The sequence below is a fragment of the Rhinolophus sinicus genome, linkage group LG07 (assembly GCF_036562045.2).
Source record: "Rhinolophus sinicus isolate RSC01 linkage group LG07, ASM3656204v1, whole genome shotgun sequence".
In the NCBI taxonomy this organism is placed as follows: Eukaryota; Metazoa; Chordata; class Mammalia; order Chiroptera; family Rhinolophidae; genus Rhinolophus; species Rhinolophus sinicus.
In genome coordinates this window covers 59009325-59070272 of record NC_133757.1, presented here as the reverse complement: position 1 = coordinate 59070272, position 60948 = coordinate 59009325, and the positions used below count along the sequence as shown (strand labels likewise).

At 42.1% G+C, this 60948-nt stretch overlaps 2 protein-coding genes across 7 annotated transcripts; both read right to left on the bottom strand.

The window, feature by feature from the left end:
- Nucleotides 1-1465: 1465 nt before the first annotated feature.
- On the bottom strand, nucleotides 1466-10082 carry GPR15LG (G protein-coupled receptor 15 ligand). Its single transcript, XM_019755550.2, has 4 exons — nucleotides 9862-10082; nucleotides 9276-9409; nucleotides 7508-7597; nucleotides 1466-2430 (listed from the first exon to the last, which is right to left on the bottom strand). Exons 2-4 carry the CDS (start codon nucleotides 9343-9345, stop codon nucleotides 2345-2347), a joined length of 246 nt encoding a protein of 81 aa, XP_019611109.2. The 5' UTR covers nucleotides 9346-9409; nucleotides 9862-10082; the 3' UTR covers nucleotides 1466-2344.
- Nucleotides 10083-19064: 8982 nt separating this feature from the next.
- On the bottom strand, nucleotides 19065-35399 carry GHITM (growth hormone inducible transmembrane protein). 6 transcript variants are annotated; one of them, XM_019755560.2, is made up of 9 exons: nucleotides 35262-35399; nucleotides 33673-33840; nucleotides 32629-32728; nucleotides 31262-31373; nucleotides 30699-30840; nucleotides 27644-27752; nucleotides 22692-22880; nucleotides 22061-22232; nucleotides 19065-20461 (listed from the first exon to the last, which is right to left on the bottom strand). In XM_019755560.2, the coding sequence occupies exons 2-9, from the start codon at nucleotides 33799-33801 to the stop codon at nucleotides 20377-20379; spliced, it is 1038 nt and encodes a 345-aa protein (XP_019611119.1). In that variant the 5' UTR covers nucleotides 33802-33840; nucleotides 35262-35399; the 3' UTR covers nucleotides 19065-20376. The 6 variants fall into 6 exon arrangements, with proteins under 6 accessions (XP_019611119.1, XP_074195816.1, XP_074195813.1 ...); XM_074339715.1 differs by having other exon boundaries at nucleotides 35345-35366; XM_074339712.1 differs by having other exon boundaries at nucleotides 35230-35266.
- Between the last annotated feature and the right edge of the window lie 25549 nt (nucleotides 35400-60948).

Below are 60948 nucleotides of genomic sequence, written 5' to 3'. Positions count from 1 at the left end.
TGACAGAGCCATCATTTGAACCCAAGTCTGTCTGAGAAGTTTGTGCTTCATAAACTACACCTGATGTCCCATCAGGGAGTGTGGGCCCCTTTAGTTGCCATGGAGATAGCACACTTTCTCTAATGACACTACTATGACTTGCCAACATGTCTAGACTCTTCAAAGTGTCAGTTATGGTAATATAAGAATTCCAGTTTTCAAATTTAAAGTCACTTCCAGATGTTTGGGTTTTCCTTGTAATCTCATAGCGTCTTCACTAGCCATGAAGTCTTATGTATAAGAGGCCCCTGTAAACTCAATCTACCCTTTGAGGGCGAAGGTCTTCCACAAAGATTAAAAGCCCATGTGACAAGTTCTGGAGGGGGCATTCCCCAGGAGAGAAGGGGAAAGACTGCTCCCAGCATTGGTCCTCCTGCTCCACGTGGGCACCTCTGCTTGCTTGGGAATCAGCCTCACTCCTCAGAGGAAGGACAGATGGCACAGGGTGGGCAGGCAGAGACAGGGTCTTCAGCTCTTTCATGCTGCTCCCCCCCATTGGCCTGAGCTGCTCTGAGGGGCTGGTGTCCCTGAAGGACCCTCTGGGTCACTGTCCATCCTGTTCAGGGGTGGGCCTTGCCGCACGTTTGCCTGGCCCTTGCTGTACCCCTACCCCCCCACACACGCACGCACACACACACGCACACCTCTTCTCCAGCCGGAACTCTCCCATAACTCAGTTCAAGTGTCAGCTCCTTGTCTTCTCATTCCCTCTCCTACACCCGCCCTCTTACGCTCACTTTGTGGAGCCACGATTGCTTCTCAGCCCTCAAAGACCATATTTGCTCATCCTTGAGCCTCAGAACCTCGCGCAGACTGACCATTACATACCCTGGGAAGGGATGAGTGAGTGAGAGAATGAGTGAGTGAATGCGTGAATGAGGCTTCTGAAAGGAAGTGAAAGGCCTGGCCTATGACAAGGTAAGGACTTCAGGTGGCCTGGGACCACTGTCCCCAGAGCCCTCTGCCCATCAGCCTTGCACCTGGTGGGCCTGGCATTCTCAGACATAGTTGTTGGGATGATGTGCGGAGGGGCTTCTCACCTTGCTGGGAGAATCAGGTTAGAAGGGAGCTTTATTGAGCGATAAGCCTCTTAGACCTTGGCCATCTGTCCCCGCTGAGCCACAGCTCTGCAGCTCTGCATTCACTGTGGGCATAAACACTCCCCGCAGGGTGGGGGCAGGGACTTCCCTGAACCACGCCCCTCTGTGAGCCACGCCCTTTGTGAGTACTTGACATCCATCTCTGAGCAGGAGCCTCATGTCAGCCCTCTGACTAGGTGCTGCTCTCTCCATGCCACAGGAAAGGAAAACCCGGGGCAGGACTGGGATTTGAGTCTTGGCGTGTTGGACCCAGAGCCTTGCTATGGCTGCTGTTTCTCCCTCTCCCTTCCCATAGTTACACGTACTGTGAGGAAGGGCTGGCCTGTGGGAAAGGCTTTGGGGGCAAGGGTTTCCTTTAGCAGAAAGCTATGGCTCAGGCTGTCATCCATTTTCTCAGACAAGGATGTGCCATGTATTCTGTTTATTTATCGTTTGAATGTGCTTTCCAGAGGACCCCCGTCAGAAAGTCAGGGTTCCCTCAGGCTCTGTCAGATATGGACGGTTAGGGCCTAGGGGTGCCAGGACGGCTAAGCCTCTTCGGTCCTGGCCAGCCTGTTACCCTGCGCCCCAGCAGGCTCAGAAGCCTGAATTTATAGCTGCCACGGTCACAGTGGAATCGTGACTATCAGAGCTGGAGGGGCCAGGTGGGGCCTGAGGCCAGGTGGGCTGAGCCTGGCTCACAACAACTCTGAAGGTCGGTGGAATGATTGGGACCAGGATCTGGAGTTCTGGAACTTTTCCAGGGCCCTTGCTGCCTGAGGTGAAGCTCTCCAACACCCTAACTCACTGCCATGAAGGTTGAAAGGGGTGAATGAAGGCTGTAGGCGCCAGTGACTGAAAGACTTTCCCTGGACATTTTTTTTTTTTTTTTGATAGATTTTATATCTCTGAAGCCACCGTGAACCCAGAGGGGCTCGGTTACTTGTTCAATGCCACACAGCAGGTCAGTCACTCCAAGCTCTGACTGTTGAATCTATGTTGTAGTTTTCAGATGATTCTGGTTCAGCCTCTTCGGAGAAGCAGCATAAGAACAATCCAACGTTCCAGGCAAGAATTGTTGTGTCTCTAAGAGAGGAGACTAAGGATTCATGGGCAGAGGCTTCCAAGGGTCAGCACCTGAGGCATCTACCCAGCTTCCAGGGGAGAATCTGGGGGGAACCTGAGGCTTCCAGGTGCATCAGGGACTGAGCCTTGTGTTAGAAACACTACACCTGTGGGAGCGCTCCGGGCACCACCCAAAAGTGAGACTCTGACTTGATCTTGCATGGTCTGCAGTTCCTCTTGCGGCGTCCTGGGAAGGAGCAATAGGCAAACAAGACAAGACGAGACAAGAGGCAGAGAGGCAGGCAGAGCCAGGAGTGGAGAGAGGAGAAAACTCAGTTAAGATTCATTTCTAGAAACAAAGATTTTTTTAAAAAACTCAAAGCACGAATCAGATTTAACCCTCCTCCCTGGAGGCCCAGAAGGGGACTTTCCTGGCAGACATGACCAGCTCAGGCTACTTCAGTCTTGTCAGGGAGAAATTTGATTTACTGGCAGAAGACGGAGAGAAGGAAGCTTATCTACTCAACGGGAGCAGAGTTCCCCTAAAGTCGAGGGGTTTGGGTGGCCTGTTACTGATGGCAGGGGTAGGAGGGTGCACACATGGACGTGCAGGCCCTGGGACCCCTCAGGCTGTCTCCTTCCTGAGAGCACTCTCAGGCAATGTGTGTCTCAAAGCTATGTTTGCATCCTTTGGCAAAACAGCCCCATTTATGGGAGGAATGATACACACACACACACACACACACACACACACACACACACAAAAGAAAAAGAAAAGAAAAGAAACAAAAATGCCTGCATTAAGCTATTCTTCATAGTTTTGTTTTTAATAACAGAAAATAAATTCTGGAAACAATCTGAATACAGTAGAAAATGATTAATTAGTAAAGGTACTTCATGATGACAGAAATGTTTAATGGTGATAAAACCCTGTGATTATGAAGACTATGTGGCAACATGAAGAATGCTTATGATGTAATGTTAATTATAAAAATTAAAAAATGAGCCACAATAAAAATAAAGCTAGATCAACATTTTGCATGAAAAAAACAAAGGAAACACAATTGAGAAGGGTTAAGTTATGGTAATGAGAGTATTCTTTTTCCTCTTTCTGCTTCCAGATTATAACTATAAGTGAGGCAGTGTGATAGTTAAGAACAGAATCTGGAGCCAGATTGTTTGATTTCAAAGCCCAATTCTATCATTTCCTAGCTGTGTGACCTTTAGCAAGTTACTTAAACTCTCTGTGCTTTGGCTCCTCATCTGTAAAAATGGGGATAGTAATTGTAACTAACTGTCAGGATTACTGTGAGGACTAAATGAATTAGCAGATGTAAGTGCTGCATACTAATTGCTATATAACCACTAGCTATATAAAATACAAACTTAGTTATCATAATTCATCCATAGCCTCATGTCTTAATCTTAAATAAGTGCTAATATTGTTGTGGTTTCTTTCTGTATTTTTTCCTATTTGAAAGTGCTTTTGTCTTCCCATCATGATAATCATAGTCATATTAGTAATATACTGTGTAAACTATGCTTTTCTATTAATTTCATGCCATGAGAATTTTCCACCAGCATTTCTAATGGAGAACTGTGATTTCCTGACCACTGTCCTCACCCTCAGACTCTGACATTCTTCTCTGCTTCCTACAACAAACACTGTGGTTGACTGATTGAGAATATGATCATAATTCTCCACCCCTCTTTTGCTGTGTGACTTTGCAGCTTCTCCCATTAAGATATTGGGTTTGTTTCCCTGCTCCTTGAAGCTGCTCCTGGTGATTTGCTTTGGCTAATAGAATGCAGTGGAGATGAAGCTGGGCCAGTTCTGAGGCCTCAAGAGGCCTTAGGTGCTTCTGCTCACAGAGGTGGGACCTTGCAGCCCCATGGGAACAAGTCTGTGTTTGCCTGCTGGAGGATGAGAGACCATGTGGAAGAGAGTCCAGGTTGCCCAACTGAGGCCATCTAGACTTACAGACCACTGACCTCCAAACATGCAAGACAGCCCAGACTAGATCTGTAGAACTGCGTATCCAACACTTGGAAGAGGGAATGAGCCCAGCAGAAACTAGAAGAACTGCCCAGCTGACTTGTATGTAGACACACAGAAAATAATAAATATTACTGTTTCGGGCCACCAACGTTGGGAGTGTTTTCTTATGCAGCTGTGGCTAATGAATGTAATCACAAGGAGCAAGACCACTGATCTGAGCCCCTCGGATTGGTCCGCTACGCTGGATGGGCTGGCCACCTTCTCTCCCTCCTCGCTTCCAGGGTCCATTGTACTGAGCCGTCGTGTCCACCTTGGCACCACCCAACGTTGCCAAAACCCTTAAGTCATCACTGTCATGGTCCTCAGTGGGTCACCCTTGTGTGTGCAGTCTGGGCCCTTCCTGAAGACAGGGACAACCCCACGGGGGGGAGGAATCTCTCTGTGTCCTTCACTCCCCCTGACTCCCACCAGGGGTCAACTCGTTTTGCTGGGCTTCAAAGCAGGGAGGGTGGCACAGAGCTCTCACGCACCAGGGGCAGTCTAGGATGGGCAGACACACGGTCAGGCTCCTCTCAAGACCTCCCAGCCTCCTCCAGGAGCTTCCTGGCTGACAGCCTCAGGGCACCTGGAGGAGGGCGGCTTGACACAGGTCACAGACCTTCCTGGCCGGTGGAGCCTAACCAGCTGTCAGTCTGACCCCAACCTAAGCCTGATGCCCTCAAGTGTTAACAGAATCAACAAACTGAACACTGCTTTGAGTAACAATGCCGCTATACGGATTGCTACAAACTTTTCAACTACTTGAGAGAAAGCCTTTTTTAGTAAATTGGTAAATGCAGTCAATTCAGCAAACTGGCCACTCAGCACATTGATTTTTTTATGATGGTTTTTGTTGAATTGCCCCCGAATCCTGGGCCTGCCACTTCCTGTCACCCCCATAGGCCTAGCACAGCACATATAAAACAATCCTCGGGAAAGACACTATAGATTGAAGAGTAGGTGACATCCAGCCTGTGTGTGTCCCACTGGGTACTGTCAGCTCAGGGACATTCTCCAGGCAGCCCTAGGTTATTTTCTTTTGAAAGACAGGTACATGGACACTCGTATGTCAGTCAATCAGAGAACAGAGGCTGAATTCCCAGAGCCTGGCACACCGAGCACCCCCGCTGATCACATAGCATTCAGGGAGCCCCAGAATCTGACCCAGAAGACTGGGTGGAACCACCACGCCTGGGCAAGAATGTACTGGTTTGGGTTTTCAGTGTGGAAATCACCAGTCTCCTGACTCAGCTGCCCTGGCCGGGTTCAGACTTCCGGCACGTTTCCGGGGTACTCGGTGCCAGGCTGGTGCCTGGCTTCATCGGCAGGACCCCACTGCCTCCTCACCGTAGCCCAGTGAGGTAGGCTCCGTCATACCCTTTCCCAGATGAGGAGACTGAGGCTCAGCAGAGCTGGGTGACCTGCTCAAGGGCACATAGCCAGCAGCACGTGGTTGAGCTGAGATTCCAACCCAGGTGGTGACTCCCTCCTGGGAAGCTTGCGGTCTCCCTCGGGCATGCGCCTGTCTTCCTAAGTGTGCTGCCTGAGACCTGCTCGCTATTGGGAGGCAGTTTGTTGTAGTGGAAAGAGATAGACAAACCAGGTTTCTGGCTGTGCCTCAGATTCTTTCTGAGCTTAAGTTCCCTAATCTGTAAACAGCTTCCCTAGGGTGGTTCCAAAGATTTAAATGAGATCGCATGATAAGGACCCAATAAAAATGTTTGTTTTGCTTTTCTTGTTCTAAATAGTTTGTAAATTTCTGCAGTGGAATTTTTAAAATCTATATACTCAAAGAAATCCAGACCCAACCTGGGAGCCACGCACCTGGATTATTCTAAAGCATTGTATACTAACAGAACCCCTGCTCTCGCTCTTGTCCTGCGCAGCAGGAGTTAACCTGGGTGTTTCCCATGAGCCTGTGCCTGTGGGGTGCGGGGCACACACCCTTAACGTCTCTTTTCCTTACTGCCTCTGAGCAAGTGCATCCTGGGGAGTGGTTTGGGGAGGCGGGTTGAGCACACCTTGCTCTTCTCTGAGGGCATGGACTGGACTCTGCTTCTCTCTTCCTTAGATTTTTGCCTATTTCTTTCACAGAAACACTCCTCCCCTGCCAGGTTGGGGCCTCAGGTGCGAACAGAGTTGCAGGCAGTCAGTCAGTGTGTTCACCTTGCCCTGGGGGGTGCCTCACACTCACATTCAATGTGTGAAAACTGGTTATTTTTACCCAGCTCCAGCTGGATGCGATGCCAGCTTGGAAGGAGGGGCTGTCACGTTCTCCAGAGAAGTGGCCTGAGGCTGAGCCATGCAGTCTCCCTCCCTCCATTTCCTTCACATCCAAGCTCCCCCTTGGTGCACAGGACACTTGGTAGCTGGGAGGGATGTGGAGGCTCCAGTTCTAGTCATGGCCATGGCCCCAGAGGAACCGGCAGGGCTGGGGCCTTTTCAGATTCCTGAGAAGGGCATGAGGCTACAGAGAGTGGGGGGCAGGAGCTCTGGGTTTGTGTTCAGCTGGGCTGGCTCCAGGTTCTGCAGCTTTCCCTTGGGGATTCTGCCTGTCCCAGGCCCTAGGGCCCTCCTACCAAAGGCTAGCAGAGATCCAGCAGTCCTATCCTCACACCCTGGGCCAGGCAACGCTTACGTGTCAGCCTAACACTGGCCTGGAGCCCCAGTGCTAGGAGCTGGGTGCCTGCAGCTCTCCCTGGGCCTGCCTCCCTCATCATCCAGTGCCCCCCAGGCCTGTGAGAGAGGGCAGGCTTGCTCTGCCAGACCTCACCCTGGCATGGAGCCCAGCTCTGCCACTTGCCTGCATCTCTGGGACTCTCTGGATCTGTGTACCCCATCCACCTGCCAGTCATGCCACTTCATGTGCCAGCTCACCAGGCTGGCCCTGCCTCAGTTTGCAGCTTCTGTGAGCACCTCCTGCCTCCCCATCCCTCTGTCTTCCATGCCTCCCTCTTGCCCATCTGAGGCCTCCATGTCTGCTGCTTCCCCTGTCTGCACCAATCTTTCCACCCTCCTTGTTCCCTGTACCATTTCCTACTTGCATCCTATTCTTTCCTTGGACAGAACATATTCAGTTCAAAATGATTGATTTGTTGCCTTTTTTTTTGTGGGGTCAGTTTTCCTCACTGGACTGGAAGCTCCATGAGGCCACAATCATATCTGTTTGTGGTCCCTCCACACCAGCACCTGATGCCAGGCCCGAGTGGGAGCTGGTCCACGTATGCAGCCTGTCTCATGGCCTCCTCAGAGCCTCTCCTCCATCTGTACAAAGTGCGGTGCTTACCGTTCTGGGTCCTCAGGACAGGGCTGGGATGTTGGGAACAGCAGAGCTTGCCTTTGAAGGGCTTGGCAGGATGCCTAGGATGCCGTTTTCCTGAGGGTAGACACAGAGGGGCAGAGACACTTCCTTAGCATGTGTGGGGACACCATGAGGTTGGGGACACCATGGGGTGGGTTGGGACAGGAATGACTGGAGTGAGCTTCAGCTCTCAAGGCTTAGGGTTCAGGAATATTCATTCACGAAAATTCAGGGCGGGCCAGGCTATGGGAGGGACCAGGGAAAGTGTGGGCCTTGAGGTGAATTTATTTTTCAGAAATAACACAGTCAACATGGGGAGACACTCTGCTACCAGAATATGTCTCCTCCTGGTTTTGTTTAAGAAACAGTTCAGCATCATCACTCAGAAGTATCTCTGCCTTTTTACACAGCGATTTTCCCCTTGGTAATCCAGCCTAAGAAAATATCCTAAAGATAGAAAATACTTTATGTACACTTTTTTTTTTTTTTGCCACATACTTAAAATCATGCAAAGTTGTGAACCATCTAAATGTCCAAGCAAGTTCATCAAAACACATTCACGTCGTGGCAAATTATACCTAAAAAATAGTAGTTAAATGGCATCGCTTTGGAAAATCTGCCAGAAATATTCCTAAATGAGTAGGAAACTTTGTGGGGGAAGATATTCATCTTCACTGAATTGTCATTAAGGGAACATTGGCAACCTCTAACAAGTCCGAAGTCGAGATCTGAGCATCGCTGGGGACTGAGTTCATGAGGGAGTCTAAGCACCATTTGCCATTATATCTATGTGGCAATGTTCATTGCAGAAACTTTAGAAAAGAAATACTTTCTATAATCTTATTGTTCAGAGATTATTGCTGTTGACATTCTGGTGTAAATGCTTCCAGAAGAATTCTAATCATAAGTATTTTTGGTGACTATCCTAATACAACAATAAATAAAAAAAATATGACATTCATTGATCATATAGAGATTTATCAATCACAAAAAAGGCATGCTTGCATGCAGTATGGAAAAGAAACAAAATGGTTAACATGGCTATTCTTGTGTCATGAAATTATGATTGTTTTCACCCCGATATATATTTCTTTAACTCCAAACAATGTTAAAATAACTGTAACTGCTAAAATAAAGAATAAAAGTAGGCAGTTTCTAGAGGGTTAGGCAAAAGAAAACACTCAAAATACTCAGCTATCTGATCAAAAAAGGCAGGTGAGCTAAATATTCATATCCACAGAGGCGCAAGGACCATGTTCCCCACTTCTAGACACACACACGTGCCCCCACCACACAAACTCTCATTCCATCTGTCACAGGGGTTGACTGTGCGTGTGAGTTTGGAGGATGTTTAGACTCAGATAGTCTTCTAATTAATGTATGCATTCACTCAACACAAATGTACTGAGCTCCAAGCGTGACACAAGACAGCACAGTGGCTTTGGACTTTCTAGCTAGGTAGGACTTAGGTTCACAAAGCAATCTAGTGGGGAGGTTGCATGTTTGCATGGTAAGCACGCTGCTCCTCCTGAGCTAGGCGTGCATTTGGGGGAGCTGGGGCTGTGGGTTGAGACTGGGGTCAATAGCTCCCAACCCACCCTTGGTACTGCCACCATGGGTGGAGGGGCTACGTAGGTTCTGGGGTCTTTCAGGCGTAGGATGGCCTGCCAGGAGCCTGCCCTCTAATGTTTCAATTTCTACCTTCCCAGACACAAATCCCGCTCGGGACCCAGCACCCCGGCGACAGACCTACCTTCCACGGACGAGATGGAGAAGAAGAGAAGCAAGACGCAGAGCAGGCTGGAGAGAACTAGAAATCTCATGGTGGCGGGCTGGGTCTCGTGTCCTGGGGAGGCAGCCGGAGCACAAGTCCTCCCTTGGGGCCACCTGGATAGGTATAGAGTGACGTGAGAGGTGTTTCCAGATGGGCAGGGCAGTGGCAACCTTGAAATTCTCATATAGGGTAGAGTCAGCCCCTCCCAAGAGGAAAAAAACAGCTTTTTGAGAAGTTGAGAGCATTTCGTGAACTGTAACACAGAGCTGTAAAGGCCCAGCCCAGGGAGCTCCTAGTGCTGGCCTCTGTGGTCAGAACAGGAAACTCCTGCCAGGGAAGAGCAACTTCCCAGGGTTGAACGTTAACTTTTAGTGTCATAATATAATCCCATCAATTACAAATCTTCCTGCTCATTCCTTAGCTGTGGCAGGAGGAGGACCATAAAACACTTTGCAAAGCCTTAGGCAAGAGTGTGGAGCAACGGGTGAAATGTAGGGAGCCAGAGGACTGGGAATCAGATGGCCTGGGTTTCAGTCCTTGTTCCGCCATGCATCAGCAGTATGACCTTGAACTTGCTGTTGAATATCTGAGTCTGCTTCCCAGCTGTGAAGGGGGCACAGTGCTGCCTCTCTCAGTGAGAAGCCATCTGCAACAAGTCAGTCACTCATATGACTGTAAAGGAAGTGGGGCTGCAGCTGGACCTTGATGGGTGTTTAAGCTGAAATGAAAGCACTTCAGGTACAGGATCGGTCTGAGCAAAGATACGGAGGAGGGGCGCATCCTGCAAGGCCAAGCATGAGGAACAGTGTGGCGATGGGTGCAGGAGGCCCAGACGTCACCTACGCACTGACACGGAAAATACTGCCTGGCTCCAAGGAGCTTCTGTTAGTGGAGGCAGCCATGCAGATAGATAGAATTTGTATTTGTCCTGTGATGTCATAGCCATCTGTCCTTTGCTGTAATAAATATGCTCTTCTAACCAAAGAATAGGCTCCATTCGAAGCCTCGAAGGGCACATGGGAAGATGGCAGTATCTGTTTCAGCTGTCCAGGGTCTCCCTGGTCCCCCTGGCAGCCAATTCAGACATTCCCTGCTGCCTGAGACCGACCAACAGTGCCCTTCACTGGCCCTGCTCTGTTTCTGGAGATTAGAGAAACAATTTAGACCACAAACTCAGAAAGTTGGTGAGCAAATCAGGGTTCAGGGGATATCTTGACTGTCAGCCTGTATACTTTTATGCATTTATAAAACCTTTCAAACCAATCCATACGAAGAAACTGGTTGGGGCTGCTGGGATTATGGACCGAACGTCAGGCGATGTTAGTCACACACCCAGCCCCAGCCTCATTCCCTTTCCAAGCTGTGCTGTGTATCCTGACGGCTGTGCTGTGGGGCGTGGCCATTGCAGGGTGTGGTCAGGAACACGGGGTCTCCCAGGGGCGACTCCAGACCTGGTGCCCCGGAGAGACTTGGGGGCCCCCCTTGTCAGAAGGAGAGTCAGGAAGAGGGTGGGACTTGTCTTGAGGGTACATCTGCCAGCCAGTAGGCTGTCCTTAGTTAAACGGTAAGTTACAGGTCCATACACTCAGCAAAGCTTCCTAAAGATGCTTCCTGAGGTTAGGATTTACATTCATGGTTTATATCAAAGACTTTTACTATTATTTTATCAATTTTTATCTGGGATAGTTTGGGGTGCCACCACTGAGTTCTCTGGGCAACAGCATGCCTTAAGCTGCCACTCACCCATTACCTGTTGTAACAGGTACTCTTTGCATTAGCATGGTTCTCTTTTGCTTTTAGGAAACCTTCATAGAGGGCAAAAGAACAATCTACCTGGCAGAGGGGGCAGAAATTAGGTCAAATCGCAAAGCTGAACTAAATTGCTTAGTGGTGGTGTAGAAATTAGCAGAGAATGGCTGGCTGGTAAAGAGAGATTCACCTGCAACCCGTGTCCAACTAAGCCAGGACTTAGGCAATTTTCTCAGACTTTCAGCCACTGGGCCATGAAATCAGAAATAGACGCCAGGTTTTCAACGCAGCTTTTTTTTTCTTCCCCCCTCATCACAGAACAGAGCCCTAAGGACACTGCGCAGCTATCTTGGGCTCTGTTCCTTACACACATACTCGTGCATACGGTTCACAGATCTATAGGTATTTCTGGGAACATGTCTGACGGGAAGGATAGAGTCAGATGCTAGGATTCCAACCTGCTTTGTAAATACTTTTGAAAAATGAGTGAAGCAATCTCTGCCTGCCCTAAGTTAGTAACACAGGGTTTAAAGTACAAATTCTACCCCAAACTCCACTCCCCACATACTACCCCTGTTCACAGATTTTCACCTGCTTTTTTAACATTCAAAGATAGTTGTCAACATCTTACTTTAAAAATGGAACCAGCACCTCTTGCTCTTTAGAGTATTTGAAATCTCATGTTGAGCAGAGAGGTGAAAATGAGAAGCATTTTAACGGGAACACCTGTTAGTTTTAAGTATATGCATGCAGTTGGGGTACAAAAATAATCAAGTTTCAAGCTTTGAATAATTTCCAAAGATGATTTGGAATACTTGGCAGCCTTCCTGAGAAAAAAGTCACCAGAGGCACACAGGGGAATTTATAAGGAAGAAAAAATTTTTTCAAGTCAAATTTGTGATTTCTAAGTTCCATTAGGAAAATGCCTGAAGCATCCCCACCCTTACAGTTAGCGTTTTGGCCCGAGTCCCTCCCTTCCCTCTTGGCCACCACACTCTTCTCCCAAGGGTGTTTTATAGACCCTGCAATTGATCCGAAATGAGTCCCCCTCCTATATTTGCTTAGCAAATTGTAGATCAGTTTATAATAGAAGAAGGGGTTGGACTTCGGTGATCACTTCAGTAATCCTTCAATTCTCTTCTCATTGAATTCTTCCCCAACCTCAGAGAGGCAGGCATTTCATTTTCATCTTGGAACAAGGAGAAGTGAAGTTTCCTTCATCTCACAAAAAACGTCGTGGCAACTTCTCACTTGGGACCAGTTCTGACTCCAAAGCTGAGGCTGGTTCCACGAGATCTCATGAGTCATTAAAAATAACCTACAACGTTGGTATTTAGTTGACACGCAACCCCCAAATTATACCCAAAAACCCAATAGCTTCCTCTATTTTTTACAATTAATCAGAACTTCCTCATAAACCTCCAACCCACTGGGTCATGGGTCTTGCCTGCCTCTGGCATGCTGCTGCTGGGGTCAAGGCTGATAAACCTGGGGTCACCTCCACTCACCCCACCCCCTGCCCTCGATGGCCCCCTTGGTTCTCACTGATGCTGTGCATCCTCCCACTGTTACTCTTGTCTCTCTATCCCCGGCGGGAGCTGTCTTCCCACAACCATGGCTGTGGGCTATCTGCCTCACCACGGTGACTGCCGGCAGGGCTGTAATTGATCCTGGGGCTTGTGCTGGACTGTCACCTTCTCTTCCATGACCGGGGAGACTAGAAGGTGCTGCCTTTTATAGCCTGTGGCCACTCCATGTTGGTACTGGAGCACCTGTAAAGACACCATCTCTGAGCCCCTTGGCTTTCTGCTTTCTGCTCTTTCCCTGTGGAGTTCTGGTCTTTGGCCCCCACCACCTCACACGCACCCCATGGTTTCAGCCTGGGCTGAGGGACTCAAGGCCCTTGTCTTGCTTTCTCTCCCCCTACCTCTCTTACACTTGGTAAAAGCACAGACTCTAGAGCCACATGATCCAAGCTCTGACCAGAGCTCTGCTACGTTTTAGCTGTGTGACCCTGGACAAGTTGATCAACTTCTCTGTTCCTTGGTTTCTCTGTGAAACAGTAGCTGGAGAGGAACAGATGCTTTCGATAAGAGTGTCATGCTAAAGCACTGTGCTACCTAAAAATAATTTTTTGTTGTATTAGGTGATCTATTGCTGGAAGTGGGGTGCATAGCTTTCCCTCCTTTTTTCAACAAGAACCTGTCTCCAAAAAATACCAATCCTTACTTGTGTTCAAGGATGTGTGGTGCTTCTTTAATGTGGAACAATGACCGTTTTCTTACCACAATTTGGGGCAAAGAAAAAACAAAAAAAACCTCCCACTGATATTCAGGTCTAAATGACTGACACCAGATCTATTCACAAATGTGGATTTTGATGGAGAAGGGAGGACCAGGAGAGCCAGTATGAGACTTGGGCAATAGAGAGAATGGGAATGCAAGGTTTTCTGCTTTTGTAAGCCAGCCCTCAGCGCTGCAGAACCACAGCAGGGTCCTGTTTGTCAGCATCTGTGCTGAGCCTTGCAGGTCTGGCAGCAGGCTTCCCAGAAAGAGTTGTCACCTTTCCTTATTATCACCCGATACCTAGCACCACCAGACAGGGTGGATGTGTGAGGCGCAGCCAGGGTTCTGTAGTCCTGGGGGAAGCTTCAAGCCTGGTGTCATTGCAGACACAGCATGTCAGGGCTACAAGGAACCTGAGGGCTCAGGGTCCAGTTCCACTCAGAGATGAGACAAGGCCACAGGACAGATGTTCTGCTTTCCACTAAATTCTTAAAATCTGAGAAGTGTTTCAATGTGCTTTCTCTCCAAATGTACTTTCCTTTGTAGAAAATGTCTCAGGGGCAGCTGTAACATACTTAAAAAGATACCAAACACCTCATTTACCTACCAAATGCCCATTTTTTTCTGCCATCCAGAATTAACAACAGTGAAAAATCTCACTTCCCCAACTTTGACTCTTCTACTTCAATGAGGTAGATGATCACGTGCTCACCTTTTCTGAGGCACCCAGTACAGTAAGAAGGCCCTAAGTTGTGAACACACAGCAGAGTCACAAACACATTTGGTTTCCAGTCGAGGCCGTGCCCTCTGCAAAGTAAGTCAGGATACTCTCCACGATGCTGCATGTGGGTGGTGCCCCTGGCATTTCCCTCCCCATCAAAGCAGGGAGCTCCCTTCTGTCCTAGTATGTGTAGGACACCTATGTTCCTGCAGGCACCTAGCACAACTCACAACTGTCCCCTTTCTCTGAACTCCTGCAGCAATTTGTCTGGATGATGCTTTTGTAGTTTCTGGGTAACTACTTCACAATTACCTTGGGTCACCTGTTGCTATTTCTCACATTTCAATTGCAAGGTACCTAAAAATAGTCCCTAATACAGAGCCCGATCCCTACCTGTTGACTTGATCTCTTAAGTGATTTGTGAAGATCAATGCTGTTGAGTTCCCGCGGGAAGTTCCCCACCTATAGTAAAGGCTTGTCTCCAGCAGTCCTGCTGAACAGGTAGCAGGGCCTTGGCCTTCTCTACTAGCTCTCTCCTGGCCACCACCCACTGCCTGTCCATCAGATGCTGTCTTCCAGACTGGCCTATGTCTAACCAGGCTGTAATGGCAGGGCAGAAAGGGCTCATTCATCCTTGTTCTCCCCACAGTTGGTTTTTTTTTAAGATTTTATTGGGGAAGGGGTCAGGACTTTATTGGGGAACAGTGTGTACCTCCAGGCCTTTTTTTCCAAGTTAAGTTGTTGTCTTTTCAATCTTAGTTGTGGAGGGTGCCATTCAGCTTCAAGTTGTTGTCCTTTCAGTCTTAGTTGTGGAGGGCGCAGCTCAGCTCTAGGTCCAGTTGCTGTTTTTCTAGTTGCAGGGGGCACAGCCCACCATCCCTTGTGGGAGTCAAACTGGCAGCCTTGTGGTTGAGAGGACACATTCCAACCAACTGAGCCATCTGGGAGCTCAGCGGCAGCTCAGCTCAAGGTGCCGTGTTCAATTTTAGTTGCAGGGGGCGCTGCCCACCATCCATCCCTTGCGGGACTCGAGGAATTGAACTGGCAACCTTGTAGTTGAGAGCCCACTGGCCCATGTGGGAATCGAACCGGCAGCCTTCGGAGTTAGGAGCACGGAGCTCCAACCGCCTGAGCCACCCGGCCGGCCCACAGTTGGTTTTAAGAGTTAATTCCTTCAAGGACTATCAAACTGAACAAACCTAATAAATCCCTTACTCCTGTTATGAATAGTCAGTCAGATCATACCAAATCACATTAATGCTCTCTCTCAGCTTTCAATGGTCTTCCTGTTTGGGGAGTCATTCTGCATTCAACCTGTAGGAAGTACGTAACTGGGCGGGGCTAGGTTTGTACTTTCTTGTCGAAAAGTCCCTTTGACTCATCAGTAAAATTTGCTATAGCTAATTCTCACAAGAATCCTTCACATACCTGTTCTTACAGGACAATGAACTATCAGGAAAGTATGGGAAACAAACGACTGGAAAATACTGTATTTCCTCAATTCAAAAATGAGACTGATTTTGATATGCTATTTAGTATCGCCAAAAAAAAAAGAAAAAAGAAATTGGATGTACATTTCAGAAATGAAGCGGGGGAAGTACTGCATCTTAGAATTGAGGTAACGTGACTAATGAGTGAATGACATTAAGACGTGTAACACCCTGAGATCATCTGAATCTCATTTCACCAGGCTGCGACGCTATGTGAAAACACCCTGCGCATAGCAGGGCAGTCCCCATGTTCCAGGCACGCGAGCCTGAAGGAATGACGGTCAGCTGATGCCGTACCTATAGGTGATCAAGCAGCTTTTACAAAGTGCTCTGTGGAAACCATTTGTTTTAAATGTTTAAAAAATGTTTCTCAACTTGTGTGCCCAGTTGTGAGAATTAATGTGTTTTGATCCAGAAAGTATCAATTCTGTTTCTGGGTGTGGCCACAGGGAACTTGGAGGATTCCAACTGCATGCAATGATGTTGCGACACCCCCACCCCCCATCAGCCTCAGTTGAAGGTGTAAGGCTGAGGCCCCTTAGGACCGTGTCATGCGGGGAGGCCTGCGGGGTCTCTGCTCCCGCTCCCCATACAAGAACGCAGGATATGGTGAGGCCAAAAAGGAACACCCACGGAGCCATAGGTAGGGGAGTCATACCACTGCGGTGTCACGGAGGCTGGGTTCACTGGACGTGCGACCTGCTGTCCCTTTTGTCTGCAACCGACCGACGACGCTCCACTCTCCTCGGCTCTCCTTCGTAGCCGCAGCAGTTGTATTAGTGGCCAATGGCTCAATGGCTACAGCTGATGGCCATCTACTACCTGAGCCAGCACCCCTCCACGTGAGGCCGAGAGCCTGTAAACTACTTTCTGGGGCTCTGCCCCCACAGACCGATATCCCTCCCACGAGGTGAGGAACCCGTACAAGCTATGAGGGGCAGAGAAGAGATTGTGCTGGACCTGCCCTCACCCTTAGCGGCCAGCAGCCTGGGAGTCACTGGGCAGAACGGTCCAGATTATTCCCTACCCATCAGACTTCTAATTGGTTCCATCTGTTTCTGGAACAAAATGTTCTTTTTGCTGTTTTCAAGTGCTACTATTGGGGAAGCTTTCTCATTTTCCTGAACTGCTACACAAAAGACTAAGTTCTCAAGGTCATATAGCTTTCATATCTTTTCCTGAAAAGTGGCCTCCATTTTGAGTGCTAGCTAAATTGAGTACATTTAAGGAGTTCATCTTACTGATTACATTGACCTTAAAAAATGGTTTGATTTGTAGCTTCAAATGAACTGGGAGTTTCTAGAACTTTATATAAGAAACAGGATCTGGGGAAGTAACATATGATTACCATTTGTCCTTCAGACAGAGGTCAATCCCTTTTGATAAACACTAAAATTATGTTTTCAGGTATGTTCAGCAGAATCTCAACCTATTTAATTTGTACAGTACTTTTCTCAGATGGGACTTCCGCCCCATGGCGTTCATCACCAACTTCCCAGTATAACTGGTTAGGTTCACTTCTACCACTTTATTCTTCCCAGCCATATGTGTCTGACCTTGTGCAGACTGAACTTGTGGCTTTCACTTTATTCCTTTGCAAAGTGGGGATAGCAGTACCTAGCTTAAAGGAGTGTTATGATAGATATGTTGCGAAGGGCTTAGTACACAGCATATAAAATAATCAGTTAAATCATTAGCTATTATCAGCCTTCCGGACCCTCCCACCCTACTGAAACAATACAAATCTTGGGTATTATTTTCAGGAACTTTAATGTGGACACATTATACCCAGATGAGTAATTTTAAGGGAAACATGTCGGCCTTTCTTCCCGTGTTCTAACATTTTAAGTGCACAGAAAATATCCAAGGGTTCAGGGCCTTTGGCACAGAACAGAAACCTGTTGTGAGCAGGAAATCAGGCTTCAAGGGAACTTTCACATTTCTTGCCATCTTTCTCCATATCCCTGTTCTTCCTCCACCATCCTTCTGCTGTGAAACGCCCCCTTTTTTATGTGCTATAAAACTACTGTATTTACTCTTGAAGACTTCCTCCTGGGACACCTTGGAAACTTATTACTTTGTTCATTTCTCTTATGACACTCATCACAATGGACTAGGGTTGTGTTGACCTGGGGATACTACTCTTCAGAAGGCAATTTTTATTCATCATCATCTCTCCTGGATCCAGGTAGCAAAGGTGCCTGCATGCTACATTCATGTTTTCTGAGTGAGTGTTCGTTAGCTGTCATTCTAACCAAACCAAAATGGCCTTTATTTTTTTGTGATTATTTTTAACAACACATCACTTCAGAGGCTGTTTTAGAAAATGAGAAATGGATATTTTTCTTTCTTTTTTGCCTAAAACCTATCAACTCTCAGGTCTTTCACTCTTTCCTATGAGTGATGTGAGTGAGGGAAGTGGTATGGTAAGAGAGCCAAGGAACTTGGGATTTTTCTGTTATCACTTTAGATCTAGTATAAGTATTCACATTTTATATAACTCACTTTTTATACTGAAAAGTCTTCATTGTCTTAGCAAAGTCAGAAATTAAAATACTAAGTCATTAAATTAAAAAAAACAAAAAAACTTGATTTTCTAGATAAGCTTCTGCTGGATACCCACTGTTAAAATTACTATTTTGTTTTTTGTGTGTGACACCATTCAAACATAAGGATATAAACTCTGAGTTCTAAAATGTGACTGAAGACAATAGGACCTGTGGGGAGCCATGGTTGCAGTTAACTCTAAAGCCTTAACAGAATGGCTTGGTTTATACTTAACCTATTTCCTCCCCCTGAAGCAATTGTCTCTGCCTGCATCTGGAGAGTGCTTGCATGCTGCTCAGGAATGTGGTGAGGGTGGCCAGTTCCCAGAACAGAAGGCTGATGCCTATCAGGGCAATTGATAAGATAATTACATATGGGAGTTTCAGTAAATTTTGTGTCTCCTGTGTTAAAGTTAAAGATTCACTGTTAACTAGGTAATGCATTTTTGTGCTTGTTAAACTGCACGTCCACAGAAGGTATAAATTCTGGGGACAGAATAAACTCAGCGTCTTCAGGATCACTGAAGTCCGCGATCGCCATCATCAAGGACCTTTACGATTTCACTTTAAGATCATACTGACATTATACAGGGACTAACGTAGACAAAGGAAAAGATAGAAATTTGGCACCTAGATATTTCCTAGGGAAAAAATCCCAAAACAAATCGGCAATAGCCGCTAAAGCTTACATAGTGCTTACTAAGTGCCAGCACATTTCACTTTAAACCTATGAAATGTTATCATTTTCATTTTATAGATAAGGAAATGGGCAGAGAGGTTACATAATTTGCCTAGGTCACATAAAAAGTGGAAGAGTTGGGGTTCAAAGAAAGGCAGTTTAGCTGTAAGTACCAGTCAGAATCATATTGTACTATATATGCTATACTGGGTAAGAGACTAAGTTGCTTTCTTGAACAAATCCCCTATCCAAATGGTATACATATGCATCAGCTACAAAAATTATAGAGCAAACACCATCTGGCTGGAACTTTTATTATTTCAAAAATAGGCATCTTATGTAATTTGAGGTCATTAAAAGTTATTTCTGAATTAATGTAATAAATGCTTATCAAGAACAATAATCACCTCAATAACCATACACACTTACTTCATTAATTAGGCACTTCCAAAACTAACGCTTCTGTTACCAAAAAACTTACAAATGTCACAAGAGAGTTAAGTAATGGTCTACGCAGGAGAGAAGGAAAATTCGGCTAGGGGACACACCAAGGAAGCATTTTGCCCATTACATTTTTGATCGATACAGTTCGTGAAGAATGACTCATTTTTCCTAGTGCTTAGTCTGAGAGGGAATGCAAGAAACCAAGTCTTAGGAGAAAAACTGCTTTCATAATCTCAAATGTAAGTCATAAACAGGATTTTCTAATAAAAGCTTCAAAGTTTGCAGAGATGAGAAAGGCAAGTGTGTACTCTATTAAGCATTTCAATAAATATGCAAAAAATTTCAGCAATTATGAACATATTGTTTGTATACTAGAAAGTACAAGTTTCCATGCTTTGAATATTTTATCCTGAGAAGCTATTTTAAGGATATTTTGTGCTAGAAGATTCAAAAATTAAACTTACACACATATATATATTACATATAAGGCATTCTCCATATGAATAGAATTCTGGACTGTCACAACAATGTCAAACAATGAGAAGCCAAACATGATCACACGTATGTTATAAAGAGAGCACTAAAAGGAATAGCAGGAAATGCATCACCTATGTCTTTGTTTTATGCTCTTTTGATAAGTTCAGCGAATGAGCTGTCTCACTGGCTCACCACCACTGACACAAGTCCTAAGTTCTACATAGCCACAGAAGGCCTGTAGGTGATGCTTTACTTCCCTCTGACCCCTTCACCAAACCTCTATGTCACTCATGACATTACTTGTTAATATTCTGCATTCCAAAATAGATGCAGGTAAATAGAAGTTTGCTAATTTTTATAATACTTAACCAAATCAATTTAAAAATAGATAAAACACTTAAATTCTCACAACACAAATCTGTTTTCACATTCATTGAAATATTTCAGAATCACTCAAACATGAACATTGGACATGTGTATGCTTATTTCGAAGAGAACTACTGAATTTATTCTCCAGAAGAAAACGCAGACCTGAAGCATCACATTACTGGAACATTTGAAACATGATGATAACTTCTTATCTTCTAAACTTCAACGAAAGTTGCTTGAACAAACGATTTAATGAATACCTGCCTCTATTAAACAAGAAAGATAGCTGATGCCTTAAAGATGTCAGAGGTTGAGTCACTTCACTTCTTTCTGTTGCCTCCAGTTGCTAGCATAGTGGCAACCCGCATAAATATATTTAATGTATCCATGTAGATTCCCAGCATCCTAGAAAAGAAAATAATTCCCGTTAAATATGATGTAATTCTAATAACAATGATAAGGCTATTTCTTTCTTTCTTTTTTTTTTTTTTTTTAAGGAGGGCGCAGCTCACAGTGGCCCATGTGGAGATTGAACCGGCAACCTTTGTGCTATCAGCACCATGCTCTAAACAACTAAGCTAACAGGTCACCTGATAAAGGCTATTTCTTAATCTAGAAAAGAAGAAAAGCAGTACTGATTGTCTGTCCTAGGTACATAAGATGGACATTTTTAAAAAGATGCCAACAAGGAAATCCGAGACTAGAAAACAGCCAAGATTTTCTTCTGGCAGATTAATCTTTTAAATGTTGAAAGTTTAAACATTTTAAAAATCATTATTTTATCCTCTAACACTCTGAGTACAGTATCTTGTGGGGGAAAAAACGGGGTGATAGACAATAAAATCAGAACAAAACCAAAGAAACACCTTTACAAAAATGTGTTAGATGCCAAGTCTGGCATTTTAAAATATAATATACCCCCACAACACCCCACCCCCATCACCCAAATAAAGAAACTGTTAAATCTGTAAGCATTATAAGTAGCATTTAAAAAAATAATTATATTTTTAGCTTTAAAGAAAAAAATAAATTCCTTTAAAAAATGCGATACCATGAAACTCAAGAAAATTTAAATAAAATACCCAACTTAGGTGGAGAGGCCAAGAAAAAGACAAAGCATTATTATATTAAAACACTTATTATCAGCTAAATTTGAGTATCTCCAAAACAAAATTTTCAAACTGAGGTGTTTTCCAATTTTTAATAAAATAGGCTTTTCTATTGAACATTTCAAGTCCATTATGTACACTTTCCAACAACTAATACTTGACTAATACATCTTTCTTCAGTTCTAAAGTTTGTTAAATATAAAATTGACCAACAAGAGCACCATAAGGATAATTAACAAAAATACGTAAAATACTCTTCATTAGCTGAATAAATACCTAAATATTACACTTAGTTGTAAGACAATCAAACTTCTGTGGATACATAACTTATTAGAGAGAGACTAGACCCAACAGCAACAGAAATAAAATAGTAAAACATGCCAAGGCCAGTGTTGTGGATTGAATTCACAGATATGTTGAAGTCCTAACCCTTGGTCATCTGTGAAGGTGACCTTATTTGGGAACACGGTCTTTGCAAATGTAATGAAGATGTGGGTCAAGAAGAAGTAACTCTGGAGTAGGGTGGGCCTTATCTAATCCGACTCCTGTCCTAAGAAGCGAAGAGACAGAGACAGACACAGGAGAACACCATGTGAAGATAGAGGCAGGGACTGGAGCGACGTGTGGACCAGTGAGGACTGCTGGCTGTAACAGAAGCCAGGGGAGGAATTCACGTTTCCCTTAGAGCCCTCTGCCGGTACCAAGCCTCATGACACCTGGATTTCAGATGTCTGGCCTCCAGAACTGCGAGAGAATCAATTTCTGTTATTTTAAACCACCCAGTTTGTATAATTTTTACAGCAGCCCTAGGAAATGAATACAGACATAAAACAAAATAGGATAAAATAACTCAACTGTCTTTATGTGACAGGGGAAGGCATCAAAGACTACTTACGAATTGATGGGATCGTATTTTTGAACTCCATACACTGGTACTATTTCTGCACGCTTGATTACTTTCTGCGTATCATACAGAAGGAACATGCTGAAAAGAGCTAATCCACCATAAATTGCCACTGAGTACAGAGTGGCACCAGCCACAGTGGTAGGTGGAAGAAACATAGATCCTGAAATCAAAATGGGAAAAAAGGTTTTTTTGTTTTGTTTGTTTTTTAAAAAGGACTTTCTATAACTAGGTTTATAATTAACATTGCTTAAACAAATGTTCTTTGGTATACTGCACAGATAACATCTGAGTATAAGCACTGTTTAATGTTATGTACATTCAGTTCAAAACCCATGATACTCATTCCTTCAAAGGGTCACTGGCCCACATTATAGAAAGGTTCTTGCATCAGAGCAATTTCCATGTTTGCAGACTAACTCTGCCATTTTAGATGTATTTGTTAAAACCAATAATGGTTTACTATTATGCCAAATAAGAAAATTCAGTCAAATTAGCATGTATCTTTTAAACAACTCTTAAAAATGACTAAATATATTGCCTCCAGTAGAATACATGAGTACGTAAGATTATTTGGGGACATCATGAACCAAGAACCAAGTGTCAAAGCACAGGGGCTTACCCAGTGAGGATACGAAGACGAGACCAAGGCCCACGCCCAGGGGAGCGCCCATATTCAGAAACTTCTCACTGGGTGCACACATGGCCACAGTGGAGAGGCCTCCCACGATGCCAGCGGTGTACCACGCAGCTCTGATGAGAAGAGGGCCCCCGAATATTGTCAGAGGAGCCACCACTGCACCCATCACACCTGGAGGAAGAGCAAGTGGACACTTCAGTATTTACTAATTAACAACCAAGGGGAAAGTGCCACTTCTAACTAACGTGCCATTTGAACATATTATACCTTATCGTTAAACAGTATGATTAGAGAAAGTCTTTCCCTGATTTAGGTAATACTACCCCCCAAATTCCACAACCAAAACTTGTGGCTATCCAAATTCTAAATCATAACAGTAACATTATTTCTAGTCAAATAGTCACAACTCACAAGTACAAACACTAATCGATATTTTTAGTAACTGTCAAATTCTGTGTAGTTCATTATTTGGATCTGAATCTAACACTAATCTTTACAATAATATTCATATATGTAAGAATTGAGATAAAATGGCTTAAAATGAATAACTCAAAGTCAAACCTACTGCTGCCAAGAGGAAACAAAGTAAAACGAGAGAATGAGTACATGCTAATCTAAAAATACAGAAACTTCAAGGAAAGGCACTGCTGTTACCTTGCACAGTAGGGAATGTTATCACAGCTTATAAAAATAATTTGTCAGATATTTATAAACGTCTTCATAAAAATTATCAATATAATGAAGTAAAGGTAATGAAGTAAAGCTCAATAAAAAAATCTTAGGCATTACTTCAGTAGTGGGCAGAACAAGTTAATCCTTTACTTAAACATTAGTTTAATTCACAAATAGGCACAAACCTATCATCATACTGAAATTTCAATACTAGTATATTTCTTTTGCAAGAATAACATTTTCTAAATCAAGTCATAAGATAATTGTATTTCATGATGGTGAATAATTAAAAATTTCTTTTTTTGCTCTAGGAAAGACATGGGATAAAAATTCCATCAATTTTGCAATTGACAGCAAAACTTTTAAGATTATTCAGAGACTTTTTAATGATACTTTCTGGTAAAAGTCTTAAATGGTAATAGATGTTTTGCTGCTTAAGGACAAATCAACTACAAATTTAACAAGGATACTCAGCATTATTATTGTGAATGAAAAGTGGCATTCAGCAAATTGGTACAGCCACTATAGAGAACGAATATGGAGGTTCTTTAAAAAAATCACAGCTAGAACTGCCATGTGATCCAGCAACCCCACTTCTGGGTTTATAGCAAAGGAACTGAAATCAGGATCTTCATTGTTCATTGCAGCATTACTCACAATAGCCAAGATATGAAAACAACCAAAGTGTCCATCAATGGATGAATGAATAAAGAAAAGGTGGTACACATATACCATGAAATATTATTCAGCCATAAAAAAGAATGAAACCTTGCCATTTTTGACAACATGGATGGACCCTGAAGGCATTATGCTAAGTGAAGTAAGTCAGACAGAGAAAGTCAAATACCATATGATGTCACCTATATGTGGAAGCTAGAAAAAGTCAAACTTAGAGAAACAGAGTGGAGTAGTGGTTACTAGGAGTTGGGTAGAGGGGAATGGTGAGCACTGGTATAAAATTCCAGTTACAAGACTAACAAGTTTGGGGATCTAATATATAGCACGGTGTCATTAAAATAAAAAACAAATGAGGAGCAGCCTTAAACATTCCCTGGGCAGAGAAAACCGGTTTAGTCATACAAATAAAGCTTAGTTTAGCTTATTTTGCACGACTAGCTTACCCTACCTGGGTCATTTCTTGCTTATGCCTTTGGAAATCATAAAGAAAACCTGATCTGTTTCCCAAGGTTGGTATGAGATAACCATAGAAAATTCTAATATTATAACAATCACTATAAAGAACAGTCACTGCTTTCACACTACGTAAGCTGTTTTATAATAATATACCCCTGAGCCCCACTTCATATTTTCGGTTGAGTGTTCCTGTTTGCAAACTGTCATTTTGGTGTGTGCACAATAAAGTTTTACTAGTTACTATTTCGATAATACATTGGTTTTACTGCAGTTATTTCTGAACTTTTGACAGGTAATAACACTGTATCACACACTTTCATGTTGCTAAGGGAGTACATATTAAATCTCACCACCACAAAAAATGAATGGCAAATATGGAACGGAGGTGTTAGCTAATGCAGTGGTGGCCATCATTTTGCAATACGTGAGTGTATCATATCAACATGCTGTATAGTTTAAACTCACACAATGTTAGGTATCAATTATATCTCAATCAAGCAGGGGAATAACAATTACAATAGTTTTTCAATGAAAATTTCAGTAATTCTGGCAAATTATCACTTAGTTCTGATTGAGACCACAGCTGTGTCTACATGGTGGTGTTAAACATCTGGATAAAAAACGAAAATGGAATGTATCTGGATGTTACTAGTAAGTCAAAAGCCAGCTCTGATGTCCCTTTGATGCTGCGAGTGGTTGCCCTTGGGTCATCCAAACCCCATCATACCAGTGAATGAAGAAATGGACAGTGTGGATCTTGAAGAAATAAGGTTGGGGTATTAGTCTTGATTTCAGCGCTTCCTGGTGTGTGACCTCACCCACCCTCAGCTTCCTTATCTATGCAATAAACATGCTAACGTATGCACAGCTTCTGAAGATATTTATGAAGAATAAAGCATATTTTGAACAACAAAAAAAATAAAGAAAAAAACTGGCCTTCATATTGTGCAAGAATGGGTTGACACAGCAGGCCTAAGGCTATCTTTACAAAAGCCTCCTTGCAAGGTTAGTCCTTGACTGATATCTGAGAACTTGGCACTTGAGCCACTCTCTAACTGATATGGTTATACTACTTGTGTAAACACTGTGAATTATGCTTTAAGCCTGCTTTCCTTCTCGGAGTCTGGCTTTTGATATTTGCTAGGAGGGTGCCTACATGATCAACCCTCAATAAAAACCTTGGACACTGAGTCTCTAAGGGGCTTCCCTAGGTAGAAACAATGCACGTTATTGCACTTTTCACATTCTTGGTGTGTCCCTTCACAGGAATGAGAGAGCACTGAGAAACTGTGTGTTTTTCCAGACTCTGCCTGCATCTTTTCCCCTTGTTGTTCCTGTCATGCATCCTTTTGTTGTAATAAACCTTAGCTCTGAGGACAACTATATGCTGAGTCCTGTGACTCCTAACAAATCAAACACTGAATGAATGGGTGGAAAGTCAATGGAATTGTAACAGCTATATACATGTCAGAGAGGCAGTAGATTGGCGGATGGGGATTATCACTTTGTGAGGGGTGTGAATGTCTATTACATTGTTTTGTACACCTCAAAATAATAAAAAAGACACACAACACATAGCTATTATAATTCAGTTCAGGAAGTATAAGTATCTACTGTTTATCAGAGATAAAGACACTGAATTTGTTTTCTCAGGAACTCAAGTGTCTAAAATGGGAAACAGGTGCAGAACTCTATTCACTGGCCAAAATACTACAATAGAGATTTAGAAACATAAATGTTAAAATTCAGATGGTGAGGAATTTTGTGTTTCAATGAAAGGATACAGAATTAGCAAATGCACATACTATGTTTTGAATAATTATTTTTCTTAAAAGCAGGTTATTGGTACTGAAAGATAATATTCCACCTCCCTCCCATTCTCAAAGGTTTTGTCCTACAGTGTTTCCCCGAAAATAAGACCTAGCCAGACAATCAGCTCTAATGCGTCTTTTGGAACAAACATTAATATAAGACCTGGTCTTACTATACTCTACCATACTCTACCCAATACCATACCCAATACCACACCACACACCACACCACACCACACCACACCACACCACACCACACCACACCACACTATACCGGGTCATATATTAATGTTTGTTCCAAAAGACGCATTAGAGCTGACTATCCGGTTAGGTCTTATTTTCGGGGAAACAGGGTATAAAGCTCTATGGAGATTATCTATGATTGAATAAACTAATACCTAATAGAAGACAGACTTGAAAATCAAGGTTGGGAAATCATGCTGTCTCACACACATTTACCAAAATAAAGATAGCACGTGAAGAAGATAAATGACTTACTTCACATCACAAATTTGTCAATATTGAGTGCCAAAAACCGAATTTCCATTTACTAACCATATTAAAACATCTCAGAGCCTGTCTCCCTGGAAGCTTCAGGGAAATACTTATAAATGTCTTGCATTGTGGTAGAGAACATGCATTCAAGAAGTGTTTTTGTTTCTAGGTCTGGTTGGTTCTTTATTTAACCCAGAGACAGAAAATCCTGGGGTACTTGAAATGGAAAACACTTTGTCTAAACTCTAAAATATTAGTGTTAAGGGAGCTATGACAACCTATACCTAAAAGGATACTAAAACTGTTCTGCAATACCTGGGTGAACAGCCTTTGCCCCGCTCGTGGTAACTTTGGGCCAAGAACTATCTTTCTACAAACCCAGCTAAGTGTATCAAACACAAATGTGCATTTCTGAAGATCTTCCCCCCAAACCCCAAAGCACTGCTTTTTCCCCAATGCTCCACTGCAAAAATTTCCTATTCTTTTATGTGTCTTACCGCTTCCTTCACTTCACCCTGCTTTTTATTTTTTTAAAGACACACAACAGAAACAATTCTCAAGTGATGTTTATCAGATTTTAAATATTCCTGGTATTAGACAAAATACACAAAAAGAAATCTCTACATATACTATTATAGACTGTCACAGAAGGCAAGTGTAATACTGGGGATGCCCATGGCTTTAGAACCAGTGTCAGAACCATTAACTGGTTTATAAACACGAGGCTTAATTAAATTATGTACAAATCATTTATGGTTGCGAAGAGCCACCAAAAATACAGTATTAAAGACTGCTTAATAACAATTGAAAATCAGAACATACCAGAATGTAGTAACCAAGCAAGATGCTTTGGGCCTGGGCTCTGGTCATACGGTATTGACTGTACCAGCATTCCAGCTCCAATCATGGCTGCAAAGGTTGCACCAATTGCCTGAAAGACACATATTACTAAGAAAAACCAATTCTTATAATACAACAACAAAGTAGAAACCATTGAGTTTTAAGTTCAGTTAGTTCCTCCAATAAAGCATGTTTACAAAACCAAAGGATAATAAATAGAATCCTGTATTTTTCTAGCACATTAAAGACCTTGGGTTTATTTCAGTTTGGTCAGCTTAGCAAGAGTGCCCCCTACTGCCACACATCAAGTTTTGCAGACACCTTCAAGTGAATGAGCTGACCTTTGACTGACAGCACCACCTTTCACAAATTTCCTTCTCGTTAGAGGTTTAACAAAATCCCTTTAAGAATCCCAGAATAAACATTTTTAATTATGTTGATTTGGGCAGTACAAGCAGCATTTAAAAAACTTAGTCATGATATACCAATTTGAATATATACAGAGGGTGCCAAAAAATGTGTACACATTTTAAGAAAGGAAAAAGCTGCATTAAAATTGCAATACTCAATATATACCGATAACAAAAGATGAATACAAGTCATCTGTATACATTTTTTTGGCGCCCCTGGTATATAACACACTGCCTTGAACTCCGTATTTACTAAAATGAAAACCTGAAAAATAGAAGCACATGGGAAAGATGGGAAATAATATTCTACGTTTCTAACCTCCTAGTTTTCTGGCTGATTTGGTCCTCTCCCCTTTTCTTTGCCTGTTTTAGACTTCCATTGTTATGACGTTTAAATATTCCTTGTGCATAAATAACAAGGAAGAAATGTAGATAATGTAAGAAAGACAATAATGAATTTTCAGAAAATTTAAAGCAGTGACTGCAAACTTGCAGCCTTTGGACAGAAGCAGGCAGCAGGTATTTTGTTTTGGCCAACTACTCAAACAATTGAAGTGAATGCTGTTAGTGGGGAAGGCTTTTCTCTAGATGCCAATAATCCCCTTAGACAAAGCAGCCCTGCCTCACTCATCTGCACTGTCTGACACCCAGACATCTAAATGGGCAACCTCTGATGCAAAGGACAGGTAAACAGAACATCTGTTTTTGCTGAGAATGGGAAAGACTTCACTCATATTGATACGGAAAGCACACTGGGTTCTGCTCTCCCATTTTCCAAGGAAGAAACACTTACTAAAAACTACTTCATACATCTCGGTACAAATCATTTTCAGGATATTTATCACAATTCTGTTTTTCTTTTAAGGTACTTCATGATCCAGTTCCATTTTTTTGGCTTTTACCTTTCCATAGTCCATGCTCCAGCTACACTGAATGGGTAGGGCTGCAAACGTGCCCCAGGTTCATGCCTCTCTAATTCTATTTGTTGTTCCTATTTCCTTCCTATTTGTCTGACTTACTCAAGGATTACCTCCTCGTCTGGGAAGGTTTACTGGTAGGTCCCTTGGCTGCCACGAGAGGTGTCAGATGCCTCTCCTCTGTTCCAAAAGCACTTGGTACCACCGCTGACATTATCTGTATGTGTCTGCACCCCTCCAAAGGTCACATATTCATCTCTGTAGCACCTGTCTGGCTTTCCAAACTATTTTACTTAAGCCCTCACAGGAGGTGAAAATGATCTTACACCCACAGGGGGTTGAGAACATGGCCAAAGCACAAAACTTCTCTGAAGTCTTATTTTAGGGGCTAAACTCTTTTGCATATTTTAATCTTCCTCAATAAGCCATGTTTGCTTTATTATAAAAACAACTATTTTAAATTATTTACCTTTGATTAAAACTGAATAAGCATCATGCTTATTCTGTGCCTTCAAGAACCTCTAGGCTAGGCAATACATGACACGATCTGAGAAGCAATATCCTAAGAATATCAGACTATCCAAACGGCAGTACTACTAGTAAATAGTTCTCCTTTTGAAATGTATAGTATGCTGAAAGTATTACGGATCTGGAGGTTAGATGGGGTTTGGATTACGTATGGGGAGAACCAGTTTGCAAGGAAAAGCTGTACGTATTACAGAAACTCTCCCATTTTCCCTCCCCGTCCAGCTTCACTTATTGCTCTAGTTCACAATATCACCCCTCATGCCAGATCTTACAAAGGCATAACTAGTACACCTACTTGTCTCTTCCACCTTAGCTTTACATACTCAAATGCACACCAGTTTTGCTGTTCCAGAATCTGCAATGGGCTCTCACTGCTTAGGCACTCTCCTCAGCTTGGCAAACATTCCCTAATTGTCTTCTTTATACTTCAGACTTCAAATACTTGAACTTCACTCTAACAGGATTGCAAAGTACTTTTACTGACTACCTTCTTTGCTCAAGCTGTTCTGCCAACTTGGACTACCCTTGTCCTCTCCCAAAATAGAAAATGCTAGGCTTCAATAGCCCTGATGAAATAAATGTCTCCTTCATGGAATTTCCCTACTAGTCCAAAACAAAAACAGTGATTCAACTGATTTTATACTTTCTACTTCTTATTGTATATCCTTCAACACTTACTACAGTTCATCTCTCCAACTAGATAGTAGGAAAAAAGGCACATTTGAAATCCTTTTTTGGTATCTAGCAAAACAACAAATACTCAAGAAACATTCCTTGAATACATAACTTATACAGGATCAAAAAAATGCAGAATAGTTGCAGCACTGTTTTACTCTTAATAGTAGAGAATGCTTGCTTGGGTTTTTGTGACAGGTATTTTCCACTGACCTCTACAATGGTTTTGGGTCTGCCTTATTTTTTAGTAAATTGCTATAAAATAGAGGCTGTTTGGTATCTGCTGCTAGGTAAATAGGACGTACCTGTAAGTTCAGTTTCAAACCCCTTTGCTGCTATAAAATACATATTCAACAAAGACAAGTTTACCTCATAATGTACTTCCTACTTTGTCTCAGCTGCACTTGTTCAATGCAGTAAGGTATTCTTTCCATTTAACATCCCTTCCCCAATTTGTTGTCTTTTGATATGTAGTGGAAAAGGAAAAATAAAAACAAGCTGACTTACCACCCAAGAGCCTCTCATCATGAAGTTCATGAGAATAGGAGTTCTGCTCACTGCCAGGGCAGACAAAGCTGTTAAACCAATACTTCCTGCTAAGTACATATAGGTAGAATGAATTCTATCCTTCACATACTGAGGCCAAATTCTGCAAAAAACACAACATGGTTAATTTATAAGATTATAGATATGAATTTTGGTTGAATCATTTACTAGCTGGGAGGCCTTGGGAAATACTACTTTACTGCTCTAAATCTTATTCACTCATTTATCATGAAAATGATGATGCACATGTTGACTTTACCGTAAAAAATAAATGACAGAAAACACTTGGCTCATACATAAAGCAACACATTTCCTCCTTGCTTGAGCACATACAACCTTGGGAAAAGGTTTTTATTTAGGTTTGAATAAATTTATGTCAGGGAAACAAGAGATTCTATTTTTCATGTATATTTCTATATAGTTGGAAGATTAGACATAAAACACTGCAAAAGTGGCAAAAGGTAAAGATGACAAGAAAACTGGAAAATTTTAAGGTTGGAACTGTTTGGGAACAATTTACTTACACAGCCTTTTCAATAGCTCCAATCTCATTAGACATTCCCAAGCCATAGTAGCACAATGCTCCAAGACCAACAGCAGCCCCTCCAGCAATAAACCATCTTCCCATCTGATCAACTAGAGAACACAGGAGGAAATTCAGGTTAATATTGTCATGTCTTGATTAAATTAAAATGCTGGTAGTTAAACCCTTCTCAACATTTAGAAGATGGAAATAAAATCATATGCCATACTTCTTTGTAACAGCTGTAATTCGTACATATGGGGACACAGAAATGGCCTCAAGACTAGGCGTCTAGTAAAAACATAGTTGTAGTAGTACAAAAAAGATCAGACTTGATTAACCTTTAATCTCACCCTAACAAAACTGGAGGAGGCAGTGTGTCTGTATATGTGGGGGGACTTCAGTGATATGTTTTATTGATAAAAGTCTGGAGTATGTTCTCATGACACTTAGAAAATAAAGACGAGAAAGAAATGTTAACAGTCGTTATCACACTGTGTCTAAAGTGCTATTAGCAAATATGGTCCTTTAAGTGGAGTCAAGAAAAAAAGGAACCAAAGAAAACTGTAATCAGTGTTTATGCAGCAGCATCAAGGGCGAGGGTCCTCTTGTTTTAGAGCACTGAGAAACACGCTCATCAACTTCAACTGGATGAAGGTATCCATCAAGACCATCTTATTCCCTGTAGTCTAAATTTGTTCACTAAGAATGTTACTATTCTGTCACTATGATTCATACAATTTGGTTTCTAGAGCCAACCTATTGATCAGAAATGCCCTGAGGGAACACCAATTAGGGCTCTCTCCCACTCTAATATATTGACATTTTGCTAGATTAAGGAGCAGTAGTGTTCTTTGACTGGCTTTGGGTAGATTAATAATCTAGTTTCTGAACTTGCAAAGCTGAAATGCAAACTGTGAACCAAACTGACTTCATGAAGGCATTATTTCCTGAGAGGCCCTATACGGGCAGCCAGTTAAGAGGACCCTTCCTGAACAGCTAGGCTTTTATTAACACCTATGTTTTGGTGACAAACTCTTGACCTAAAGCATACAGATATTATATGCCTGAATGAAGATTCTATGCAACTTCAAATGAATTTCCATAACAGATAATACCTTTTAGATAATGGCATATTAACTAATAATCCTTAAAAATGTAATGATGAAAGCAAAATTTTTCTCTGGAGGAACTATGACTGGGAACCACTGAAACCAGTTTGAAGTACCACTCTTTTCTGCATCATTAGATCCCTGAAAATGATAAAAAATGATTGCCTTTCTTCCCAGGAAATGCACATTTACACAATTTGCACATTTTAGGAAGCTGCTGATAGACCTCCTTTAAAAACTAAAGACTGACACTTACTTTTAAATATTTTTTCCATTGATGGTTCCAATGCTGCCTCCTTGAGTTCTTGGCCAGTTTTCCCACGCCGGATCCCAATTCTTGTCTTGGTGGCATATTCCTGACATACATGAAAACAAAGACACATACCACCCACACCAAAACAGAATGTTAACAATAAAATGAAACGAAGGATCTTGTTACACTAGAAAACTCTATGTAAAGTAATATGGTATTTTCCATGTATGTAACTGCACTACGAAAGTATGTTAGCCAATCTAAGAAACTAAATGGAGACCCTATTTGTGCTCTCTGTTCGAAGTGACTCACTAACTCATTACAACTTAACTTCTTAGGTTAAGTTTCAGAATAACTGTCCATTTCATAAACTACAGATTTTATTTATATCTCGAGAATTATATTTTAAACGCTAACTTTTTAAAAACATGCATTCAGTATTAGCTACATTTTTTCATCTGAGAAATGGGCTCAAGAAAGGTATCTTTGTTTAACACAAAGCCAAAGGGAGGGATGACTATTACCTGTTTTAGTTCCTTTTCAATAGTTGAACTTAAGAGGAAAAACGTTGTCTCCTTTAAATTCTCTATATTTCCTTATCTACCTCACATTTCAAAATTTATACTTCTACTTTGACTACTAGAGGGGAAATTTATTGTTAAAGGAAATGGGTTTCTTTCACCTGACAGATTTTATTTAATCATTCTCTGAACAAGAGCTGCAATGACATATTTAGTAATGTCTTAAAGCTATTGGTCAACTGGTAATATTCCTAGGTTCTTAAGCTTTTGATTATAGGCTCCACGATCTCTACGCTATACCACATAGGTCTCAAGCCTTCAAATTACTCTAAATGAGAAACTCAAGAACTGTAAGTAAAGGAAGTTATAGGAGTTCTGTTTTATATGAGATAAGGGATATCATCAGGGCTATTTCAGTAAATGACTAATGGTAGAGTAGGGAGCTTCATACTATCAAAAAAAAAAAAATGTTCCTGGGGCACAGAGAGAGAGACAGACAATGTAAAAATATTCAGATTATCTTTACCCTGCTGGGTGTTAAGAGCCATTGATTCTTCGTCAGGGAATTCTTTACAACAGGAGAGGCCTTGGTGAAAGTTGGGTGGAAAACCCTGGAAGGTAGTGTCCGGAGACACACAAGTCTTGCGGCCAGCATGGTGGTGGTACACCAGGTTTACCAAGCAGATCTAAAATGCTAGTTAGAGATACAAAAAAAAAAAATAACCCATTAACCAATTGAGGAAAGGACATAGGGGTTCCAAAGACAGGAAGAAAACAACCATATTTTAGTACAAAAGATGGAATAAAGTGACCTTTTGAATGTTAATGATGAATCCTCTGCTTGTCCCTTGTTAATTCAAGAAATCCATTCCACAAAACCCAGTTTGAGTTGGAACACCAAATTAGGATTAAATCACAGTTTAAACAGTAACAAAATGTATGACTCTGTACAACATATGTGGTTAATACAGAGTGGATGTTAGTATCTTAAGAAAAACTTACAGGGTGTATGATTGCTTTTGTAAATGTGGTTTTGACTTAAAATTTATACCAGCATTTAATGGAAAATTTAAAAAGAACACGCTGTAACTTTTGAGCAGAGGAAGAATGTCATCCAAGGAAGAGATGAATAATTATTTAAGGTCATACTGCATTGCAAGACTATAAGACATCAATGGAAACCGAACATTATTAAATTTCTGCCAAACATGCCAAATATCATTTCCCTTCAGAATATGATATAAAGATATTCAAGGTATTGAAACCATCTGAGATGTATCTTAAAATATAGATTCCTGGGTCTTATTCTGGTCCTAATGATTCAACCTCTAGGAATGGAACACAGGAATACGTATTTTACCTAGCACCACCAAATACAAGAATCCTTGCTGAAAATACCTATCCCAGCATGCTTCCAGCTCAGTCACCAGCTCTATGTACACCGGGTGTACATAACTGGACATGTCCTTTGGGAAAATACCGATTTCATACCATTGCATCAGCTCAGCCAACAGCTGAACTCCCTTAGTCCTCAACACACCTACTGGGAATGAGGCCCAGTTAGGTCAGCGTGGCCTCCCTGTCGCGTAACAGAACAGGATGGGACTCTTGCTTCTGCCTCATGCTAGAAGTGACCTCGTGCGCGAATGCGTGACTTCTCAGACTCAAGTTCCTTAGCTACGAAATACCAACGCCGTAGGCTTCTGTAAGCATTGATGAGCTCAGGCGCCTGATCCTTGACAAAGTTCACCAGCTCACTAGATTCTGATAGGAAGCCGGCAGCAAGCCTCCAGCCTCCCCAAGTCGGCGCACAGCTCTACACACCCGTTTCAGGTACCCCGTTATCTGCCCCGGCGGCGGCTCTGCGGCCAGCCAGCGAGGATGATTCTGCACCTCAACAACCAGCGAGAGCCCCTGTCCACCCACCCTCCGGCCCCGCAGTCGCCTCCCCACGCCCAGGGTCACCCGCAAGGCGATTCCCAAGCGCCGCCAGGCTGTGACGCAGCAAGCTGCGCCGCTACCTCCAGCCCTCCCCAGAAGCACCCAGCGGCCCCGCGGGGCCGGCATGAAGGGTACGGTGAACCTCGGGTGCCTGTCATCCCCGCGGAGCAGTACCTCAGTCCCCGGTCACCGCAACCGCGCAGCTCCCCTTCCGGGGCAGCGAAACACAGACGCGTACACCTCGGTCGTACACCCACCCCTTACTGTCTGTGCGCGCAGTTCCTCCGGTTCACTGCGTTACGTCACATCCGGAGAAGCGGCAAACACTATGAACAACCAATCACGAGCAGATCTCTGACAGAAGGGCGGGCACAGTAGGGAGGAGGCCTTCCGGGCTGGGGGGTGGGGCCGGTGGAGGATTGTTGGGGGCGTTGCAGTCAACGTCCATTGTGGATGTGGGCAGAGAAGGCACTAGGCCATTTTAGCTATGGGTAACCGAGCTCGTCTTCCGTTTAGCCTTGTTTCACTCGCAGCTGTTACACAAATTATTTAAAAATTGAAAGAGAATGGTGTGAGAATTAAAAATTCTTCCGTTGCCCTGTTCCTTTACTACTGTCGCATTTTTGTGCCTTTTCAACAATGTAGTGAGAGAAATAGTGTGTTAACTGGCACACAGAAGCCAATGTGCTCCTTGGGTCTAATGCCAAAGATTAGTTCTATGTATTTCTATGGATTTCACCATAGAAAAGGATGTAAGACACACGAGGTCAAAGGGAGGCGTGGCAGGATTTTAGGAGTGGTTTCATTATTCTGTGACCTCCCCATGGCTCATTTTCAAGCGTCAGTATATACTTGTATAATAGAGCTGATGGGACAGAATTTGCCTCTTACCCAGGATTGTTCTGAGGCCTGACTATTCAAGATGTTTTCTTTTCTTTTTTTTTTTTTAGAGGTTTCAAACATCTATTTATTATTACCTCACATTTTCTGTAGTTTACACATATAGGCATGGCTTAAATGAATTCTGTGCTTAGAGTCTCAAAAGGGTGAAATTAAAGTGTTGGCCTGGCTGAGTTACTTCTGGAGCTCAGTGGTCTCTTCCAAGCTCATGTGGTTGGTGGCAGAATTTGTTCCTTGTGGTTGTAGGGCTGAGATCCCTGCTTTCTTGCTGGCTGTAAAGCAGGGGCCACAGTTGTTTTCAAGGGGCTCTATAGTTCCTTGCTATGTGGCCATCGCACAGCATGGCAGCCTGGTTTTTCAAAGCCAGCAGGAGACTCTCCTGTTTCAGTTAGCTGAGGTGTGTCATATATTGCACTGCAATCGAGAAGTGATCATCCCATCACCTTTGCTATATTTTGTGGTCTAGACGCATGTAAGTTCTACCCCCGACTCAGGGGAGGAGATTCTACAAAGGTCCAGATGTTTTCATTGCATATAATTTGTAGAATGAAAAGTCATTTCTCTGCTATGTAAGGAAGGTTTTTTGTTTTTGTTTTCTTTCACTCTTTTACCCAGTACATATTTACTGAGGATCATTTTACACCAAGCACTGTCCTATAGGGATACAGAGTAATCTGCCCCACACACCCACCCATCCGTGGTTTTGTTTTCCACAATCTGTTACCTGTGGTCAAACTTGGATCTGAATATATTAAATAGAAAATTCCAGAAATAAACAATTCATAAATTTCAAATTGCACACCATTCTGAGTAGCGTGAAGAAATCTTTCACCGTCCTGCCCAGGATGTGAATCATTCCTTTAATCCCATGTATTTGACCCTTCTGGGTCAGGGACCCAAACCAAGGTCTTTCTTCCAGTGCCTACCATTTGCTCCAATAGTAGGAGACCGAGTTCAGTAAAGCAGAACAGAAACTTGATGCTTCCATCAAGGAACGGAGGAAGGTGAGCTTAGGCTCTTACAGCACCTTCTCCCTGACTGGGAGACTTCTGTATTTATGGGCTGGCTGTGGCCTGGAGTGATTATGTCAGGTGTGCATAGTTACTCTTCTGTTGCACTGAGCCCTTTTGCATATGGTTCTTTTTTTGTGTATGATGCCTCACCACCATCTTGTTTTTTGTGCTCTACACCTTGTTCTTTGTAGTCGTGAATTCTTTTCAATTCCTGTAAGGAAGCATAGCTCATGACATAGTTTAGGTATTGAGAAATGTTAGGTTCTTTTGGATGATAGCCCAGTGACATGTCTATGCTGTCTTGGTTACCAGATATTTTGAGAGAGAAAGGGAGACCATATTCACATAATTTTTATTACACTATATTGTTATAATTGTTCTATTTTATTAATTATTGTTGCTAATCTCTTACTGTGCTAAATTTATAAATGAAACTATCATTGGTACGTATGTATAGAAAAAACATTGTAATTGTAATTTTTTTTGGTACTATCAGGCATCCACTGGGGGTCTTGTCTATTCCCCAAGGATAAGTGTGGATGCCCCTAAACAGATGAATATAACACACGTATTACCATTGTCTTGCAAAACAGAATCCTTGTCCTTAAGGTGTTTACTTTCTGGTTGAGACAAAAAAATAGACAAAATGCTTGGTGACTATAAGTAGATAAGAAGATAAGAAGGAAAACAAAGCTGTGTAAAAAGAACCTAAGCTATTTTTAATTGTGATTTATGATAATCCTCTAACCTTGTAAGTCTTGACAAACGTAAAGGTTTGCATTTTATGTGGTAATAAAACAGTTTGGCAGCACTCAGTTCTTATTTCTTTACTCTGAAAATGGCAGGAAAACACTATAGAGAAATCTGTCACTTAAGATAGTGAACAGATCCAGCATGATCAATTTATCTTACTTTAGATCTTCACCCAATTTGGTTAGCTAGCAAATAGGTTCTCTGTTTAGCTCCCTCAGTGATACTGTTTTTCCCCTAGAGAGTCTGTAATTTTTAGCAAAGCTAAGGGATTCACAACACAGTACCCAAGTAAACAAAATACCTGTTTAAGCCCAAGTGATTTGTTTCGAGATTCTCATTAGTTAAAGCTTATTCTCTTCTTAAGGGAAGAAAAAATTCTGATTTCATATTATCTTTTCTCAAGTATGGGGCTTGTATTGTTGTTTTCACAGATGTCAAATGTTTTGAGGCAGGAAAATTACCTGGTCCCATTGTTGGGAACATATGCTCAGTGTGGGGTAAGGAGAGGTTTCATTGACTGAGAATCCAATTAGGAATTTATTGCAATTGTTCAAGCAAAAGGTGACAAAGGCTGCAATCAAGACAGTAGAGGGACATAGAGAAGCTTTATGACAGAGATATATGACTGAGGAAGAATTCACAGGATTTAATGACTGATTTAATGTAGCTGATAGGGATGAGGGAAGCACCCAGGATAATCCCTCTGTTCCGAACTGAGTGAAATTGGGTGGATAATTACACCATTAATTTTGAGATAGGATACAGGAAGAGGTATAGATGAGGGGGAAATAGATAAATAAAACTCAGTATGATGTGTTAAATTGTCAGTTCTCTGCTTCTAAGGCCTTGGGGCATAGGATAGGTAACAGAAAAAGACATGAATCATGAATCCGAATGCTGTATATGCACCACATTTTTTATAAAGGCTGCAGATTGGTTCTTTATCCTCCAGATGCTGGCTAAGTGGAAAGTTCTGGATTATAGAGGAGAAGGAGCCAAGGACTAAAGAAAAAACATTTTATTTCTTTTGTCGATGTAAAAATGTCCCAACCTATAGAAAATTTTTATGAGTTTATTTGAGCCAACTGACAATTGCTGGAAAGGAAGTTCCCAAATACTCTGGAGAATCTTTCTTTTATGCATTTGAAATTAAGGAGGGAACCTAAGGAAGATCACATGAAGGTGGGAGAAAGCAAGGCAGGGATTGGATTACAGGATAGTTAACAAGAGTATGTGCTCTCTTGAGGGTGGTTACCCTATTTCAAAGGAGCATTAACCTAGATACAAAAAAACAATAGGGCTTGCTTAAGGCAAAGATAAACCTTTTACTAAAACTTTATATGCCTGGCATGTGACTACCTACCATAGCCTGCCCGGTTAGGAATTTATGATAAGATCACACTGTAAAGTTGCTTTTCTATGGAATACCTTATTTTGTCCACACTTTTTAGTTAAAATAAATGCCCCACCCTTGCCCACTACACTCTTTCATCAAATGTGTGGGTGAAAAAGAGTTGAAAAGGGAGTTTTTGAGGTCTTTATCCTTTGTTCTCCCCAGTGGGGTCTTGTGCTCATGTGTCTCCCAATGATAAAGGAAATTTCTGTGCGTGCTGGGATCATTGTCTCGTGAAAACAAAGAATGGACACATGGACCAAGGAGAGACGAGGAGTTGTGAAAGAGGATAGTTTATTGAAAGCAACGGGTCACAGCTACCGAGTGGGAGGGGGTCACGAATGAGGTGCCCAACGTGGGGCAAAAGCTCTTATTTTTATATCTTATCTTGCCTGTTTGAATAAGGGAGCCGGTGCCTTCTAATAGAATTCATCTATCAGGTTTGTTCTGTTTGCCCATCCTGAAGGGATTAACAAAATAACCCATTCTTATCTATCAGATCTCATCAGTTCGTCCGCCCAAAAGGGATTTACAAGATAAGTTATTAACCTCAGGGCACCCTTTACGTTTTGTCTTGGAGTGAATGAGCTACTTCAGAACCTGGAGTTTCAGGATATGGCTGCCTTTTGTTTTTTCCACCAGGAACCTTCCTGTTTACCTAACAACATGCTAACTAACCTGTCTCATCAACAAAAGGAAGGTGTTCCTTCCTGAAAGGCTGGTGATATTTCTGAATTTAGGGGACCAAGTGTTAACTGTTTCTCATATGATGTTCATTAAGTGGCAGTAAACAAATCAGATAGGAAGGAGAGATGATCTTTCCTGTCTTGTTTTCTCTTGGATTTAAAGCATGCCATGTCAGAAATTCCTAGAATCCCTGAGGCCTGGATAAACCAAGACTGTAGCTGTAAGAATTTGGCAGCTTATTTGCACCCTTCTATACACTGTACAGTAGTGAGGGGAACACCAAAAGTATGCATGGGCAAGATGCCCAGATGGGCACCGATAGACGGTGTGGTGTGCTACACAGTAGAGCCAGTATCTGACTCTGTCTAGGTGAGAGACCAACCTGTGTAAACCCCAACAGTTAAATCCTTCCAGGAACTGAAGGAAAATGAAGCCATCACTGAGAAGGGGGCTGTTCGCTCTGGGCTCTGCTGAAGGCATTACCTGGGAGCTAGTGCACTGACCAAGAAGTAGAGCGGAGGGATAGAAAGCAGGCCATACTCTTTTCCTCTTGTTTAATGTGAATATTTCGAATCCACATGGGGCTCTGGAGAGGGGAAAGCGCTTTGAACTTATAAAAATAAATAGAGTCCTTCTATCATGTGAGGACACAGCCGTCTATGAACCAGAAAGTGGTCCTCACCAGAGACCAAATCTGCCTGCAGTTTGACCTTGTACTTCACAATCTCCAGAACTGTGAGAAATAAACGCGTGTTGCTTAAGCTAAAACAAACAGAAGGCTCATTTATAATGAAATTGGGAGGGCAGAAGGGGAAGCTCTGATGCCCTATGTGGATCATGGAACCCAACAAGAACTCTTTGTTTATAATAGCTCTCCCAACTTCCTCTCCTCTAGAAAAGAGGTTGCTCTGATTTGTTTCTCTGGATTTGTGTGTGGTTTGCCATTAGACTGCATGTCCTGAATTACAATTCTTCGTTGCTTCCAAATAAACCCAATTTTTCTGGAGAACTATCTGGTTGTCTATTTGTTTAAAGTCAACAAACTCCAAGGTGACTGACAGTGTTAAATCCTAAATCTGACTGACAAATTGTCAGACTGTCCTGAGCTTGCCAGAATGGAATAAAATAACCTATCTGCTTTAGGCTGACTGGGGTCTCAAAAGTAATATTGGTGCCAGGATAAGGGAAAATGTAGTTTCATTTTGTACTCATTTTAGTGGCAATTTTTCAGTGTATACCTCTAACAGAGATGCAACCAAATGCTGTATGTGGGTCAAAGGGCAAGTTCATTAATGAGATAGCATCTGTAGAGGGCAGAACTTTGAAGGAATTTTGAGAATAATTTCATGCTTCTTGGTCAGGTTGCAAAGAGGAAACTAAGGCTAAGAAATGATAATAGTTTAAAAAATCTAACAAGGTAATGGTAGGTCTGGGTCTAGAACATGCATTCTCTTAATGGGGTTATAAACCAATGCTTGAACATATACCGTGTTTCCCCGAAAATAAGACCTAGCCGGACAATCAGCTCTAACGCGTCTTCACAGACACCCAGGCTGCTTCCACATCTTGGCCATTATAAACAATGCTGTAATGAACATATAAATGCATATGTTCCCTCGAAGTAGCGTTTTGAGTATCTTCGGATAAATACCAGATAGTAGGATTACAGGGTCCTTCTTTATCTTTTGTTATAGCCTTTGCTTTAAAGTCTGTTTTGTCTAGTATAAGTATGGCCACCCAGGTTTGTTTGTTTTGTTTTGTTTCCATTTTCATGAAATATCTTTTTCCATCTCTTTACTTTCCATCTGTGTGTGTGTCTTCTAATCTGAAGTGAGTCTCTTGTAGGCAGCATATGTAAGGATCTTGTTTTCTTATCCATTCAGCCACACTATTTTTTTGATTGGAGCATTTAATCCATTTATATTGAAAATAATTGTTGATAGATATGTAGCTATTGCCATTTTATTATTCATAATTTTGTCCCCCTCACCCCCATTTTAAAGAAGTCTCTCTAACATTCCTTGTAATACTGGTTTGGTGATGATGAACTCCTTTAGCTTTTACTTGTCTGGGAAGCTCTTTATCTGTCCTTCGATTCTAAATGATAGCTTTGCTGGCAGAGTACCCTTGGTTGTAGGTCCTTGCTTTCCATCATATTGACTATTTTGTGCCAATCTCTTCTTGCCTGCAAAGTTTCTGTTGAGAAATCAGCTGATGATCTTATGGGAGCTCCACTGTAGGTAACTAACTGCTTTTCTCTTGCTGCTTGTACGATTCTCTCTCTTTGTCTTTAACCTTTGGCATTTTAATTATGATGTGTCTTTATGTAGGCCTGTATGGATTCATCTTGTTTGGGACTCACTGTGTTTCTTAGACTTGTATATCTATTTCTTTTGCCAGGTTAGGAAAGATTTCAGTCATTATTTCTTCAAATAAGTTCTCAATCCCTTGCTTTCTCTCTTCTCTTTCTGGTACTCCTATGATGTGAATGTTGTTACGCTTGATGTTATCCCAGAGATCTCTTAAACTGTCCTCATTTGTTTGGATTCTATTTTCTTTTGGCTCTTCTGATTGGGTGTTTTCTGCTACTTTGGCTTCTAAATCACTGATTCCATCTTCTGCTTCATCTAGTCTGCTGGTGATTCCTTCTAGTGTGTTCTTCATTTCAATTATTGTATTCTTCAGTTCTGACTGGTTCTTTTTTATGGTTTCTATGGCCTTTTCTCTGCTTGCTATCTCTTTGTTGAAGTCCTTGCTAAATTCCTTGAGCATCCTTATAACCGTTGTTTTGAAATCTGTCTCTGGTAGATTGCTTGCTTCCATTTCATTTAGTTCTTTTTCTGGAGTTTTCTCCTGTTCTTTTATTTGGGACTTATTTCTTTGTTTCCTCATTTTGGTTGCCTCTCTGTGTTTCTATATATGAGGTAGATGTGCTATGTCTCCCAACTTGCCAGGTGGCCTTATGTAATAGGTGCTCTGTGAGGCCCTGGCACAGTCTCCTTGATCACCTGCTGCTCTGGGTGCTCTAGGAGTATCCCTTGTGTGAGTTGTATGTGCCCTCCTATTATAGTTGAGTCTTGATTGCTATTGGCATGTCAGTGGGTGGGATTGACTTTCAGGCTGATTGGCTGTCGGATCTGGCCACTTCCACAGATTACAGGCTCCTGTGCAGGGAGCTTACCCCACTGAGTAGGATTTGTCCCAGTGGGCTCTGGTGTCTGTTAAGACAACCTTCTCTGTGGTGCTTGTTGATCTAATTGGGCATTGCTCTGCTGTGGTCTGAAGCCAACCTCCAAGTATATTGGTTTTGCGGCCTCTTGGGAGGGACTCCGGTGCAGGTCCAGGTCACCTACTGCCTGTGACTGGCTGGGGACTACCTGGTAGGAGCTACAAAGTGATCTGCATTTTTTCGCTGCCTGTGCTAAACTTGGAGGCATGTGGGAGAGGCCACACTGCAAACTGAGGACAGCTGCCACTAGTACTGGGCCTGAGGTAGCTTCACAAAAAGCCAGGACACCCTGAGTCTGCTGCCACCTACTAGCTCCCTTAAAATTATTTTTAAAAAATATTTTATGCCTTTAAAAAAAAATTTACTGGTGCATACTGGGGAACAGTGTGTTTCTCTAGGGCCCATCAGCTCCAAGTCATTGTCCTTCAATCTAGTTGTGGAGGGCGCAGCTCAACTCCAAGTCCAGTCGCCAGTTTCAATCTTTGGTTGCAGGGGGCACAGCCCACCATTCCATGCAGGAATTGAACCTGCAACCTTGTTGTTGAGAGCTTGCACTCTAACCAACTGAACCATCTGGCCGCTCCTCTGGCAGCTCAGCTGTAGCTCGTTGTCTTCAATCTAGTTGTGGAGAGCGCAGCTCACTGGCCCATGTTGGAATTGAACAAGGCACCCAGTTGGTTCAGAGCCCATGATCTAACCAACTGAGCCATCTGGCCACCCATAGCTCCCTTAAAGTTAAGCCACTGATAAAGCCTTGTGAGGTATGCAAGTTGGGTGAGGAAGGGTGTCAGGGCATCACTACAGTGAGAAGTGTTGTGGTAACCAGGTTAATGTATATTCTGATTTGGTGTCAGTGCTGATCTGGAGCTATTTAGCAAAAGTCTCAGAGCACAATAAGGCCAGTTGTCACCCCCAGGGCCCATGGCCTCTGATAGTTTTCCAAGAAAGAGTGCAACTGAGCAGGGATGACTGCTCACCAAGAAAGTGCCTCTGGCATTGGGGGAGTTAAGTGGGGTGGGGTCCCAGTGAGCCATCAGGGTGGAGCCCCAGAGCTTACCAGACCAATCAGATTCAGATTTAGCTGTAAGAATAAGGGGAGAGCTCAACACATTAAAGATGGCAGCTGCCTTCTGGTTGTACAGGAAGAACACCCCTCACAGGGAAAATGGGACGGTCCTCCAGACCTGGCATCAAAGCCACACACCTCAGTCTTCTTCCTATATGCCTCTGACACCCTCCGAGTCACTGTCACTCTGCTGGAGCTCAAGGTGAATGCCTGTGAGCAAATGAGTCTGTGCCTGGGTCCTTTAAGGGGATATCTGTGTTTCCTACAGCCTCTGCCCCTCGCTGATTGTTGGAATCCCCACTGTTTTCCACAGGCAGATGTTGTGGGTGCTCCTCTTCTTGGCATCAGTACTCCGGGCTGGGGAACGTGGAGTGGAGCTGGGGTCCTTTGTTTCTCCAGGGGAAACCCTGCGGCCAAGGTATTCCTCCCAATTTTCATCCACCACACAGAGGTTTGAGACCAGCTTGATTCACATCTCCACCCCTCCTACCAGTCTCAATGTGGCTTTTTTTATTCATAGTTATAAAACTTCTGTTCAGCCCGACTTCAGATGGTTCTGCAGGTTAATTGTTCTATGATTTAGTTGTAATTTTAAATTTCACAGAAGAAAGCAGGCACAATGTTTATCGATTCAACCATCTTGTGTCTCCTTATATGTATATATTTTTATTATATCTTTATTTTATATATATATATATATATATATATATATATATATATATATATATATATAATCTATATCTATATCTATATCTCACAGACAAAGATTACATGTAATACATATGCCAGTATATATGTGGCATTAAAATTTCATGGGGAGGGCAATTAGGAAAAAAATGTCTTAAAAGTCTCCTGAGGGAAGCAGTCATGAAAATATGGTTGAGAAACACTGGTCTAGAATCTAGGACTTCTGTGACTCACGGTGGCCCACTCTGATGGCAGACCTTCTCAGCAGGTAAGTTTTTGGTGTTTCTGTCTATGCTTCTATCAGTGAGATACTATTTGAGGTAATTTTATGATCTCTTGATAAAAACTCCATAACTGTATTCTCTGTGTCCTAATATCTTACTTCCAACTGTTTTAGGACATTTCTATCTAACATGTCTAAAACCAAGTTATAGCCACGCTTACATATAACCTACGGATCAAAGAAAAACTCTCAAGGAAATATAGAAAATATTTTAAAAAACAGAATTAACATAATAATACAATATAAAAAATTTGCATGATGCAGCTAAAGCAATGCTTACAGAGAGATTTATAGCACTGAGTACCTATATTAGAAGAGAAGAAAGGTCTCAAATCTGTAATCAAAATTCCTACTTTAAGAAATAAGTAATAGAAGAGCAATTAAACAAACAAACAAACAAAAGCCAGAAAGAAGGACACTAAAGATAAGAGCAGAAATCAGTGAAATTGAAACCAGAAATCAAAAGGGAATACCACAAACAACACACACATAAAAATTTGAGTACTGAAAATTTTGAGTACCTCTAAATTTCAAAGAGGCCCACCAAGTGTTGTGCTTTGAGGTGCAGTGACTTGTCTCTCATTTCAGAATGGATATTCCAACACATCCTACCAGACCTCTGGGACTACTGGGAACTACCAATGTGGCAGTCTCTGTACTTTTGCAGGTTTTATTTCTTATTCGCTGTCATCAATATATCTTACTAAGGCATCTTGGGTACTTGCTCCTCTCTGTTCACCAGGTTCAATAAACTACTTTTGCCCAATAGAAATGTAATATGAACCATATATGTTATTTAACATTTTCTAGTAATGACATCAAAAAGTAAAAAGTAAAAAGTGAGATTAATTTTAACATTTTTATTTAACAAAACTTATAAAATATTATAATTTCAACATACAACATACAATATTACTAATGAGCCATTTTACATATTTTTAATCTGGTGTGTATTTTACATTTACAGCACATTTCCATTCAGAATAGCCACATTTCAGGTGTTCAATAATTAAAAGTGGCTAAATGGTTACCATAGTGGACAGTGCAGCTCTGGAGTATATTAGGACTGAGCAGTCAAGTTGACATACTCCTGAGTTAAGGCAGAGGTGGACTGATCTCCCTACCATGTAAAGGCAAATGTTATCCGATGATCTTTACTGATAGGAATAGAAAAAAAAACTTTGCTAGTTTATTACATACCAGGTGACAGAGTCTCTGATGGTTGCTCCAGTAATGATACTTCAGCTGCAATTGACATTACCACCTGATTAAATTTCTGATAACTAAGACTCATGTTCAATACCAAGAAGACTTTTGCACCAGCCATCTTGTCAGGTTAAATGGAGATTGATAGAAATTACCACCCTTGCATCCTTTAAGTCTTTGGTGGTGACATTAATCTTTGCATTTCTTCAGGAATATTGCTTTGTGTTTACTATTTTGGCAGAGAGTATTCCAGGGGTTTCCACTTGTCCCTTCCTTCCACAATTTTCATGATCAGGAAAGCAATATGGAGATTCCTCCAGTTTCAAAGTAATCTCACCATACATTCTGGTTCTTGTAAAATAACCACAGGATGTATCTACAGACTCATTGTACCCACTATGAGACAGATTCAGGCTAGGATTCCATCTATCACCTGACCTCCATAAGTCCTCTTATAACAATGGATCGTGGTGATATGATTCTCCAGGGAGTAGTGACACTTCAGAGAAAGAATCTTATAACCCGTAGAAGGCCTGCGTATTTTTGTTTCTTTAGTAAATGGCCATAAATCTATCCAAAGAAGACTTGGAAGGACTCACAGTCCAGGCTTATGACCACATTTCACAATCCTTCTTCAGAGGGACCCAACCTCCCCCTCAAAACAAAGAGTTCAGTCTGTTTACTGGTTTTATTAATAGTCTGGGAACTGGGTAAGAAGCAACATATCTCCACTATGTCAACTTAGTCTGGTATCTGCTTATTAGACCAAGAAATGATCTCCTCACACATTATCAACCAGCACTTTATTAGGCTACTCATCTATTCTATTCCCAGGACTGAGTGGTCCACTTAGCCAGCCATGTTTGTCTATGGGGCAAAATACTCTGAGTAAAACCCTTTGGGGTTTGCTATGACAATTATTCCCATTTTTACTTAATTGTTAAGGATCAAAACCTGGACTCTACTGCACAGGGATCTCATTAGCATTCCCATTGAGATGAGGGAGCCCAATTCCATGTTGACATCTCCAAACTGTCCTCTCTAATCTATAGAGACCAGCCACCATGGAAATTTTAAGGATGTTGGTTATCCTTTCACCAAAATGCTCTCAGTGAGTTCGGCTAACAGGTGGCTTAGCAGATTGCACATAATAGGTATACATCCATGTTCCTTGCTTCCTGAGCCTTCAGATTTCTTTACTGCAGTGCTTCTCACAGTGCACTCCTAAGTTCTAGTGCCAGCACCCTTAGCATCACCCATGTGCTTGTTAGAAGTGCAAATTCAAGCCCCTCCCTCTGCAGTTATTGAATCAGAATTTCTGGGTACGGGACCTAGGAAATTGCTTAACCAGATCTTCAGGTGATGTTTATGCATGTTAAAATTTAAAATCACTCTACAGTATCCTAAAGAAATTTTGGCTCCTCATACTCAGACTATAGGCCATTGTTGAGTTCAAGCTTCAGGTCACCAACTAGAAAACTATAAAGGCTCTTCCATAAGCTTACACTAATACATCTACCTATAAATCCTGAATTCCAGTCAAATGCATCCATACTGATAATCAAACCACACTTTTTATTTTCTTTAATACCCTTAAAATCCACTTCCATACATGATACCCAGACTCCTGATGATACCAATTGGTGAGACCCTATGACTCCTTTGATATGTTAATGTTTCCTTAGGAGCAGGCTTTATGTTTTTCTTTCTGGGCTTTGCTAAAACTCTCATTTTAGGCCTGGAGCCAATGGGGGTGGCATGGGTGATGAGATTCCGCATCTCTTGTGAGTTAAATGCCTTAGGTATAGTTGTTACATTTTATTTTTTAAATGGAGCAAAGGCTTGTTTCCTTTGATGAGGGCCAATTGTGTGTGTGTGTGTGTGTGTGTGTGTGTGTTCAACACTTGGGGTTCAAAATTCTCAACTTCATTAATATCTGCTCAAATGTCACCACACCATTCTGTCTGCACCAACGCCCTTATCTTAGCATAAGAGATTTGGCAGATTTTCCCCATTAATTTCACTGCAACTTCATAACCCTTCCAGTCAGGCCCTGAACGTGATCCTCAACTACATTTGTTCTATGGTCACAGGAGATAAGAAATTCCTTTGTTGTAGAGGTATTTTGATTTTATACCCATTGCTTGAGTGTGGATTTCAAAGTTTCAGTGTCCTCTTCTCTGTGTAGGACAGTCAGAAATAGCCAGCTGGCCCCACAGTGTTTATATGACCTCTGTTGCCTTAGCAAATAAGTTTGTCTTAGCAACTAAACGCCCAAACTATCTCTTAACTCCGTCCTCTGGATCCATGTCCATCCCTTGCCACTACCAGGAATAATTTGAGTAAGTGTGATGCTACCACATGTCTGGAAAAGAGGCTATGTGTACTCTCATCAAATGTGTCCATTTTGAATCCTGTTTTTTGAGAGTCTGTCTCCTGGGTACCACTGATTGTATTAGCATCTGGTAGGAAACAGATGGTACATTAAAGAGACAATTGAAGAGTCTAATGAAGTCACTATTTGCAAATGTGTGTGTTGGGATAACACACACATGGGGGCGGTAAAGCACCCTGGAATTAGCAGCAGTGGGAAACTGTTACTACCCTGGGTCTGGAGGAACAAGAGGAAGGCAACACACAGACCCTGGCAAGAGTTGCAGGTGTAGGAGAGAGACCACCAACCAGGAGCTGTGACCACCGTTAAACCCATGCCATGGCAGGCAGGAGCTGGGGGATAAATACTCCAACCTTACACCACTGATCACCTGCTGGGGCTTCCCAATGGCTGAACCCAACTCTAAGACAGAGGGAGGCAGGACAATTCAGTCCCGAGGTCAGCCTTCCAGGGCCCATTGCAGAATGGAGAAGTATGGAGAGTGGATCTCTAGCTTCTCATTTGCTATAGGCTGAATTGTGTCTCCCCGAATCCTATGTTGAAACTCTAAGCCCCCAATGTGACAGTATTTAAAGATAGGGCTTTTAAGGAGCTAAAGTTAAATGATGTCGTAAGATTGGGGCCTTAATCTGGCAGGACTAATGTGCTCATATGAAGAGGAACAAACACCAGATCTTTCTCCTCTCTCACTCGCTCTTATCTCAGGACACAATGAGAAGAAGGCCGATGTCTATAAGCCAGGAAGAGAGGTCTCACACACATCAACCCTAATGGCACTTTGATCTTGGACTTCTAGCTTCCAGAACTGTGGGAAAATAAATTTCTATTGTTTTAGCTTTTAGACACACAGTCTGTGGTAGTTAGTTCTGACAGCCCGAGCTGACTGACACATCATTTATAAGATGAAGATTATAATATGTACCTCCTAGAAGGGTTAAATGACATAACATGCATGATGTTTCTGAGCTGAGTAGACACACGATAATTAATCACTCTATTATTTTTATTATGAGTTTTAAGAGTTAAACACTAAGTCTCATTTTATAATTTTTAAATATCACTCCTTGTTTTTTTAATTGTTGTTTGTTTTAGCTTCAATTATTTTTCTGAGATGAACCAAATAGATGTTCATACATTATATATACTATGTGGCTTAAAATACCTTTTTACATCCTATTTGTAATCTGCTTTTGTCAATGTCTCGCTCCCCTCCTCCATCTCTGCAGCACACTGGAGTAAGTGTCTCATTTTAGCAGTTTATAGTGTCTTCTTTACTGTTTTATAACAGATGGTTCTGAACTCATTACTCTATAAATATAGATTATATTATTTTTTTCTGAGTGAATTACTTTGTATCAGTCCCTGATGAAGCTCACATGGCCCATTTCAAAATGTTCTTGTCAAATAGCAGATCCAATACTATTTTTATTTTTGTCTTCTGTGTTTTACATCTTGCCTTGCTTGTCTTTTTAGTTTGTAAATGCTTATGGGCAGAAAACACTTATTTTATATCATTTTATGTATCAGTTTTAAGCATCAAACACATTGATAGTTTTAAAAAATAATAAAATCCACTCAGTTAAAAAAAATTACATTTTAGGACTTGACTTATTTAGATTTACTCGAACAGTTAGGTGTGCTTGTAATAAATCACTGTCAGTACTGGGCCACAAGATCAGAAACCCAAAAGTGTGGGGCCCAGTAATCTTTTAAAAAAAGATAACAATGGTGAAATAGTGTGTTAGCTATTCAGATTATACTGTTTTAGCAATAAAACTGAAAGTAGGCCAAAAGAATAGTTTAATAATAGCTACAGTTTATTGAATTCTACTATAGACAGACATTACTAGTTGTTGGTCGTTTTGCATTTATTATATTGTATACTCTTGAAAGATGATCAGAGGCATGGCCCTGCCTTTTCGCCAGTTACCCACCCCACCTAGAAGAATTTAAATCACTTGATTGGATTTCACCAGGGATGGGCTGTCCTAGGTGAAAGTGTTGGGGCAGGTGAAAAGGGCAAACAAATTAAGAGCTTTCAAGGGAGAGATTATAATGATGGACCATAGGATGAAGGCCGGTCAAGATGGATGTGAGAAGGATGAAAGAAACTAAAAAACAACTGGTATAATTAATGGTTGAGAAGTTTTTGCATTTATATAATTGCAAGAGTTGGTGATTTCAATGAAATGAGGTTATAGTAAAAACAACAACTAGATATTTGACATTCAGATTTTGAAGAAAGTGTGGTTATTGGTAATGGCAGAGTCATGAGTGTGACCATGGGATAGGAGACTTGTTAAGCCATATTTAGACCAGGAGCAGAAACCTTATCTTAAAAGCCATCTTGCCTTGATCCTATTTTGCTTAATCTTCTAGGTGCCTGTGATCAGTGGGCCTGGGCAGGCCTGGGCTGTCCAGACAATGACCTGGGGCCAGGGTGTGGAGCTGGAGGGCTTGGTTATGCCCTGAAACCCTTTCTCAATGAAAACCCCCTATAGCATTACCCCCTCCTACGAAACTCCACACCCCTCTTTGCTCGGGGAGGTTATGATCTTTTCCCTCTGCTGTAGCCTGACCTCCCACAGCTCAAACATGTCAAATAAATTCTAGTAGACCAATCTTGTTCTCCCGTGACTCATTCCTTCGGCCGTGCCTAACAAGACTGAGGTATGGTAGAAGAAGGAACAAAGAGCTGAGAGGTCTAGGTGTTGGACAGATCTCCCAATGGATGCTGATGTGCTGATGGTGACAAGAGTAGGGGTGCAAGGGAAGGTGAGTGTGGTAAGTGATCCCCCCCTCCCACGTCCCATGTTCTAACTCCTGAAACCTGTGACTGTGTTACCTTACTTGGCAAAAGAGACTTTGAACTTATGCTTAAGTTATGGATCTTCAGACAAGAGTTTATCCTAAGCTATGGGTACGAGGGATAATTTAGTCACAAGAGTGAGGCAATAGGTCTGAGTCAGAGAAAGAGATGTGACAATAGAGACAGAGGTCGGAGTGATGTGGGAACATGGCCCAAGGAATGTGGGCTGCTCTAGGAGCTAGAAAAGGCACAGAAACAGATTCTACCTCTCTAGAAGGTAGTACTTCCAGAAGGAATGCAGCCCTGCTAAAACCATCAGACTCCAGAACAATAAGATAACACATTCATGTTGTTTTAAGCCAACAAGTTTGTAGTAATTTTTTATATTAGGAAGAGCAAACGGACACAGCAGATATTAGTCATTAATGACTTTGGGAAAGTGATGGCAGTGGGTAGGATGTGGGGTGATAAATGAGAGAGCTAAGGAGGTGAGGCCTGATGCATATATTTAAATGCTGCTAGGGTTTTAGAAAGAGAAAGGCATCTTACAAGTGGTATGTCATGAGTTCCAAGGGTCATGATGGAAGGTTTGGGACGGGCGGGGAATAGGATCGGATTAGGGTGGGTTCAGATCCTTATAGGGAGGATCTGGGGAGCTTGGGTTTTTGGTGGCACCTGGATAAACAAGGAAGTGAGGTGAGAGTCCTGAAGGTCTCTTATCTCCAGATAGTTCCATTTATTTTTTTCAGCATGTATTTATTTAACCCCTACTATGAGAGAGTTCTGTTATGGGCATGAGTGGTTTGGCGGCCCATTGGCAAGTTAGTGCATTCTCCTGGGGACTCCTGAATATCAGCAATTTGAGTTGTTCAAAAGCCTCCTCTCTCTGTTCTGGAGGCAAAGTGGTTTGACAGGCTGGGTAGGTTGAGGGGAATGAGAAGAAAATGGAGTCATGTTTTACTTGAAATAGGAAGCTTGGGATTTCCACCTTCTCTGGTGACTTCATGGCCTGGAGAAAAGACAAGCCACCTAAAATGGAAGAAGATTCAGGCTGACATCAGATTTCTTATCCGCAACATTAAATGCTGGATGCCGGTGGAACAATGCCTTCAGATCTCTGAGGAAATAGAACTGATGACCTAGAACTTTATATCATGTAAGAATACAAGTCAAATGTGAATGAGGACAGAACTTTGTGCTGGGATGGATCCCTTCCCTTTCCTCTACTCTGCTCCATATTGCAAGGGACTGGCTCTGTAACCTGCAATGCTCAGGCTTCTGTTTTGTTGGCTTCAGGTTGTGTTCAAGTGGTGAGAGTGCAGAAGGAATGAGGAAACCAGGCCATAATCCCTCCCAGTTCCTTCTGCCCCTAACCCTCTATTGGAATCTGACCTTTGCTGTGTGTTTTCTGTTGCTCCAGTTTTACCGGGTGACCTGGCCTAAGGCTGGAATCTGCTAACACTACCTCTTGCTTTGTCCCTCCAGCCTAAAGGTGGTTGTGAATATCCACTGTCTGTAACATCTGGGTTGCCTTTCTCCTTGTTTGGTTTCTCAGTTCTTCCATTATTTATGTAACTAATGTTTTCTATTAAATTTTCTCTGTTTAAATGCTTACAGTGGTTTCCCTTTTCCTGTTGGGAATCTGAGTGATACAGCAAGATAAGAGATTTTCAGAAATACAAGGGGTCAGAAAGCTTATCTCTTCCATAATCCTTCTTAGGGAGTTTCATGATGACATACTCTTAGAAAAGCAAGGGAGGAATTTAAAAAAGAGGCTAGATCCACACTCGAAGAGGGCAGGAAGGTGCATTGGATCCAATCCTAAAGGGCGGTGAAGGAAAATCTAGGATAAGAACTATACCACAAGTCCAGAGCACAAATACTGCAGCTTGAAACAGGAGTACAGTAGGCTGCAAAAAAGGCAACTGACCCCTTCCACGCAAAACAAAAATCTGTGTAAGATCACAAGTTGTTATGTTCCAAATTTAAAGCAAAATAAAATATGCAATGTTTTACATACAATTGACAGAAAGTAAGAGAACCCATTTCACCTTGATGCAAGGATCATTCTTTTCTCCATGGCCCAGGGTTATGACATTGGACATGCAAAAAAGACAATAGCTTTATATTTGGCCTCGTAGTAAAAAATATTTAGAGTCATATGAATGTAAGTGCCGTTTATTGGAGTTTTAACTCTTAAAGTCAGACTAAATACAAAGAATGGAAGACTTGATTGTGGTTGCAACAGAAAATATAAATGTTAACAGCCTTGCTACTGCTGTAAAAGTGTAAGCGTGGCTGCAGAAGGTCAAAGAAGAACAGCTGAGGGGAGGTATGAGGCCTTGATATTCTCATTTTGCAAAAGGAAGAATAAATTAACTGAAGTTGATAGAAGAAGTAGACGACTATATTAATTAAAATGATAAAGATAACTAAGAGTAGATTTAAAAGCAATATAGTAATTGTCAAACATTAGGAGAAGGAGAAGTAGCATACCTAAAATCAATAGATTTTGCCTCCAATTGTCAAATCAGGAAAGAGGCTGCCTCTGGGATGAGGGCTGGGGAGCAGGGATGGTAGGGGGTAGGTTATGTTTCTTTTCAGCCTAAGCTCTCTTTGATTCTCTAATTTGTTTCCAAGAGGTTTTAAAACATATTGGAATAAAGTGGAATAAAATTCTAACATCATTTGTCTCTGGGAAGTAAAACTGTATTTTCCCCCTTCCCTTTGCTTTATCTTTTGAGTTATCTATAATGAGCATTTATTTCCTTTTTCATGGAAGCTTTGGCGTTTACTTTTACAAAACAATAGCAACTTGTCCACTGTTCTTCATCTTGGAGAGAATGAAGCCCAAACTCATTATCAGGAGGCAGTAGTGGGTGGCAGTTATGGGAATGGTTCAAACATTGCTGTCTACGTATAAGACCTTGGTCATTACACTGTAGTTCAGTTTCTTATCTTTAAAATTGAGATATTAAATATAGTATCTACCTTTTAATGACTCTTCTGAGGATGACATGACTTAATCTACAGAAAGCTTGGACTAGTACCTGGCACTTTGCAGACACTATACAAGTGCTTACTGTTTTATTACTTTGCTGGTGGAGATGCTTTATGATCTGGCTCCAGGGTACCCTTCCACATGTGTGTCTCTGCTTTCTTTCTGGGCTGTTTGGTATTCTTCATTCACAAATTGCATTTCCCACTTTTCCTCTGTCCCAGTCGCTTCATTTCCAATTCAAGCTCTTTCTTCAAAGTCCCCTGCATGTACGTACCACTTCTCCATGTTGCTTCCTCTGATCTTCCCAGCTAGAAGTATCTGCTTCTGTTACACACGACAGCTTTTATCTATACCTTGAGAATGGAAGTTACCAAGAGAGAGTAGTGTATGACAAGGGAACAAAAAAGAAATGCAGCTGGGAGGGCCTGTAGAAGTCTGCCTTATGCATGTCTGACTCATGAGCTTTGGAACTTTTAAGCCAGGTGTGAAACCACATCCTGAAGTTCGTCCTTACCGGGGCTACTAGCCATCTGCATTCTTCACCTGGAAGAGCCAGTTTCACCAACCCCAGTCTTTCGTTTACATAACGGACCGGACCAACTCTGTTAATGTAGTCAGAGTCCTTCATTTGCACAAAAGGACCAGATTGGGAACGTGTGGTTTTGCATTTAAAAACTCTGGCTTTCTTTGTTTTCCCTGGAGTACATTTCAGGTTTTTCCCTGGGTTCGAAACCTAGTAAGACCCTGAGTAAACTTTCATTTTACTTTGCAGTCTCAGTTATTTCTTTCTTTCTGCCTTTTTAAAAAGACTTTTATTAAAATATAGCTAACATACAATATTATATTAGTGTCAGGCATACACAATTGTTATTCAACATTTATATACCTAAAGAACTGATCACCATAAGTCCAGGAACCATCTGACACTAGAGCTTTTTCTAGGATGGGTTCACGAACCTAATTTTCAGACCTCATGTATGTGAGTGTGTGTGTGTGAGTGTGTGTGTGTGTGTGTGTGTGTGTGTGTGTTTGTCTTAAATAAGTCCCTCTAACATTCCTTATAATACTAGTTTGGTGGTGAGGAACTCCTTTAGCTTTTTCTTTTCTGGGAAGCTCTTTATCTGTCCTTTGATTCTAAATGGTAGCTTAGCTGGGTAGAGTAATCTTGGTTGTAGGTCCTGTATTTTCATCAGTTTGAATATTTCCTGCCAATCCCTTCTGGTCTGCAAAGTTTCTGTTGAGAAATCAGCTGATTGTCTTATGGGATGTCTGTTGTAGGTAAAAAACTGCTTTTCTCTTGCTGCTTTTAAGATTCTCTTTGTCTTTAACCTTTGGCATTTTAATTATGATGTGTCTTGCTGTGGGCCTGTTTGGGTTCATCTTGTTTGGGACTCTCTGCACTTCCTGAGTTTGTATATCTATTTCTTTTGCTTGCTCCCTCTTTTCTCCTTCTGGAACCCCCATGATGCAAATGTTGGTACACTTGATGTTGTCCCAGAAGCCCCTTAAACTCTCCTTACTTTTTTGGATTTTTTTTTTCTTTTTGCTATTCTGATTGGTTTTTTTCTGCTACCTTATCTTGTAAATCAGACTCTATCCTCTGCTTCATCGAATCTACTATTGATTCCTTCTAATGTATTCTTTGTTTCTGTTATTGTATTCTTCATTTCTGATTAGTTCTTTTTTATGTTTTCTATCTCAATTTTTATGTTTCCTATCTCTTTGTTGAAGTTCTCCCTGAGAGCATTGAGCATCCTTATAAACATCATTTGGAACTCTGCATCTTACAGATTGCTTCTATTTTGTTTAGTTCTTTTTCTGGAGCTTTTTTCTGTTCTTTCATTTGGGACATGTTTCTTTGTTGCCCTATTTTGGCTGACTTCCTGTGTTTGTTTCTATGTAGGGCTGCTATGCCTCTCCACCTTAGTAGATGGCCTTATGTAGTAGGTGTCCTGTGAAACTTAGTGGTACAGTCTCCCTGGTCACCAGAGCTGGGTGCTCCAGGTGTGTCCCCTGTGTGGGTTTTTTGTGCCCTCCTGTTGTACTTGAGACTTGATTGCTTTTTGCACATCAATAGGAGAGATTGACTCTCAGGCTGGTTGGCTGTGAGGGCTGGCTGTGACTATAGTGAAGGAGCTGTTGTGCAGGGGCTGAGCCTACAGAACAGGCTTCACTTTAGCAGGGCTCTGGTGCCTGTCCAATCTGCCCTTTGGGTATATCATCCTTGGAGATGGCTGGGTGATGCCACGGCCCTATCTGAAACTGGCCACTGGGCCTGCCATTCCTGGGTTCTCCTAGGAGAGGACCCGTTGCAGGCCAAGTTCATCCGCAGTCTGTGCCTTTCCTAGGGACACCTGGTGTGAGCCACAAAGCAATCCAAAGATGGCCACCAATCATGCTGTGCTTGGAGGTGCCTTGAGAGGCCAAGCCATGAACCAAGACCAGCTGTCACTAGTGCTGGGCTTAGGTTTGCTCAGCCATAGGTATGGGGCGTGGTGAAGCCAGATGCTTCTTGTTTGGGTTTTGTGATCCTTTGAGAGATTTTAGGAAAGTTTGCAGCTTGAGCGAAGGCAGGCCGTTTATAAGGAAAAGCCTCTGGAAGTGGCTTGGGTGTGCCTGAAAGTTGGGTGGGACATGGTCTCAGGGAATCACTAGGGTGGGGCAGAGGAAAGGTGATAGCCAGTTTGATGGAGACTCAGATGCAGGGTTGGAGGAGGGCTCAACAAAGAACCAATGGCTTCCACCAGCTCCTCTGTCTGGGAGAAAGCTGCCCCTCCAGACTTTACCCTGAAGTTAGACAATTTAGTTCCTCCCTGTATGTCCCTGGCACCTTTCAAACGGTTGCCCCAGTACTAGAGCTTAGAGGGAGTCCATCAGTGAGTAAGTCAATGCACAGGCCCTTTAAGAGGAGTGCATGAGAGTGCAGCTGCCCTCTGTCTTACTCAGCCACAATCTCTGCAGGTTTTCACAACCAGAAGTTGTGGGGACTTCTCTCCCTGGCACTGAAACCCTGGGCTGGGAAGGGTCTGGTACCCCTTGCTCCTCAGGGTGTGACCTCTGCAGGTGAGATATCCCTCCCAATTTTTAATGGTCACACGCTGGTATGAGATCAGACTGTTTCATGTCTGTGTCCCTCCTAACAGTCTCGAGTTGGCTTCTTCTGTGTGTCCTTAGTTGTAGGGCTTCGGTTAAGCTAGACTTCATACGCTTCTCAGTGGTGGTTGTTATGTAGTTTAATTGTAATTGATGTGGTCCTGGGAGGAGGTGAACACAGAATTTACTTACTCTGCCATCTTGACTGGAAATCTCTCAGTTCTTTCTTGTTTGACAACCCTAAGAGTCTTATGGCACTTAATACTTCCTATGCTATATTCTATTACTTATGTACATCTGTATGTATTTTTCCAATTCGGTTTGATGCTCTTGAAAGACAGAGCATTTTATTTTCAAGTACCTAGCAGAAAGTAGATGGCCCCCAAATATTTTTTAATGCATATTAACATTCTAGAGAAGAAAAGGACAAGCAATGTGGTATCTTAATTAAAATAAAAGGCTCAATACTCCTTCCCTCTCTGATAGAATTGTTGTGCTTGTTTCACTTTTGTTTTTCTTTTATAATAGGGATAAGGCTAGGATAAGACTTAGAAGCAGCCTTAATAATAAACCACATTTCTACTTTCAATAAATCTTTACTTGCTCAGCACTGAGGCTCATTAGAGTAGTTCTCTTTGTTTACTGAACAAAGACCACAGTTTCCTGATAAAATGCTGACTCATTCCATTGTGACGTTTGATACCATTCAGTTGTTGCAGAAATAGCCTATTTGCTATCAACACAATTTTCCATTTTTGTTTCCATAGGTGGCACTAGATGTGCATGGTAAAGCCACAAATTGGGCTAAAAATTAATCTTGTTTAGATGTACATTAACGTCCATTTGCTTTTCATTCTTTCTTGCAAGACTTTTGCTTTTTTGTACTTATTTACTCCTAGAGAATTTCCCTAAGACATGTTCTGAAGATGCTGTTCTAAGATAGGTCACTAAAATCAGTTCCATGGGATCATTTTCAACATCTTTGGATAATTCAGGTTTTATAGAAAATATGAATAATAGAAAAACCTTACATTATTTACAGTGATTCTGAATCTATTATGCTGTAGCATTAATTTAAACAAATCATACCTGGTTAAATACAGAATGCTAATAATTAATATTAGTGAAAATACTCCTAGCATTTCATATTTTACAATATTTCATGTCTAACTTCCCTGCAGGCTTTTTGTTATACCTCAAAATAAAAATGCTGATATTTCTCCTTTCAAGTTTATTTTTGTATTATGAATGTGAGCATTTGATATTATGCATAAAGTAATATTTTATGTGTGAAAAATAATTTACAGCAAGGTTTTAAAGGTGAGGATCTTGTACTTTATTCCATGAGTCCAAGGCCTAAAAAATCTAGCATTGAGCTTAATGAGACCAAAACAATGAGTCAGTATTCTCTGCTTTTTCTTTTCAAAATGTGTTCCTGAGGGTTCTTCACACAAGTGCATTAGGGCACATTATCTATAAATGACAGGGAGCAAAATCAGGGACATCACAATGGATTTGTGGAGAGAAGTATAGGTGATATATACGAAGAGATGTGATCAAAAATTACGGTGACAGTTTAATTAAAAAATTGTTTTTTACAGTAAAAGACGCATTGCCATTAATCCCCCTCAAAGTACTCCCCCTCACTTTGAATACCCTTATCCCATCATTCTGCCACTTTCTGAAGCCGTTCTGGAAGTCCTCTTTCATGAGTATCTTCAGTTGCCCCGTCGTGGCTGCCTCCATGTCCTGAATCATTTTGACTTTGGGGAAGAGCCAGAAGTTGCACGGTGCCAGATCTGGTGAATAAGGTGGATGAGGACACACCGTGAAGTTTTTATTTGACAGAAATTGCCGTAACAGAAGCTATGGGTGACACAGAGCCTTTCCGTTCTGATCACAAAATATGGTGAATACTGCTGCCAAGTGCCATCCAATGGAAAGGCAGGGATCTTCAATAGGGGAAGCAGCACATCCAACCTTAGTAATAGTGTGTGACAAGTTTCAACTTGTTCGGTGTAGTCAGCCGGGTGCGAGCTACAGTTGAGAGAAGGTGTGTTTTAAAATGTGACAGAAATCATCCTCCCTCATCACAACACTCTGTGTTACACATCTCTTCTGGGATATGGCAATTTCTGTCAAATAAAATCATTGCGGTGTGTCCTCATCTACCCAACTCTGGTTCAAGCCGTTGTTTCTCAGTCTTGTTGTGTAGGACACAGCTCCCTGGCCCATGCTGATGTTCTGAGCTTTGTGCTCCACCACCACCGTTCCCCCCTCCTGCTGAGGCAGTCTGTCGCCAGTCATTGGTGGGCTGCTCACAGCAGCTCTTGCCGGGTGCCGGCCACTCACACCGGCCACTCACGCTGGCCAACAGCTTCTCCTAGCAGCACACGGTAGCCCTCCCGCCCCCCCGCCCACCCCCCCTCCCCCCACCCCACCCCACCCCAGCAGCCCAACTCCAGGAAAAGCCATTGTTCACAATCTTAGCTGTAGAGGGCGCAGCTCACTGGCCCATGTGGGAATCGAACGGGTGACCTCCGTGTTAGGAGGATGGTGCTCCAACAACCTGAGCCACGGGGCCGGCCCTATTTATTTATTTATTTATTTATTTATTTATTTTTAAATTTAAACATTCACCATATTGTTTGATCACCCTCATGTGGTTCGATTGCAGGAGAAGATAAATAACATTTCAGTAGGTACGTGTATCTTCATGGGTGTAAGACCTATGCAGTCACATAGGGCCTTCTGTTTCAAAGAATCCAGTACTTGGTTTAATACTCTGCTTTTACTGTGTAGAAAATGTTAAAAAAAGTTATTAACAATTTCATTTTCCATTGGACCCTGCAGATCATTTACGTGGTCCTGTCGAGAGGCTTAATAGCTTTAAAAACAGTTCCAGGGATACAGTGAAATTTGTAATAGATGCCATACCCTATGTGACTATCTTCAGGGCTTTGAGAGCAAATGAAATGAAGACTTAATAAGAAATTTCCTGAAAATGGCCTCAGCACAGGGTCACTGTCAGTGGGCCTGGAGGAGCTTCCTCTGTAACCCTTAGCCAAGGGCAGCTGAAAACTCTGTTGCTAGCCTTTACCCACCCAATTTAAAAAATGCGCACTCAGCATGGTGATGACAACTTCTTTTGTTAAGGATTTTTGACACTTTTCCAGAAATATTCATGTCACCTCCCATTGCATTCATTTCTTGAATAGATAGTATACGAAAACTTTTTTTCCCCCCTCTGGTTTGTAGAACACATTTCCTTGACGTTCCTTGACAATAACAAGAGATAGAACTACGTCACCTATATATTTAGCCTAGTACAATGGCAACAAGCTTA

Coding starts and splice junctions, on each gene's coding strand:
- GPR15LG (XM_019755550.2), bottom strand. CDS start 9,345: ATGAGATTTCTAGTTCTCTCCAGCCTGCTCTGCGTCTTGCTTCTCTTC. Junction 7,598..9,275: donor CTCCATCTCGTCCGTGGAAG/GTAGGTCTGTCG, acceptor GTCTACCCTCAG/GAAAACGGCATCCTAGGCAT. Junction 2,431..7,507: donor TGTCCTGAGGACCCAGAACG/GTAAGCACCGCA, acceptor GCTCCTTCCCAG/GACGCCGCAAGAGGAACTGC.
- GHITM (XM_019755560.2), bottom strand. CDS start 33,801: ATGCTGGCCGCAAGACTTGTGTGTCTCCGGACACTACCTTCCAGGGTT. Junction 27,753..30,698: donor TGATGAGAGGCTCTTGGGTG/GTAAGTCAGCTT, acceptor TGTGTCTTTCAG/GCAATTGGTGCAACCTTTGC. Junction 22,881..27,643: donor TGCTTGGTTACTACATTCTG/GTATGTTCTGAT, acceptor CTCTTCCTCCAG/GTGTGATGGGTGCAGTGGTG.